The sequence below is a fragment of the Salvia splendens genome, chromosome 14 (assembly GCF_004379255.2).
Source record: "Salvia splendens isolate huo1 chromosome 14, SspV2, whole genome shotgun sequence".
In the NCBI taxonomy this organism is placed as follows: domain Eukaryota; kingdom Viridiplantae; phylum Streptophyta; class Magnoliopsida; order Lamiales; family Lamiaceae; genus Salvia; species Salvia splendens.
The window spans coordinates 7,192,062-7,259,819 of NC_056045.1; the positions used below are offsets into that span (position 1 = coordinate 7,192,062).

General features: G+C 38.2%; 2 protein-coding genes and 3 long non-coding RNA genes across 5 annotated transcripts; 3 read left to right on the forward strand and 2 right to left on the reverse strand.

The window, feature by feature from the left end:
- Positions 1-5,963: 5,963 nt before the first annotated feature.
- Positions 5,964-6,395, reverse strand: LOC121764099. The gene has a single exon (XM_042160176.1). The coding sequence runs from the start codon at positions 6,393-6,395 to the stop codon at positions 5,964-5,966; it is 432 nt and encodes a 143-aa protein (XP_042016110.1).
- A 29,673-nt stretch (positions 6,396-36,068) lies between these two features.
- On the forward strand, positions 36,069-39,371 carry LOC121765018 (protein indeterminate-domain 12-like). The gene is made up of 3 exons (XM_042161058.1): positions 36,069-36,847; positions 37,017-37,413; positions 38,724-39,371. Exons 1-3 carry the CDS (start codon positions 36,685-36,687, stop codon positions 39,217-39,219), a joined length of 1,056 nt encoding a protein of 351 aa, XP_042016992.1. The 5' UTR covers positions 36,069-36,684; the 3' UTR covers positions 39,220-39,371.
- Positions 39,372-50,702: 11,331 nt separating this feature from the next.
- Positions 50,703-52,611, reverse strand: LOC121763949. Its single transcript, XR_006042528.1, has 2 exons — positions 51,640-52,611; positions 50,703-51,555 (listed from the first exon to the last, which is right to left on the reverse strand). It is a non-coding gene; the product is annotated as an uncharacterized LOC121763949 (long non-coding RNA).
- Positions 50,709-53,300, forward strand: LOC121763950. Its single transcript, XR_006042529.1, has 3 exons — positions 50,709-51,244; positions 52,622-52,692; positions 53,257-53,300. It is a non-coding gene; the product is annotated as an uncharacterized LOC121763950 (long non-coding RNA).
- Positions 53,301-56,068: 2,768 nt separating this feature from the next.
- On the forward strand, positions 56,069-57,251 carry LOC121764874. The gene is made up of 2 exons (XR_006042645.1): positions 56,069-56,245; positions 56,326-57,251. It is a non-coding gene; the product is annotated as an uncharacterized LOC121764874 (long non-coding RNA).
- Positions 57,252-67,758: the final 10,507 nt, after the last annotated feature.

Here is a 67,758-nt window from a genome sequence, read left to right on the forward strand (position 1 = left end):
TGTGTTTGCATTTACGATGTGTAGTTTAATTTTCCGATATGTGTTCATCAATGGAGGTTTAGTTTTCTGTTAGTTGAATCATTGTTAGTTGAATCATCGAGAAGAAGATGTCAAAAAATCGTTTAAATTTAATTCTAAGTTGTTTCATTCTTTTTGTACCTGCATGCAACTTTCAGCTTTTCAGCATCATGTCGATCAATGCCTATGTATTTATAAATAAATAGGGCCAAAATGCTACCTAGAGACAGAAGCTTGGGTTGGGATCCCCTGCTGTGGAGGGGTGCACAACAGGGGGTGCGATCCCTCACAACCGATTATTTTATTTGATAAATAAAATAGTTGGATGTGAGGCCCCTGTCATGCACCATCCACAACAAGGGATCTCATTTCCACAAGCTTTGAATTTCGGTCCATTTTGATAGTTTCCGCATTAAATACAAGTATTGTAATAATTGCTTAGTTAGAATTTTCAAATTAATAATGTTTCTATACATATAATCCCTTCATCCTTCGGAGCATCCTCCATGTTAGTAGCTGGTAAGGACTTCTCCCCAGGTTTTGTAGGAGTAGCCCTGTCCTCTTCACTTAAAATCTCCACTGGATCTGCTGCTGTGTTTGCCTTCGTCTTGCTAGATGCCCATTTCCCTAGGCATCGTTGCGATACCCTCTTCGGCTTCGGCCGTTCTACCCTTGGATCGCGCTTCAACACCAATTTCCTTTTAACTGGTTTCGGTTTTGACACTTGAGGTGTCACTGGTCTTGGTACCTCTGTTCTTCCTTCTGTCTCCTCCTTCTCAATGTGCGTATCACTCTCCCCCTGCTTCTGGCTGGGGAGTCATTGACTCTGGCTCATCTTCTCTGGTCTGCCCTTCTTCCGCCTCGTCTACTGGCTGGTTGGATAGGCCTTCTGAGTCGTTCTCTGCACCAACTTCTTCACCATCTCCTACTGCCCTTGATGCGAGGTCCAGTCCCTCTGCCATCATGGCAGTGCCATCTTTCATCCGGTTTACCTTATTCAAAAGAGCCTTAAATTCTTCATCAGTCATGAGGCCTTGCCTCTGGCCGTTTCATTCAGATCTATCTCTTCCCTCGCCATTTCTTGAGGAATGGGCTCCGCTGCCGGTGTTCTCTCTGGTTCATCTCCTCCCTCCTGGCTCTTCTGCTCCTCGCTTCTTTTCCTTTCACCTTCCCCTGGTCAGAGTCGTAATAGGTGGAAAGAGGGTCAACATCCATTGGTTCGGTTTCTTGGCGAGTCGAGGAGGGTATCGAGGGTTCCAATGGTGCGGTCATTGAGGGAGATTCCCTTTCCGGTGGAGTTGTTGAGGAAGTCGGAATGGAAGTGGGTGGTTGTACTGTGGGTTGCACAATCGGTTCTGATGCAGGTCCTGCTGGGGTTTCTCCAGTCATGCTCCATTTGCCACCGATTTGGCTGAAACACGCCAACGCAGCCGCCCAGTCTCTATTCGGGTCTTGCTGTCTGAGGAACTCCACCATTACGTCCAAAGAAACCCTCTCCGGAACCTGAGGAATCGGCTCCTGTGGTTGCGGGTTCGGCGGCCGTTCTTCCGTTGGTGGTTGCAATTCTGGGGTTTCTTCCCAGCGGATTGAAGGGGGTTTCTCACCGGTTTGTTTCTTTGCCCATTTCTTTTTTCCCATGGCTTGAGTTGGTGATTTCTGGTGGTAAGGTGGTTGTTGATTTCTGGGAGGAATGGTGGGAATTTTCGGAAGAGAGAAATTGCAGGTGAGGATTTGTGAGTTGAAGGGTGAGAGACGGTTTGGTTATGAGGGTGGAATGGGCAGTTGAGGGTTTGTAACCGGCTATAGGCGGTTTCCAGGTTTGTGTCGATTCGTGTGGGAGACGGTTGGTAGTGCTGCCCCCTGATTGGACGTCGCATGTCCTTTCTCTGCACACGCGCCCTTCCAGTCACTGTCCTCCTGCAAAGCTGCACTAAACCCCAATTCAAATTTCGTCCCTTAATAATTTTCCCCCCTACATTTCCCAGATCAGTAATAATGTAAAAAGGACACTTAAATAAAATTGGGTGTTTTACCAAAATGGCATTCCGGTGGTCAGTACGTACTCCAAATTAATATTTGAGGTCCGAAAATATTTTTTGGATTTTAAATTTTAACTTGCATGCAAAGACTTAACTAATTAACTGGCACGTATTTACAATATTTACATTTTACTTTAGGTAATTTGGAATTCTACTTAGCCAGCATATGCAAACATCGCTAAAAGAGACTAGCCCAGTGGAACTCCAAATCCCTCTCCTTCCGGTTAGTATGCAACCTTAGTATGTGGTTGTAGTGGAATCTCATCCACTACACCCACCTCACTATTATCCCTAAACACTTTAAGCCTATGTCCATTTACGATAAAAGGTTCAGAGTTAGGAAGACTCCCTGAAATCTTCACTGCTCCATTAGAACGGAGTGCGGTTATGACATACGGTTCTGTCCACATCGACTTGAGCTTCCCAGGCATTAGCTTCAATCTCGACTGGAAGAGTAGTTCTTTCTGGCCAACATGGAGGTCTTTGGTCCTTAGATTTCTGTCATGCCATAATTTAGTTCTCTCTTTATACCACATGGCGGAGTCAAAAGACTCCAATCTAAGTTCCTCTAACTCCTGTAGCTGCAGCTTCCTTTCCTCCTCACAGGCTTTAGCATCCACATTAACTTGTTGTACTGCCCAGTATGCTCGATGTTCGATCCATACTGGTAAGTGGCACATCTTCCCAAACACGGTTCTGTATGGGGACATTCCTATGGGAGTTTTGTAGGCTGTCCTATACGCCCACAGAGCATCCTCTAAGCTCACACTCCAGTCCTTCCTAGAAGGATTGACGGTTTTTTCCAGAATCTTCTTTATCTCTCGGTTTGAGATCTTCGCTTGACCGTTCGCTTGTGGGTGGTAGGGGCTAGATAATCTATGGTGCACACTGAAGTTCCAATTGTTGGGCCTGCCTCTCGACTCTAATGTCGAATGACTAGACTCAGGAGTAAGCAAGTGTGCACATATGAGAATTAATGCAAGGCTCGGTCCAGACACAACGCTCCTTAAATCCACTGGATCATTGGGTCCAGGAACTCAAGAGAACTACAGTGTTTTTGTCGTTGGACACACTCGACTCCCCTTCAAAAATAAATCCCTCAACCCGAATACTATGAATTAGTATAGGGAAGTGGGGTCGATCCCACAGAGATGGATTCGCAGGGTAGTGCTAAGAGACTATGGAAACAAACGGCTGCTGCCACGCAAAGGGGTTGAGATTTTAACTACCACTAGATCTAGGCAAGAAATGTAAACGCTAGACCTAGGACACATAAAACTTACTGGAATCAGACATCAAATCCGAAAGACACAATCACTTCCTTGACCGAGTAAATAACTAACTGATTGAGACTAGGCAGAAAGAATAAAACATCGGGGAACATGATTCCAAATATAGCAAGTACGGTAAAAAGCTGCAGATAACAGATCAGCTCCAGCTAGCTTCGCATGCAAAGTTCCTAACAGATTCAGAAACGCAAATGCAGAAAACAGAGCATACTCCCAGATTCAATCAGAATATAGAAATTGAGATGCCGGAAACTTGCTACGAATCGGAAATAAACCAGATCTACGTAAACTAGGCGGAATGAAATGAAAACACGTAAGCTAGGCATGAAATTTAAACACTCCTGCTCAGAATCACGTCAGACGCTTAATCCACTCCGGATCCAAGCAATCCAAACTCAACAATCAACTAAATCAACTCCATAACTCCGATTCTAACAGATCTGCTCCGATCACCGCAAAATTCAATCAATCTAGAACAATCTGCAAACAAATCACAAACTCCAGCAAAACCCAACCTCCGATTCATCCAAAAACAGAACCATTCTTTTGATCCAAATGAAAAATATCAGCAAATAATCAGAAACCAACTGCAAAAAAAAATAAACAACTCCGACAATCCAACTCGACATCAAGCGAACTCAACCAGCAAACCAGAAATGAACACAATAGACATAAGCGAAAGTAAAAATCCGGAATAAAACAGGAAATATTGGTTAACAAAAGAAAACCGAGCTTCGAACAGCGAAGCTCGGCGGAATCAGTGTAATAGCAACGGAAATGTAAATTGTTTCTTCGCCCTTGAACTAGGACGGTGTTACAACCCTCGAACCACTCTCGGAAAGCTAAAATGTGAACCCCAGCCAAGTGCTAACTGGAATCTCTCGCGAATTTGGAGTCAAGTGTGTGGAAAGGTGAATCGAGCAAGGGGCTGTTAGTGAGGCCTCCACCGAGAAGGTCCCTCCAGCCTGCATGCTTCTCCCTTTTATAGATGCAGACATAGCCTTCTAGAGTTTTCGTAGAAATCCCTATTCTACCCTTCAACTCCGAGGCTTCCTCCGTCTAGCAATTTTCTTCCAATTGTTCACCCTTTCGCCAGTTTCCTAGGACCATGCAAGCGTCCTCTTCTTTTCCTGGATCTGGCGAAAAACTTCACATACCTGACTTAATTCAATGCGTTAGACCCAGTAATTTCATAAATGAACCCCTAGACCGATGCATGAAATTAGCCTTATCAAACTGCTCACACTTAAACCATGCTTGTGCTCAAGTATGAAAGACAAGAAAATAGGAATAAGGCGAATTTCAATGCATGGTTACCAAGTAAAACTTTTTAAAAAAAAAATGAAAACAAAACGAACTCCTAGACCTAAGCAACTACGGACTTAGAAAAGAAAATAACACAAAGAACAGAAACACAACAAAACAAACAAGCATGAACTAGTTTCGAATTTTTAAGCTACTATCCCCACAAGTTTAAGTTCAATCTGATCGATTACAGTCTTCAAATCTTCCCCCTTCCTTCGTCTGCCTAAACGGTCTGTCAGTTAGTCAAGATAGCCTATTGATTTCCCATCTGTTAGGTTCGCTCGATCACTCATTCCTCACCAGGGATGTTAGGATAAAAAACGCTCCAAAGTTAGAGTTATACCACTGATGCGTCGGGTTATGAGAGTTTTCTCCCTATTCTTCCTCCTTTCCTATGAATTTCCCTGGGCCAGGCTACGATTTTTTTTTCTTCCTCATTTTTCTGTATTATGACCCCTTTCCCCTGGACTTCGTCCAGCTTATTCCTCCTATTTCTTTTTTTTCCCCTGGTCTTCGCCCAGCTTATACCTCCGGTTTCTGGACTTCGTCCAGCTTATTCCTCCTTGACCCATTTTTTTTTCCCTTCATACTCTACTCCCTAAGCATCAAGTGATAGCCCATTGTTTCATGTTAGCTCTAAAAGTGTTTAGGCTTATAACTCTCTTTATAGTAGGGTTGTACAACTAGGTTATCTAAGGCGTTTTCCATCGTCCTAACTTCATTCAGATCGCATTCGGCTTATTAAGGAAGAAAGTGTCAAAGTTGATCTGCTTTCTCTCTTCAATCACTCTTACTAAGGGGATCTTGCCTTATTATCTAGCTAGCTCATGCGAAGCACACATCCTAAGACACAAAAACGATACTTACTCCCCCCCCTCCCGCTTCACTCAAGCTTGTCCCCAAGCCATTGTAGTGAAGGGGGGAAAAGGGAAGTACTGACAGCAGACTGATAAAGCAAACAACAACAAACACAAATACAGAGCAAAACTTCTCACACTTAGACCGAGCATCGGGCTAAGTGGGAGAAGGCGCAACAAACAAACTAAGGCATGCAAAAAAAAACAAAACACCCCTTCTCACACTTAGACCAAAAGTTGGGCTAAGTGTAAGAAAGGCAACACATATGTACAATTACAGAGCATGCTGGCATATAAGAACACAAACAAAACGGAAAATAAAATAAAAAAAAAGGTTACTTGGCTCCGTGGGGGGTTCAATTCGGGGTCTGGCCCCCGCGAGGGCCAGACTTTGGTGGCGCTGTCTGGTGGGTCACCTTAGCTTTCTTTCTGGCTGGCAACTCCGGCTTCTCTTGTCATTCTTCTGTCGGGCGGGGTACGGCTGTCTTCAATATCACGGGCCGAGAGGGAGATGGAGTAGTATGGGGCCTCGGGGCATGCGGTGGCTTCTGCGCAATCAGACTTCCTTGACCTGGCGTTGTAGAATCGCCGCTAGGCTTCGGAAGTTCCTTCGGTGTCTCTGGGAACCTTGCTCTAAGCCACTTTGTCATTGCCATCATCAACTCAACACCTTCCGTCATCTTTTCAGTACATCTGGTCGATGTCGCCACAAGATCAGACATGCGCCCCTTGAGGGCCACCATTTCCTCCCTAACCTTCCGAACTTCTACTCTTATTTCTTCCATCTCCGTTCGTACTCTGGCGACTTCCTTCCTCACTTTCTCAGCCTCACTACTATCCTTCCCTTTACCCCGCAGGGACACAATTTCAGTCCGAACCATCTTCATTTCTGACCTCATCCAACCAACCTCCTTTCGCACTTCCTCTACTTCTATCCTGGCTCCTGCTTCCAAACCAGTAGTATTCTTCACTTCCACCACATCGGATTCCTGTTTCACCTGAGTCTCTGACTGCCCAACCTCGTAAAAGCATACTTCCCTTCCGCGTGCGATCAGCAACCCTTTATTGAAAAAATAATCCATGTTAAAAACCTCAGGGGGCGAACACGTCTTTACCTCTCGGCATGCCTTATGGATCTTCATGATCACATTCCTCTGCAGATAAGCTCCGAGCAAGTGGCACGTGTATAGGTGCCGGGAAGGATTTGCAGTCACTTGATGGCAGGCTTGGGCTATCCAGTAGCCCAAGTGAACTCTTACCCCCGTAGCCATGCACCATGTGAAGTACAGATCGGCGGTAGTCAGAGCGTTGTTGGCTGTGCCCATTAAATTGTAACTAATAAAGTTCTGGGCAAACCTCAGGACCCTATTTTCGATGTGGTGTGCCTTCGAAAAGCTTGTTTTAAACTGACCCACCCTCGGGTGAGTCAAGAACTCCCATGCGCTTTGCGCTTTGAATCCCGGCGTCATTTTCGGGGGACCAATCATCCTCTCGCTCCACAGGTCTTCATCGTCCTCCGTTCGCTTCTGCAAACCCATCCGCAAGGTCCATTCCCGGATGCTCATCGTATGTTCCTCACTGAAAAGTCTGAAATGAATGGAGTCGGCATCCAAATCGGTAGTGGACTTAAATCGGAAGGTGGAAAAGAATTCTCGGGCCAGGTCGATCGGAACCTCGGTAGTACTGTGCTTGAGCAACCAATCGAAGCCTATTGCGTCGATATAAGTCCGGAATTCATCGTTGCAAGCAATCTTTTTGAGCTCCGATGAGCTATACATCTTTCCGGACTTAGCGACCTTCCCCTCAGTACTCTTCTCCTTATAAATGGCCGTGAGCTTTGGGTCGTCAAACGTCCTCATTTCATCTAGCAAGCTGTTTGTTATCCACACTTCGGTTGGCTCAAAGTTGAATTCCTCTTCTTGTTCCTCTTCCGAGTTGCTGGACTCAGAAGGGCTCTCGGTTTCTGCGGCATATGGCACCTTAGCTGCCGGCGGAAGTGTGGATTCAGTAGAGTTCCCTCTCGCCTTCTTGGTCGAGGAATGAGCAATTTGTTTCCCCTTCCTTTTCTTCTCAGCCGCTTGGCGACGTTTCTCCTCATCACTCTCCCCCCTGCCAGGTCTGGGAGAGTTCACCTGTTCAGAAGCTGCGGTCTCTGGACCCAGCAATTCTTCCTCCGTCGGCCCCACAGTTTCATCAATCTCATCAATCAGGCTCCGGCGAGCCCGCCTCCTAGCATCTCTGGGGTTGACCGGAGAGTCGGTCTCCTCTGGGATCTCGGTCAGATCCACAATCAACTTCACCCCGGCGTCAGCGGGTTCCTGGCTAATTTCAGAATCGAGGGCTTCTCCCTCCTTGGACAACAATGGGGTTGCCCCCGAGATGTAAACAGGGGTCTCTACCCCCTCAAATCCTTCTCCGACGTGGGCCTCAGCACCCACCGGTTTCTCAGGGGTATCCCCCTCCACATTTTGTTCAGAATTTAGGGCCTCGTCGCCCCCACCTTCACCAACTATAGGGGCTTCCCCCCCCCACAGATTCTTCCAAAACAGGGGTTTCCCCCTCAGTTGCAGAGTCTAATCTTGGTTCGCACATAGCCAACAATTCCAACCCTGTGACCAAATCTGAGTCGTCTTCACGATTCCCTGCGGTGGTTGGTTCCGGGCTAGGGGTCGTGGATTCTTGAATGTCCTCCGGTTGTATGGTGGTCTCCGGAGCAACTGTCTCCTCTGGTACGGCAGTGGGTTCCGGATTGGCGATGGCTTCTTGAACGGTTTCAGGTTCGGCGACGGGTTCTGAGACGGTCTCCGGTTGTGGTACACTAGAAGACGGAGTAGCTTGTACGGATTTACCCATTACGATTGCAAACATGGCGAATGCCTCCATTGCCTTCTCCGCACCCCCAAATTTCTGGAATAGCTCGGCCATAAACGCCGCCGCCCCAGAGTCGGCGGACCCTGAGGTGCTTCCGGTTCCTTGTTTGTTTTCCATGGATGTTGTTTTGGGGAATTTTTGTAAAGAATTTGGGGCGGAATTAGCAAATTAGGGTTAGAGAGAGTAAAAGGGGAGAGGAAATTGGGGATTTTCGTGTTTGTGAATATTGGAGAGAGAATAGGTAACGAGAAATAAAAAAGGCAAAACGATTATAGTGTAGGCATGAGAGAGGACGTTTTGGCAGGAGGTTACAGGTGATGACGCTTGCGACCGTAAGCCTCCCCATAAAGTGCCTTTTGAAATCCGAACCGGTACCAACTCCCTCCAAAATTTTTACTCCACAACTCCTTACCCTTGTGAATTCCTTCTGCAAAATCACACTTAGAAAAAAAAACATTAAACTAAAAATTGAAACGCCAGACTCCCCGGGTCTAGGGTATGACAGTATCAAAAACATTCCTTAAGGAGTCTGGTATTTCGAAAATATTTTTGGAAGATTATTTTTTTTCTGATTTGTTTGGGTTTTTCTTGATTTAAAGAAGGCGATTGAATATTTACAATTTATGTTCAAGTGTTCCCAAGATTCCCTAGGTCAGGTCATGCTAAAACTTCTTGGATGCTGGACCTAGGAAATTTCTAAGAACACTCACTTCCCAGATCTATTAGGCGATATCATGGAGTGCGCGTAGTGGCATTTCATCCACTACACACATCTCCGAGCTATCCCTAAATACCTTTACCCTATGACCGTTAACAAGAAAAGGAGTAGAGTTTGAAGAACTTCCCTGGATTTCTACAGCTCCATTTGCACGCAGACTCACAATAGTGTATGGCCCAATCCATTTGGACTTTAACTTACCAGGCATTAGCTTGAGCCGGGATTGGAATAGAAGAACCTTCTGCCCGACTTGCAATTCCTTGACCCGGAGGTTCTTGTCATGCCAGAGTCTCGTTTTCTCTTTGTACCACATCGCCGATTCATATGACTCCAGCCTTAGCTCCTCCAACTCCTGCAGCTGCAATTTCCTCTCTTCCTCGCAGGATTCGAGTCTCATGTTTATCTCCTTGACCGCCCAATATGCTCGGTGTTCTACTCCCACGGGCAAGTGACACATTTTGCCGAACACAAGCCTATATGGTGACATCCCAATAGGCGTCTTGTATGCCGTCCGGTAAGCCCATAGTGCGTCTCCAAGCCTCTTACTCCAGTCTTTCCTGGACGGATTAACCGTCTTTTCCAGTATCGCCTTTATTTCTCTGTTGGATATTTCCACCTGGCCGTTGGATTGAGGATGATAAGGTGTAGACAGTCTGTGGTGGACACCATATTTTCTCATCAGAGCTTCAATAGTCCGGTTGCGGAAGTGCGTCCCATTGTCAGATATTATAGCTCTGGGCACTCCGTACCTGTTGAGAATGTTAGCTCTAAGAAACTTTGCTACCTCCTTAGCTTCACACGAGGTGGTTGCTTTTGCCTCTATCCACTTTGACACATAATCCACTGCCACAAGTATGTAAGTGTTCCCGTATGAAGATGGAAATGGACCCATGAAGTCCATCCCCCAAACATCGAAGATCTCACACACAATCACTGGAACTTGCGGCATCTCATCCATCCTGGATATTCCCCCGGTCTGTTGACACCTCTCACAATTCTGACAAAACTCGAACGCATCCCTATGCAATGTAGGCCAGTAAAAACCACTGTCTAACACTTTCCTTGCGGTCTTCCTAGGTCCAAAGTGACCTCCACAAGCTAGGGCATGGCAATGATTCAGCACATCCCTCTGTTCCCACTCCGGGATACACCTCCGGATTACTTGGTCGGCTCCCATTCGCCACAAGTACGGGTCATCCCAGAAATAGTACTTGGCTTCGCTCTTCAATTTCATCTTCTGGGCCCGGGAGATTACTTGCGAACTGGGCACTTCTCCAGTGACTAAGTAATTCGCCAGGTCTGCGAACCATGGCTCAGCGTTTTGATGGCATTTCCCTTTTTCGACATCCCCTGGACCTGTTAACTCCATAACCTCCTCCCAGCTGATAGGTCGAGGAATTTTTTTCACGTAGTACAAATGTTCCTCAGGGAATGCGTCCGGTACTGCTTCCTCGGTCTCCCCTTGAAATATCCTGCTCAGATGATCGGCTACTTTATTTTCAGTTCCCTTTTTATCTCTAACTTCCCAATCGAATTCTTGCAAAAGCAACACCCAACGGATTAATCTCGGCTTGGATTCTTTCTTCGCCATCAAGTACTTTATTGCAGCGTGATCAGTGAAGACTATCACCCTCGACCCAAGCAAATATGGTCGGAATTTTTCAAAAGAGTACACGACTGCCAACATTTCCTTCTCCGTGGTGTCATAGTTTTTCTGGGCCTGGTTGAGCGTTTTTGATGCATAGAAAATTACGTAACTTTTTCCGTCAACTCTTTGACCTAGCACCGCCCCTACTGCATAGTCACTCGCGTCGCACATTATTTCAAATGGCAAACTCCAATCGGGTGCTCGGATAATGGGAGCCGATACTAGTCTATCTTTCAGTAGTTGAAAAGCCTTTATGCACTCCTCATTGAAAACAAACTCAACATCATTGTGCAGCAAATGAGTGAGTGGCTGAGCAATCTTCGCAAAATCCTTTATGAATCTTCTATAAAATCCTGCGTGCCCTAGGAATCCTCTTACCTCCTTCTGGTTCGTCGGGTAAGGTAGTTTTGATATCACCTCAATCTTTGCCTGGTCTACATGTATACCTTTTTCCGAGACTACGTGCCCTAGGACAATTCCCTCAGGGACCATAAAGTGGCATTTCTCGAAGTTCAAAACCAAATGTTTTTCCTGGCACCTTCTCAATACTCTATCCAAACTAGCCAAACATGAGTCAAATGAATTCCCGTACACAGTGAAGTCGTCCATAAAAATCTCGATGCAATCCTCCAAAAGATCCGAGAAGATACTCATCATACACCGCTGAAAAGTGTCTGGCGCATTGCACAGGCCAAACGGCATCCTCCTGTAAGCATACGTGCCGAAAGGACACGTGAAAGTTGTCTTCTCCTGGTCCTCGGGATCCACATAGATTTGAAAATACCCACTATACCCGTCTAGGAAACAGAAATATTGCTTGCCCCCCAGCCTTTCCAGCATCTGGTCAATGAAAGGTAGAGGGAAATGGTCTTTCTTGGTCGCTTCATTTAACTTCCTATAATCGATGCACATCCTCCACCCAGTGACTAGTCTGGTGGGCACCAATTCATTCTTGTTGTTCTTGACCATCTGTATTCCTGACTTCTTGGGTACCATATGGACTGGACTCACCCATTCACTGTCTGGTATGGAATAAATGATTCATAGGGAGAGTAGTTTCAATACTTCCTTCAGCACTTCCTCCCTCATGTTAGGATTCAATTTGCATTGAGGATCTCTGCAGGCTTTTGCTCCTTCCTCCAAACGGATGTGATGCATGCACAAATCTGGACTGATTCCTACCAGGTCAGAGAGTGTCCACCCAATAGCCTTCTTGTTTCTTCGGATTACCTTCAGCAGTTCCTCTTCTTGTCCTTCGGTCAAGCTGCTGTTGATAATAACAGGGAAAGTTTCGTTCTCCTCTATATAAGCATACTTTAGGTCTGGTGGAAGTGTTTTCAGCTCTTTCTTGGGAACATCTTTTTCCTGGGGCAAGGGATTTTTCTCTGTTTCTTCCGTAGTCATTCCCTTCCTCGACCCAGCAGAACCTTCCACACTCGCCACATACGGTGTCTTTCTTGACCTAACTAGTTCCGGATTTGCACAGAATTCCAGAATTGCTTCAGCTAACTCCTCATCAGATAACTCACTTGTGTTCATTGCTTGACACCAACTGGCTACCTCTGTATCAATGGCATGACTCATCTCGGAGTTCTCAACCTGTTCCTGCATTAATTCCGTCTCAAGGTATTCCTGGACCAAGGGTAATAACATCTATAACATGCAGGTTTTCAACGTCAAGAGGTTTCTTCATTGCCTCATCTATACTGAATGTATATTTCTCCCCATTATAATCAAGGCAAATGGTTCCATCAAAAACATCAATGATAGTTTTAGCGGTACGTAGGAAAGGTCTCCCTAAAAGTACTCCGCCCGACTCAGCAGACTCATTATCACTCATCTTAATCACATGGAAATCAGCAGGGTACAAGAAGTCATGTACCCTGACTATCACATTCTCAAGCACCCCTTCAGGACAGATGCATGACCTATCCGCCAATTGAATCACAACTCTCGTATCTACCATGCCTACCCCAACTAACTTATTGTATATGGAAAGTGGTAACACGTTTATCGACGCACCTAAATCACACATAGCATGCTCGATTTTCACGTCACCAATAGAGATGGGTAAGGTGAACATACCTGGGTCATTGCATTTTGAAGGCATCTTCCTTTTCTGAATTACTGCGGAGACATTCTCGCCTATCAGAATTTTCCCACTGGGCCTAGCCTTCCCAGCTATAAATTCCTTGATGAACTTGCTAAAGACTGGCATCTTCAGGGCCTGTAAAAATGGCAGATTGATTTCCAACTTCCCAAAAATGTCCATGAAGTCTACCGGTTCTTCCTTCTGTTTCTTGGCTTCCCCCCGACTTGGAAAAGGTTTCAGTCACTTCCCTGCTCCGGTAGAACTTTCAGCTGATAACTCTCCAGTTTCTTTTCCCACTGCCTCATCTTCCAACTCCGACTCTGGGTCGAGGAAGAATGGTTCGGTCAGTCTAGGCAATTGTTTCTCCAAATCTTTTTCCTCAAGATCATCCTTGACCAAAGGACATCCTCCCTCCAAGTGTCTGGGTCTGGGAGTTGTATCCTCTTTCTTCTTGCCTTCCTTAGGATCTGTCCCCTCATTTGTTCTCACCACCGGTCCCTCATATCCTTTCCCGGACCTCAAGGTAATCTGACTTATATTAGCTCTATCAGGTGGCCTTACTGAGGCCGGAATTTTTCCTTCGTTTCCCCGCATGTCACTCAAAGAAGTGGCTATTTGGGACAGTTGCTTAGCCAACATATCCATGGCTGCTTTCTGTTCTTGCTGAGCGTCTTGAAGCTTGTGCACTACGTCATTGTTCGATTGCAGGTTGTTTTGCATATGTTGCTGAGAACTGACGAGGTCGTGCACCATATCATCGATACTTTTTGGTGGTTTCGGGGGCTGACTGGGCCCTGGCCCTATACTCAGAGTTGGTCCACTCACTTGATTCTGACGAGCGTTTCCTTGACCACCTGAAGAGTTATTGTATTGATTTCCTTGGCTGGTAATTGTTCTGAAAATTCCTTTGGTGTGGTGGTACATAAGAGTTCCCCTGATTGCTCTGATTTCTGTTGCCCTGCCCTTCTTGATTCCTTCCTGACCAGTTACCTTGTCTTTCGGGTTGAGGTGCAAACTGCTGACTTTGTTGTGGTGCCAGCTGATTCTGTTCATTGTCAGTCCATCTGAAATTTGGATGGTTTCTCCAAGGCGCATCTCTCTGTCTCCCTGGATTCCAGCTCCCATCGGGGTTCCAACTTCCCATTGCATTGACCTGGGCCTGATAATCTCCTTCCTGGGTCCCGTAATATTGTTGCATTTGATTATCTCCTGGACCAGGAGATTTCTCCTTCCCTTGTGAAGCCAGTGGAATCGTCTTTTCAATCGCGTTCAAAAGAGCCTTCTCGAGCCTATCAATCCTTGCTTCGACTTTGTCATCTTCTTGTTCTCTCACAGCATGCACCGATCCTCTTTTCACTGCATTCCTAGGGTTATCGTACGTCTTCTTAGCGTCAATCAACTTCCCTAGGATCTCTCTTGCCTCACTTCCCCTTTTTCTTGTGAAATTTCCCCCACTCGAGGAGTTCATTAAGTCCTTTGACTCGGGAGTTGCTCCTTCGTAAAACAGAGAGTAGGTCTCTGCCTCTATCATTCGGTGATTCGGGCATGCATCCAACAACCCCTTAAATCTCGACCAATACTGACTCAACGATTCATCGTAATCTTGCTTACACTCTAGTATTTCTTTCTTAAGTGCATTCGTCTTGTTGGATGGGAAGAAATAATCTAAGAATTCTAACTTGAAGTCCCTCCACGTGCGGATAGAATCCGGAGGCAACCTCAATAGCCATATATTAGCTTCCCCCTTCAAGGTAAACGGAATCGCTCGTAGGCGATAATCCTCCTCTGTTGCATCATTCGGCCTCTTCTGAATACCACATAACTTACTGAATTCATTTAAGAACTCATACGGGCACTCATTTCTACGCCCAGAGAACGTCGGCAAGATGCCGAGTACGTTTGTCTTGATCTCGATAGTCCTCTGGCGTGGATTCATCACTATAGCTTGAGCTGGTTCTCCATCTAAATGGGCAGTGAGAGAGCCGATTTCTGGATCTGGGTCTACCACCTGCGCCATGACTACTTCCTCTTCTTCCCCTGTTTCTGACTCTGTTTCTGATTCGGGTGGTGATTCTGGATCTTCGCATCCTGATGACGTCCAAGATTCGTCGCTAGTAAATTCACTCGGAAACGGGCCTCCCGTGGTGAACCCTGATCTGGTGGTCACAGTAGAGACTGTATCTCTAACTTGCCAATCAAACTGACCGTGTTTCCACCCAGATGAGTTGCTCCAGTAGGTAGACCTTGAGCCTCTGCTCATAAACTGCAAACAAAAGAGAAAGAAAACAAATCAAAACTATTTACACCACAGACTCTGAACACTAACACTGAGCACGCCATCCATCCCCGGCAACGGCGCCATTTGAAGTTCCAATTGTTGGGCCTGCCTCTCGACTCTAATGTCGAATGACTAGACTCAGGAGTAAGCAAGTGTGCACATATGAGAATTAATGCAAGGCTCGGTCCAGACACAACGCTCCTTAAATCCACTGGATCACTGGGTCCAGGAACTCAAGAGAACTACAGTGTTTTTGTCGTTGGACACACTCGACTCCCCTTCAAAAATAAATCCCTCAACCCGAATACTATGAATTAGTATAGGGAAGTGGGGTCGATCCCACAGAGATGGATTCGCAGGGTAGTGCTAAGAGACTATGGAAACAAACGGCTGCTGCCACGCAAAGGGGTTGATATTTTAACTACCACTAGATCTAGGCAAGAAATGTAAACGCTAGACCTAGGACACAGAAAACTTACTGGAATCAGACATCAAATCCGAAAGACACAATCACTTCCTTGACCGAGTAAATAACTAACTGATTGAGACTAGGCAGAAAGAATAAAACAGCGGGGAACATGATTCCAAATATAGCAAGTACGGTAAAAAGCTGCAGATAACAGATCAGCTCCAGCTAGCTTCGCATGCAAAGTTCCTAACAGATTCAGAAACGCAAATGCAGAAAACAGAGCATACTCCCAGATTCAATCAGAATATAGAAATTGAGATGCCGGAAACTTGCTACGAATCGGAAATAAACCAGATCTACGTAAACTAGGCGGAATGAAATGAAAACACGTAAGCTAGGCATGAAATTTAAACACTCCTGCTCAGAATCACGTCGGACGCTTAATCCACTCCGGATCCAAGCAATCCAAACTCAACAATCAACTAAATCAACTCCATAACTCCGATTCTAACAGATCTGCTCCGATCACCGCCAAATTCAATCAATCTAGAACAAAATGCAAACAAATCACAAACTCCAGCAAAACCCAACCTCCGATTCATCCAAAAACAGAACCATTCTTCAGATCCAAACGAAAAATATCAGCAAATAATCAGAAACCAACTGCAAAAAAAATAAACAACTCCGACAATCCAACTCGACATCAAGCGAACTCAACCAGCAAACCAGAAATGAACACAATAGACATAAGCGAAAGTAAAAATCTGGAATAAAACAGGAAATATTGGTTAACAAAAGAAAACCGAGCTTCGAACAGCGAAGCTCGGCGGAATCAGTGTAATAGCAACGGAAATGTAAATTGTTTCTTCGCCCTTGAACTAGGACGGTGTTACAACCCTCGAACCACTCTCGGAAAGCTAAAATGTGAACCCCAGCCAAGTGCTAACTGGAATCTCTCGCGAATTTGGAGTCAAGTGTGTGGAAAGGTGAATCGAGCAAGGGGCTGTTAGTGAGGCCTCCACCGAGAAGGTCCCTCCAGCCTGCATGCTTCTCCCTTTTATAGATGCGGACATAGCCTTCTAGAGTTTTCGTAGAAATCCCTATTCTACCCTTCAACTCCGAGGCTTCCTCTGTCTAGCAATTTTCTTCCAATTGTTCACCCTTTCGCCAGTTTCCTAGGACCATGCAAGCGTCCTCTTCTTTTCCTGGATCTGGCGAAAAACTTCACATACCTGACTTAATTCAATGCGTTAGACCCAGTAATTTCATGAAATGAACCCCTAGACCGATGCATGAAATTAGCCTTATCACACACCGTACTTCTTCATCAAGGCTTCGATAGTACGGTTACAGAAGTGGGTTCCTTGATCGGATATGATGGCCCTTGGTACTCCGAACCGACTGAAAATATTACTCTTGAGGAACTTGGCCACCTCTTTCGCTTCACACGTACTTGTGGACTTTGCTTCTACCCATTTAGAGATGTAGTCAACTACGACTAAGATATACAAGTTCCCATAAGACGAAGGAAAAGGACCCATGAAGTCCATCCCCCATATGTCGAACAACTCACACACAATAACCGGCACTTGTGGCATTTCATCTCGTGCAAATATCCCACCGGTCAGTTGACAACGCTCATAACTTCTACAGAATTCATAGGCGTCCTTGTCCAGGGTTGGCCAATAAAATCCGCTGTCCAAAATCTTCCTTGCCGTTTTCTTGGGACCGAAGTGTCCTCTACAAGCCAAGAAGTGGCAATGTATTAGTACGTCCCTTTGCTCCCAGTCAAGAACGCATCTTCTTATCACTTGATTTGCTCCTACTTTCCAAAGGTATGGGTCGTCCCAAAAGTAGTATTTTGCTTCACTTTTGATCTTCATTCTTTGAGCCTTGGTAACGTTTGGCACTTCTGGAAGCTCTCCTGAAACTAGGTAGTTGGCTAGGTCCGCATACCATGGTTCTTGCCCTACCTTTTCTTTCCCTTTCGCTGTCACATCCTGGCCAGTAAGCTTCATCACTTCCTCCCAATCAATTTTTCTAGCGGCAAAAATTACTTCACATAAGTGTTCCTCCGGAAATCGGTCGTGTACCTCCTCGCTGCTCCCATCTTGCACTATCCTGCTCAAATGATCCGCGACTTTATTCTCGACCCCTTTCTTGTCTTCCACCTCCCAATCGAACTCTTGTAACAGGAGTACCCATCGGATTAAGCGGGGTTTTGACTCTTTCTTGGTAATCAGGTACTTAATGGTCGCATGGTCAGTATAGACGATGATCTTGGACCCCAACAAGTACAGTCGAAACTTCTCGAACGAATACACCACGGCCAGCATCTCCTTCTCAGTGGTGTCATAATTCCTTTGGGCCTGATTCAATGTTTTAGACGCATAGAAAATCACATACCTTTTCCCTTCTATTTTCTGACCAAGAACAGCTCCTACTGCGTAATCACTGGCATCACACATCACTTCGAAAGGATGATCCCAGTCAGGAGCCCGGATAATTGGTGCAGATACCAGCTTTTCTTTGAGAAGGTTGAAAGCAGCCTTGCACTGTTTATCAAATTTGAACTCCACCTCGTTTTGAAGAAGTCTGGTAAGAGGTTGGGCAATTTTGGCGAAGTCCTTAATAAATTGTCGATAAAATCCTGCATGCCCCAGAAAACCCCTTATCTCCTTCTGGTCAGTAGGAAAGGGTAGTTTGAAAATGACGTCCACTTTGGCTTGATCCACCTGGATACCTCTCTCTGACACCACATGGCCTAGGACGATCCCTTCCGTGACCATGAAATGGCACTTCTCAAAATTCAAGACCAGGCTCTTTGCTTGACACCTCTTCAGAACTACGTCCAAGTGATGAAGGCACGAGTCGAACGAATCTCCGTAGACTGTGAAGTCATCCATGAATATCTCTATACACTTCTCGATCAAATCAGAAAATATGCTCATCATGCATCGTTGAAATGTACCCGGAGCGTTGCACAGACCGAATGGCATGCGTCTGTACGCGTAAGTTCTAAATGGGCAGGTGAAAGTGGCTTTGTCCTGGTCTTCAGGGTCCACGTAGATTTGAAAATACCCATTGTACCCATCTAAAAACAAAAGTACGTCTTCCCAGCCAGTCGCTCCAACATCTGGTCGATGAACGGTAGGGGGAAGTGGTCTTTCCTGGTTGCGGCGTTCAGTTTGCGGTAGTCTATGCACATCCGCCAACCAATAAATAGCCTTGTTGGTATCAGTTCATTCCTCTCATTTTGAACAACTTGGATCCCTGACTTCTTTGGGACCATGTGGACGGGGCTGACCCATTCGCTATCGGGCACCGAATAAATAATTCCCAACGATAGCAGCTTCAAGATTTCCTTCAGTATCTCCTTACGCATGTTAGGGTTCACCTTCCTTTGCGAGTCTTGATGTGCTTTTGCTCCTTCTTCTAGCCTGATGTGATGCATGCAGACATCGGGGCTTATTCCTACCAAATCTGTAAGGCTCCACCCTATTGCTTCCTTGTTCCTGCTAAGCACAGCCAGTAGTTTCGCCTCTTGCTTTTTCGTAAGGCTGCTGCTAATGATCACCGGGTATGAGTTTTCCTTCCCTAAGAAAGCATACTTCAGGGTTGCTGGCAGTTTCTTCAGTTCAACTTGCGGGGGAAGCGTGTCTGCAGGTAGAAGGTTCCTTGCAGTATCCCCCTCCTTTTCTAACTCTCCATCTAAAAGTTCCTCTGTACTGGCTTGTAGCTGAGCCCCTACGGCTCCAATAAATTCCGATTTCTGGCAGAAATCCTTAATTGCTCCTTCTATCTCTTCATCTGTTAACCCTTGGCTACTGATCAGTTCGCACAATGCAGCAGCCTCTACATCAGCCTGTTCGTACACATCCAACGCTTGGAGCCTTTCCTGCAATAATTCAGTCTCAAGAAAATCTTGGACTATGGGGTCAATTACATCAACGTAGCATAGATTTTCAGAATCGATAGGCTTTTTCATGGCCTCATTGATATCAAATGTGAATTTCTCCCCATGAAAATCAATGCAAATTGTCCCTTCAGCCATGTCCATGATTGTCTTAGTTGTTCTCAAAAACGGTCTCCCTAGCAATATACCACTGGACTCCCTAGCTTCAGACCCACTCATCTTGATCACATAAAAATCAGCAGGATAAGTAAAATCATGCACTCTCACCAGCACATTTTCTAACACACCATCAGGATTTATGCACGACCTATCAGCCAGTTGGATTAATACCCTAGTGCTCGATAACGTTACTCCCTTTAGCCGATTATAAACTGACAATGGCATAACATTTATAGAAGCTCCCAGATCACACATTGCATGCTCGATTTTTACATCTCCTATAGTTATAGGCAAAGTGAACATACCGAGATCGGCGCTCTAGGGTGGTAGCTTTTCCTGCATAATTGCTGACGCTATCCCTTCCACCATGATCTTTCCATCCTTCTGGACCTTCCCGGCTATGAACTCTTTGATAAATTTTCCAAGCGGGGGTAGCTTCACGGCTTGGAGGAATGGTATGGTGACATCCAGCCTCCCAAAAATTGACATGTAATCCACTGGGGTTTCCTTTTTCCTCTTGGTCACAAAACGGTAAGGGAATGGTTTTTTTTCTTTCTCCTCTTCAATCGGTTCCCCGACAGCCTTTCCGGAGTCTTTCTTGGGCACATTCTGGGCTGGAGCTTCTTTCATGGATTCCGCTTCTTTAGGCTAGCCTTCCCTGGGTTGTTTGCTCTTGGTTTCATCATTTTCCACTGGTGTTTCGTCTAAGAAAAATGGATTCAGCATCTGGGGCAGAGGTTTGTTGAGCTCTTTTTCCGAGACGACGTCTTTCAGTATATTCGTCCCACTAGGCTCTCCGTTGGGCTTCTTCGGTTGGGGTCCCTCATAGGTAGTGTTGGACCGCAATGTGACCTTGCTCACATTTGCCTTTTCGGGTACGTGGACTGTAGACAGGAGTTTCCCTGAATTCCCTTTCAATTCACCCATCGAATTTGCCAGCTGAGCCAATTGCCTATTCATCATATCTATGTTCGCCTTATGCTCCTTCTGGGCACTCTGCATTCCCTGCACTACTTCATTATTGGACTGCAACTCACCCTTGATACTCTGCTGCGAAGCGAGCAATTCTCCCATCATGTCCTCCATAGATCTCCTTGACCTGTTAGGATATTGGGACTGATTTGGCCCTTGGTGCTGGTTATACTGGGGGTTTTGGTTGGGCTGGAAATTATGGAAGTTTTGCTGGTTCTGGTTAGGTGGGTATTGGTTATACTGGCCAGGAGGGTTGTACTGGTCGTGGTGATATGGATTCTGGTTCTGGCTTTGGAACTGGTTCTGGTTCTGCTGATGTTGGGGACCTTGATTAGGCTGATTCTGGTAATTTTGGAAGTTCCTCTGGTGGGGTGGTACATAAATAGGGTTCGAGTTCTGGTTCTGTGGGTTTTGGTTGTGGTGTTGTTGATTGTGGGTTTGTTGGTTTCTTCTTGACCAGTTGAATTGGTGGTCGGGATTTGCTAGGCCACGGTTGGGATTTTGGTTCGGGTGGGGGTTGTAAGGGTTCTAACCTTGACCTTGGTTCTGATTTTGGTTCCTATCTCCCCATCGAAAATTTGGATGGTCCCTCCATGGTGCGTCCCGCTGTCTCCCCTGGATCCAATTCCCAACAGAGTTATAGTACCCTGCAGCATTGACTTGCTCCATATTGATGAAGTCATTCGGTTGATCGTAGGTTGTCCTTTGACTTCCCTGCTCTGCATCCTTGTAGCTCCCAGTTGGGGAAGGTGGTGGTGCGTTATCCTCGATCGCGCTCAGGAGTGCCTTTTCAGCTCTTCCATTTTCAAATCCATCTTCTGCTCTATCTTCTACTCCTGGTCAGTAGACGAAGCACTCGCAATTCTTTCTCTGTTGTAGCCATCTCTTGAATTGTCGTACTCCTTCTTCGCGCTCAAAAGCTTCCCTAGAACCCTTTTAGCTTCAGTGACCCTCAATTGCGTGAAACTTCCTCCTGACGAAGAGTTTGCCAGATCCTTTGGTGCCTTATTCATCCCCTCATAAAAGGTGTGATGTATTTCTATATCCGCCATATGATGGTTTGGGCATGCATCCAAAAGACTCATATATTTCGCTCAATAATCACTCAAGGGTTCATCATACCCTTGGTTATCTCTCTCTTCAACGCACTCGTCTTCGATGACGGGAAAAATTCGCCCAAGAATGCTGACTTGAAATCGGCCCAACTCTCAATGGAGTTAGGGGGCAGACGCATGAACCAGGTGTTGGCATCCCCTTTTAGGACGAACTGCAGAGCCTTCAATCTGTAATCATCCTCGATCGCCCATGTCGGCCTTCTCTGTGCCCTACAAATCTTACAGAACTCATGAAGGAATTCGTAGGGGCCTTCATAGCTCTTCACACAGTACGTGGGTAGAATTTCAATAACATGGGGCTTCACATCACAAGCCGTCTGTCCTGGGTGACAACTATAGCTTGCGGCGGTTCTCCTTCGGTATACGCGTACAACGTCCCTATCTCCGGGTCTTCATCTATCTGGGCAGCCATTCTCCTTGGGTTACCCTCCAATTGTAGCACCGGTTCTGGTATTCCTCCTTCTATGGTGTCCTGCTCGTCGTCACTACTCGTGCCTAAGTCAGACAGGGCTGTCGACATGCCAGAACGAGTGGTCACAAGTATAGTTCCTTGTTGGAGTATCTTTGGTCTCCAATGGTCAGAAGCCGAGCTGCTTCTCATAAACAGAAACAAAAAGAAAGTGAAAAATTATACACGATATATACGCCAAAGTATCACACACAATAACAGTTAATAACGCCATTCATCCCCCGGCAACGGCGCCATTTGATGGAGCTAAACTTCAGGTGTCGTGTAAAGCGAGGATGTATCCTACTGATCAGGATAGAAACCCCCGCTAAACCTGAACTTGGCTATCAAAGAAATTCCTCAACCCACTTCTACTGATCAGTATAGTGGAGGTAAGGGTCGAATCCCACAGAGATGATGCGTTTTGGTAATTGTGGTGATATTCTGGAAGGTTTTGGTTAGCTACCACGCTTGGGTTGAGATTCTACCTAGACGGGAATTTAAGGGTGTACTCTACTGACTGGGTGGCGTGAAAGTGAACGATATGTGGCTGTGTACGTGAGAGTGAGGAACAAAGTGTTTCAGAGACATGTGGAAAGTAGGTGGTTACTATAAAAGGCTAAACGGAATATCAGAGAATAAGTGGTTGTTAGGTGACTAAACTGACAGATTTGTAGGGTACCAGCATGAAAAACAAAGGACAAAAGCAAAAAGTAACTAAAAAGTAAAAGTGGTCCCAAACTTGGATGTGGATGTTATCGTCTTCAACAAGTATGCAGAAATCAAACAAACTCCGATTCCATGAATAACATTTGCATATTAACAACTTCACAATTCAGATCCACAAATTTACACCAGAAAATTCGAAGATGAGACAAGCGAAAACAAGATCTACACATACTGGATGACATGCAAGGTGGCAGAATCACGTAAATCAGGTCTCGCACTTAAACACTTCAGAAATTAGATCTAGGCAGCAACTTAACTAACAAACACAGATCGAACAACTCCAAATAAAATCATGCTTCTAACCCTTAGAAATTACCGCAACAACTACATCTAAGCTACCTAGGCAGAATGAAACAGAATCGAACCGAAAGAAATGCATAAAAACAACTTCATTGCATAAAAGGCGTTTGGATCTAAACGAAACACTTCAAAAGCAAACGGAAACTGAAAGTGCAACAGATCCAACGTAAGGAAACAAGTAAAGATTAACTAAGAAAGCAAATAAAGATTGTTTTTGCCACTCCGGGCGATGAAACTGCTACTACTACGGAAACAACTGGCTAGAATGATGGAAGGCGAATCTCCGGCAGACTGATGGAACTTCAGGTGATCATGGTTGTGGCGAGGAATGAGAAGAATATAGGACGATGCTGAAGGAACTGATCTACCGAGAGAGAATACTCTAACTAAGTGTGAATGGCGATCCCTTTTTCTCTCTCCAAGTGGCTTGCTTTTATAGGGAGGCCTGCCCTTGATTTTTAGGGTAGACTCTCTTCGTGAAATGACTATTTTTCCCCTTGTTTGTGGTTGATCCTTCCCAGCAATCCTTCTTCTCCATCTCGAGCATTTTCTGGCATGCATCCTGGTCAGTATTGCACCCTTCTGGCGCCCTTTTCACCTGAGTTATCCGATACCTTTCCTTCTGACTGGAACCCTTTCCCTGCACACTTTAGCAACTGTTTTGCAGATCTAATCCAATTATGCATGTATACTGACCAGTAACCAAGGCCTAGAATGCGACTTATCAATTCACTCTCCATTCTTACCCTAAATTTACACCCCTGAATTCCATTCACTTCACTCTCAAATCGTTGCCGATGACAATGGGCACGGTGGCGGCGAGGGTCTTCTGCGTGGCGGCGGAGGAGTCAATTTCTTGATTCTTAAATGTTGCCACGCCTACTGACTGCGACTCTTTCTGCTCCTCTTCGTACACAAGATAAATAATAGTACCAACAAGAGAAGCAACCCTGGAACAGATCCAATTGCAATTCCCGTTATGGTGCTGCCAGTGAGCTTCTTCCCTCCGCCGCTGCCACTCACGGCTCCACCAGCGGCAATAACCAGAGTTTCGGGGCACATGATGTCAAGAGGCTTCCCACAAAGAGAAGTGCCGAGAAATGATTCCTTTGAATTTCCCACAAGGCATTTTGGAGCCGTTTAAATTGTTGAAAGATACGTTGAATTGGTCAAGATTTGAGAGCTAAAGTGATTATTCTAAAAATACAAATTGAAATCGAAACTACACATTCAAACCAGAAAATTGGCTGAATTCGAACAAACCTAAAAATCACACATTCAATTTGACTAAAAATCGATGCTTTGAAACCGGAAAAATCAAAATTGGATTACGGCAGAAATCACGACACGAGGGAAAATAAATCACGACAAGAGAATGTGAAATGTTTGTGGGAAAAATCGAAAAATGAGAAAATTTTGTGACTTTTAGGGTAATGAATTTCCGGCATTTTCCACGGCAGATTTCAGGCTTGCCACGTGCGCAAGATTTTGACCGGAACACTCCAGGGTCGGGTCAAATGGGAAATTCCAACAACCCAGTAAAGTTTATGACATCATACGCCAATTTTTTAGTTCGTGGAAAAAACCGGAAAATGAAAAAGGTTTGTGAATTTTAGGGCAATTTCTCCCCTTTTTTGATAAAAAAAAATTCTCTTTTTTTATTCTCTCTTACTTTACCAATAATAAATTAAAATCCGTATCAAACTAAATGTTCATAGAGAGACGAAGGAAGTATATCAAAATGTATTAAATTCTCATCTTTATTACTCCCTGTGTCTCTTAATTTTTTTCACACTTTGACCGGACACGGGTTTTAAGAAAATGTAATGGAAAATGAGTTGAAAAGGTTAGTGAAGAATGAGTCCTATTTTTATATGAATGAGCTAGAGGAATATGAGTTCCATTATAAAAATAATAAAAAATGAAATATGAAAAATTTTATGGGAAGGATGAAAATAGAAAAATGTGACAAAATTTAAGGGATGGATGGAGTATTAGTTAAATGCATAAAGATCCTTTCTAATGTTGGCTTACAACACATTATTTTAGAATGTTATGAAAAAAATTGCCGATAATTTTTAGATGCAATAGTAAAAATTATATGAAGTATACTGATTTATAATAATCAGGTTAAGATTTGTAGTGAATGCTGTTTATGGAATAGTAATGCAATATTTCTTTGTTATTATGAGTAGGCGTTGGTTTTGCGGCGAAAATCTATTTAGTTTGATTGAAAGATTTACATCTAAACATGCTTTCATCCGATTGTAAACTAGAAACATGTTCAAACAAGCATATAATCATAGATCGTACTGAATATATGCAATTAAATATAACATACCGTAGGTATTCAAGAGTTGAATTCGGACTCCTTCAATTGAGCTCTACCACGGATCTTCTGATTTGTTCCCTTTTAACTCGAATTCGACCTCTGTGTGGGAAAAGCTTGTCAAATCCTCAAAAGCTGGTGAATAAATTGAAGACAGAAATCTCTAGGTTGAAGAACCGTAGAAATCGTTTCAATCTCTCTGTGATTGCAGAGAATGAGAATAATATCGGTAGAATATTAAATCTGTTCTCACCTTATCCCTTTATATAGAGTTAATAATTTGGGCCATACCATGGATCTATGGAGGATTGGATTGGGCCACAGTTCAGGCTTTCACTAATTAAATTAAAACTAATTTAATTTAAGCTCAAACTTAAATATTATTATCATTCACTATAGATATAATATTGACTGCCCGTCCAAACCAAAATTACGAGTATTCCGGGACTTCCTCTTTAATTAAATTATTTCCCGTGTTTAAGATTTAAATATCCTTTAATTAATATCAAGTCTGCTATTTGACTTTTATCAATTAATTTCTTTTTCCAAGAGTGGTCTAGTTTAGAAACATTATTTATTATTCATGGAATAAATTCCAACTGACCAGTTTTCTAAATAATAAAACTTTTTTTCTAAACACCTCTTGAGGATATTATCATACGGGCATCTCCCACCACACGATTCATTGCAATAACAATACTAGCACCACTTAGACATTAATGATCATTACCCAATCTATCAGGATTCTTGGGCAACGAAATACCCTCACCATTTGATAAGTCAAAGTAGTTTTCAATTAATATTGTATGCTCAATGTTATGTCAACAATGATTAAGACACGATAATCACCGAGACCTTGTCTTTTAGTAAATAGCCAAGAAAGACTTATCTCACTGTTTGATGCTTTCAATGCTATACCACACTGACGTCGTTCATTTCCTTAGGTAAGGAAACTTTCGGACTGACGTCGCAACCTTACACGATAGGTGGTCAAAGCCTATCTAGGTTGTGAAATAGTTTTCCTTTTGCAAGAACCGACAAGTTACCTACTGTGAACGCCGCTCACAACTCGTCCACTATGCATAAGACTTAGACTCATTTTTCTTAAACTGTGTATTTAAATGGAAAATACATTTCAACATTTCATAAATACACAAGCAATACATAAGCAAAACATATTGAAACAAAATATTCTTTCTCATTTGCATGGTCAAAAATGGGTAAAGAGTTATTACATATACATACATACGAAAGATGTTTTTCCAGTATACTAAACTCTAACAGTAGGGCAGGGGAAAAATACCGAAATACCGGTCTTATCGTACTGAAAAAATATCAAAAATATAAATTTTCGGTATACCGTGATTTTTGATAATGAAATATATCGGTACGATAACGGTAATTTTCATACACCGCATTATACCGTGGCATACCGAAATTCTATATATACCGTAAATCAAGGTATATATCGTCAAATATAAATATAATTATAGATAAAATATATTTTTATATATTTTTAAATTATAAAATCTATTGTGAAATTTAAATATAATTATATATAAAATATATTTTTAAATTATAAATATAGATAATATTCTAAAAACTCATATATTCTATTTTCCTGGATGTTGAAAGGAAGGTATACCGCAAAAGTACAGTATACCGAATTTCGGTACGTAATACCAAAAATGAGGTATAGTATCGATATTGAAATTCGTCATACCGAAAGTAAGGTATACCAAAAATTTGATAAGATAAATGTATGATTTTTTATATACTAAATATTTGGTAAAGTGTACAATATGATGGTTTCAAAGTATGTATACCGTATTTATCCAAGTGTGCAATTATTAAGGGGAAAAAATGGTGACATTTACATTAATGAATCTAAGGAAATATTTTTTTATCATACTATTTTATTATTTTATTTTAAAATTTTCATGTATGGTGAGTGTCATTCTTCAATCACCATGAATCATGATAAAGTAATGGAGGGAGTACAATTTATTATAGTAATAGTATTTTGTACATAAATTATTTTTTTTATCGCATGACTATAAATGCCTCAACGTTAAAGTTTGAAGCCATAGTATTTTTTCATTCTGACTGTTAGAATGGTTAAGAATGTGATTAGGGCTAATATTTTAGGTTTAATTTTACTTACCGTGCTCTTGATCTAGAGTATAATTTTTATGGAATGCTACTACTTTCTCCGTTCCATAAAAAATCTTAGAATGACATGAATTCTAATTTAAAATTCGTAATGTAAAAAAATATATTGAGATAAAAGGCGTTAAGACTTAAGAGTCTTGTTAGTGAAGAATGAACTCTCCTCTTTAAAAAGGAAAAAATCTACTCCCTCCGTCTCACGTTACTTGATGTGTTTCTTTTCGGCACGGGATTTAAGAAAGTTGTGTTAAGTGAGTTAAATAAAGTAGAGGGGGAATAAAGTAAGAGAAAGAAGAGAGAGTAAAGTAAAAGAAAGAATAAAGTAGGTGTGATTAGATGTTTTGTTTTTAACCAAAAAGAGAAATGACTCAAGTAACTTGAGACAATCCAAAAAGGAATACGACTCAAGTAACTTGGGACGGATGGAGTACTAAAATGGAATGGACTAATTTTGGGAGACTGATTTAAAATGGTAAAAGTAGATATTTTTGGAGGATAGGGGGAATTTAACATAAGCATATAAATGGTGTATATATAATTTAATTTTGATTTTCATAATTTGATCTATATCCATTCAAAATAGTATTATGATATTTTAGTCGAAACATAAAAAATCATTATAGATATAAATAGACATTATGCTAAATAGAGATTGTGTAAAAAAATCATTTACCGTTATGTAATTGTTCTTAACTATGATAATATATTTTCTCATGTTCGGAAATGCAATTTTGTATTGTAATATAAAGTATAAATTTGGTTGTGCAAATACTCTATTAAAATATCGGTAATTCCTCTTCTAATTAATTGTGAATAAAAAGGAATTATTGTTCCAAGATGGTGAAATTCACAAGTTCTTATTCCTCGTTTATGCGATTTTATCAAATAGAAGAATTTCCATATATATATTAACAACCAAATCTATATTCATCACATTTAAGAGGAATAGATAATTGAAGACTCTTATCTACATTATTCTCTCGCATATTTTTATCATTTTTCCACTTTAAGTATTTATTATCATTTATATAAAATAAGTGCAGAAAAGTTAAAGTAACTCCTAATGTGGGACGGAGGGAGTATGTAATAGATATATTGCATTACAAAAATCTACTACGAATTAGAAATTGTCATGTATAGATTGCAAAATCTGCTTATTGTACTTATAACAAACCTATTTTCAAATGTCATATACAAATTATATTTAAAAAATCGCCACGTATAGATTGCAAATTCTACATATTGTGTTTATAGCAAACCTATCATATAAATTCTAAATGATATTTCTTACGTATTAAGTAAATTATCCAATTCACTTACATACCATTAATTAATAATATCAGTTTAATAAATTTATTGCACAATTCAGGTCTATATATATAACAGAAAACAAAGACATTAGTAGTAGAAACTTCTGGAAAAAAAAGTCATCAATAATGGAAAACCTACAGAAGAAGAAGCACTTCACAATTGTGGTTGTCCTTTTCATGATCATTACAGGTAGGCACTATTATATAAATCTGTAACTTGATAGAAAACTGTTGATGTCTAAGTATAAGTTTTCATAAAATAGTTAGTATAATAAATCGATTATATAAATGAGATATTCATATGTATGAGGTGATCAAGTTTTTTTCCTCGTGCAATTCTTCCTTACCTCTCTGTTGCATATAAACTTTATGAATGTGATAAAACTCATATTTTTAGTTCAAACAAATAATTTATTTAATTTTATTTGTGTTGATTTAGTGAATGGATTGAGTGTTGATAAGATGTGCACTGTTGTACCATTTCCGGAGGTATCGTGCAGTAGGGATTCGCCGGCTAAGTATGAACCTTGTTTAACTTTTTGTCAACAGAAATTCGGATCTGTCGCAGCTGCAGAGTGTATTCATCCGATTGAAAAAGGAAATTTATTCTGTTTGTGTGTTGATTGCAAAGATCCATGAGAAATCTTATGATATCTCAATGGTACAAATTGTAACTTAGACAAATTATATCAGTTTAAATTGTACGTGGCATGAATTATTTATAAAGATGTGATTTTTCATGGAAAAATAAAAATTCCAAAAGTATTTGCTCAAAGACTTGCTCTTAAAAATCTGACCAAACAACTAAGGGAAAAAAGGATGGTTTAACCCACAAAAAAACTAGACCAAGCTAAGGGATTGAAGGGAAAGAGATGGAGAATGTGAGTGAAGCAAGAAGCCAAATTGGGACATTAGTTTCTTCTTCAAATCAATTAAGACAATCGGATACAACTCTCACCGATAAACTTTGCATTAATTTCACAATCCTAAAATAAATCACTATACTAGAATGCATAGATTGAATTAAGCAATGTGGAATTGATTTTTAAAAAATAAAATAGAGAATAAAAACTCCTAGTAAGCTAATAATATCGTTATTTTATTTTTCAACTATTCCGGGGGCAAAAATGATTAATTTTGAGAATATGGGATATTATTACCAATTGGGTGGTATTTTGGGCCTTTTGCAAGCTGCAATGGAGAAAGTAAGCCCATGTTGGCCCAAATACTTATTAATGTATACCCGTACTGGAGAAGGTCAACTTGTAGGCCCACGTGGTTAAGGCATTTTCAAAGAGAAAATAGTTATTTTGGTGGATTAAATTAGTCGATATCAGTAAAATACCATTCCCTCATTCCCATAAAAATATATGAACTTTCCATTTTCTCTTATTAAAACCCTTAAAATCTTGTCTCACATCGACTTGGTGAAGATCACATCTACTCTATATAAGTGTGGATAATTCTCCCTCTTATAAGGACTTTTAAGGGGTGAGTGGCTCATTTCTAATATGGTATCAGAGCGGGTCCAAGTTGATGATGAATTTTATCTCTTTATCTCTTCTCTCTGCCAGTCTGCCTACCCACGTGATGGAAGTCCGATGTGTCATTCCGGCCCACACGTGAGGGGGCGTGTTAAAACTCTTAAAATCTTGTCTCACATCGACTTGGTGAAGATCCCATCTAATCTATATAAGTGTGGATAACCCTCCCTATTATAAGGCCTTTTTAGGGGTGAGTGACTCATTTTCTAATATGGTATGTGCTAAAATTCTTAATATCTTGTCTCACATCGGCTTGGTGATGATCCTGGCTCATCTATAAAAGTATGGATAACCCCCCTCTTATAAGGTCTTTTAAGGGGTGAGTGGCTCATTTCTAATATGGTATCAGAGCGGGCCTAAGTCGATGATGGATTTTATCTCTTTATCTCTTCTCTTGCCTACCCACGTGATTGAAGTCCGATGTGTCATTTCGGCCCACACGTGAGGGGGCGTGTTAAAATTCTTAATATCTTGTCCCACATCAACTTGTTAACGATCCTAGCTCACCTATAAAAGTATGGATAACCCTCCCACTTATAAGGCCTTTTAAGGGGTGAGTAACTCATTTCTAATATGTCTCAATATGGATATTTTCATTTATATAAAGTTATCCTAATTTATTACTCATGTATATTAAGTTATTTACAATTTATACCATCATTAAAATACTAATAATAATGGGATCTCACTATCCACTAACATTACATTAACTACCTTTCTCATCTTTTCTCTTATTTTACCAATTTTATCTTAATTCTCATGCCATATCATATGTCCATATATTTATGGGACGGAGGGAGTATTATTCTGTACATGAATAACACAAACATGCAAAAAAAAGTGTCCATATGACATCTCAAAATAGTCAATATTAGTAAAAATGTTGCAATAATTTTTCAGGATTATACAATACTCCCTCTGTATTCAAAAAATAGAAACATTTAAAACGGCACAGGATTTAATGCACAATTGGTAAAGTAAGTAAGAATAATTGGTAAAGTAAGGGAGAGGAAAAGAAAAATGAGTAAAGTAAGAGAGAGGAAGAGAAAAAGTAGTGAAAGTATAGTTAATGGATTGTGGGGTCCATGTTCTAAAATATAAAGATTCTAAAGTTTCTATTTTTAAGGAACGACCCAAAATGGAAATAGTTGTTATTTTTAAAAAATGGAGGGAGTATAAGTTTTTTGGATACATGTGATTTTAATTGCTATTTATTAATCAACTGTTTAACTGTTATTCAATTTACATATTTATTCTATACAGACGTATTTTAAAATCCCTAATAATATTAGAATATATCAATTGAATTAATATCATCATCGTATGTTTAGTACACATCATGAAAAGCAATCTTATAACTAAGAACATGTAATTAGTAGTGTAATTAATTTGTTTTAATGATTTGAAGATAATTTTGTTCATGTATATACTTTTAGATTCGCAAAGTGTATTCTTTTACCCAAAAAGGAAATAAATAAAAATAAAAATGGGAGAGTGAGTTGCATGAGCCATGAAAGAATCTGAGAATAGAAAACCCGTGATCAAAAGCATCATTCAATTCATGACTATCCTTTTGCTTATTCGGTATTCCTTCACACTTATCATATATTCTCTTTTCTCTACTCATCATCATTCACTTCCGGACATTATTGCCATATTTTCTTTACGTCCCTAAATAAATAAATATTCGTTACACCCAATGTTTACATATAAGTAATACTATAATGCTAACAACATATCCTTAATCTGCTAGATATATGGGAAAACCAAGCCACCTACAGATGATATTTTATTTATATATTGTCAAAATATATGCTTTGACTAGTTTTCTCATATTGTCATATTGTAGATAGAAGAACTCTCTGAGCATGTAGAAACACCTCAAATTTGATAGACACTGACGAACTTATCAGAGTTTTGAGATTCGAGCATGCAATGCACCAATCCTATGGGCTAGGGGAAACTTAGAAGATTTCGGCATCAAGTCACATCAATACCTGATGATGGTCACGAAAACATAATCCGAACTCCATTCTCATTAGATTTTGAGTTCTGATCGACCATACATTACATAATCTATAAAAAAAGCACTTTCGATTCTTGAAAAAATTGAATTAAAAATGGAACAATTAATTATTGACTAAAGTTCGTGATAGATTAGTGATGTACTCCTTCCGTCCCAACTAAGTTGAGTCGTATTCCTTTTTTAGATTACCCAACTAAGTTGAATCATTTCCCCTTTTAACAAAAAAATAAAGCATTCAATCGATTTTACTTTATTCAGTCAACTACTTTACTCTCTCTTTATCTTTCTTACTTTATTCATCGCTCATACTTTTCAACACAATTTATTAATCTTCGTGTTCAATAGTTTTTTATTCAATTTAATTGTGACGGTGGTTAAGATGTCGATGACGTAGAACAATAATGCATTCTTTAGGGTTTCAAAAGATGGATATATGTGTGTGCAATACACAAACCTAATCTTATCTCAAGAAAAGGAAGAAGCAAAAAGAAGGGAAACTGAATCTCAAATGAAAGATAAACACATGATCCTATATTACATTGGATACTCAGCAGTTTTTAATTAGTTTCAAGAATCTCGAGATAAGCATGCATCATGGGTCCTATTTTTCCATTGCTCACATGTTGTTTGTTGTCATATACTTGAATAAATTTGAGTTCTAGCTTGTTAACACATTTAGGATTTAATTATGTGCTTATACTTTATATAGATGGTTTAATAAAGTAGTAGTAGTAGTAGTATACTATTAAGGAAAAGTATTCATGAATTATTATGGAATGGTTTTTCAAGACCAGTTGTCTAATTAATTTACATGCTTTCTGTCCCTATAATGATTATATTTTTGAAATGTGTATATATGAAATTATTATTATCAAGAATGTAATGATTTTCAATGGATAAAAGGGTGGCGGGTTCTGCAATACATATGTGTTTTGGATACAGGTTTGGAATGTGAAAAAGTTACAAAAGAATATTTGAGAAAAAAGAGACCTTCAAAATTCCCTCTAGTGGGGCTTCGGATTTGATAAATTAAATAGTGCAATCCAGTGATGAGATAAGTAGAAAACATCACGAGAAATTACATTTCATGGAAAAGGAAATAAGTAAGCATATAATTAAAGTAGAATATTTTGTCTCTGCGCAGAAAGTTTGTTTGAAACTCCTTAACGTTTCACATTTTGGAATTTTAATATTACCACCAACATAATTTCGAGCATGTTATTCAATTTTTCTCATCAAATATTTTATTTTTACATTTATATATACAAAATTTGAACTTTATTGTAAATTGGGTGTGAAAATATAATCACTATAGTAATAGAATAGTAATGTGACTAATGTCTGTGATTAGACATGCAAATTTAATCCGCGGGTTTCGGGTATACTCGACCCCGGCCCAATACCCGAAGGGTTTTGGGTATCCGAAACCCGAAATTATGGGTTCGGGTACGAGTTTCGGTAGTTAATGTTTGAAATTTTCGGGTTTAGGGTACCCGAAACCCGTATTAGGGTACCCGACTAATACCCGATTAAACTCGATTAATTATGTATTTGAGATAAATATTTTTATTTAGTATAGGGCAATAGGCCCGTAGGGTAAATCTAGGGTAAATTTATTTAATCTCTTTTATGTTTCAATTTGTGCCAAAAATTTCTTTATTTTAAAATTAAGTAGTGTCTATTTAACTATTTGTCTAATGTCTATTTTATATATATTAGAAATTTAGAGAAAGCTAAAACATTAGAAATTTAGAATTGAAGTTTAGACTTTTAATAATAGTCAATAAATAGCTATGGTGTTATTTTTAATAATTTCTATTCTCATCACAATATAATTTATATAAAATAATAAATTTGAAATATAATAATTTCGGGTTTATGGGTTCCCGATTAGTTGGGTTTGGGTACCCGCATCGGGTATTAGGGTATCCGAATTCACATACGGGTCGGATATTGTGTATGGTATTTTTTAGATTTTTGGTTCGAGTACCCGAATTTTTCGGGTTTGGGTATCCACGGATACCCGAATTTACATGCCTATATGTGATAAAGGAGTAACGAATAGACGGTGATGCCGTCATTTATTAATTTATAATGTTTGCAGTTATAAAAAAAATATTATTGCAAATTAGATCCAACTTTTAAAGTGTTTCAATAATACTTTGTTGTAGTAGATTCATTGCTTCTAGATTTCTGAATTATTTTGGATTTGGACCAAAGATTCAGAGATTCATTCGGTGTCCAGATTCAAATGGATTGATGATTTATGAAGCTCATTATCCGAATGTTTCTTTGTGATCAATTTTAACATTGGATGTAGAATTTGATGTGAATAAAATATTTCATGTTTCTCATAGATTTCATGAAATTTTACTATGTTTTTAATTCATAAATGTCTATATTAAAAATCGAGACAGATGTACAACAATTAACAATTCATTAAAGAAAAAAAGAAAATAATGAGATAACTAAACTCGTATTTGAGAGCGTAAAAGAAATGCCAATTCTCGATTGCATAGTATCACCAAGAACTTAAGTTTGGGATATTTGATGTACATAAAACATTTCATATTTTCGTCATAGGTGTCATGCATTTTATTATATTTTTCGAGTAAAAAATGTTAATATTCCCTTTTGATGTTGAAAATTTAGACGAAAATGAAGAGTGGTCGAAGAATGGGGCAAGAAATAGAATAATAGTTGATCACACGGTCCGGTCCGGTCCGGTCCGTGTGCTTTGTTCTAGTCGACCGAAACAGTTCACGATCCGTGTGAATTATGTCATTTTACAAATAATGAATCAAATCTCCGGCGTAGACTATTAAAATTATTATACAATTTCACTACCTTTTTCCATCTCACAGGAAAAGCATATAGTAATACAAATAATTGAGTCCAATTAAGTCATATTTATTTCCGACAAGATTAAAGAATGGAAAACTGAATAATTACAACTTTCAGAATAAGAATAATTACACATCAATGTTATATACATTTAGAAATAAGTAGAGCTTTTTGTCTCCAATTGCCATATACTTATACAATGGTTCTGAGTGTGTGTAAAATATCATCAAAATTGTGAGCTGATGATAGTCAATATGATAATTTAATAATGACAACCATAGCCGTGGGGTTACATAAAATTGTGGGAATATATGAGAAAGAGAGAGAGAGCCTCGTCAACATCAACTCTTCCACTTTGCCTTTAGCCTTTAAGCTTTAGCCTTTTGGTTTTGCCACCATTTCCATTATATTTTGTATCTTTTTAAGCTTCTCAATTTTCTATGTTAACAAATATTCCTCCTTTTAATCCATTTCAATAAAACTTTCAGGGGTTTGGGTGTTTTATAACAGGAGCAAAAGAAGAGACAAAAAAGTACCCATGTCAGTCCTCTAATTATAGGAAAAACAAAAACAATTGCATATAATCCATAAGCGACAATTAATTATATTAAAAAAAGAAAAGAATATTTGATGGTTCAATATATTCATCACCAATTCTTCATTTTTCTTTCCTCATTTTAACTTATTGCCTCCTCCCCCCTTGTTCTCACACACACATACTTTACTTTGCAGAATTCTTGCCTTTTCTGGTTTTTCGAGCCGTTTATTTCTGGGATTTTTTTAAAAAAAAATTATATACTTAGGTTGGCGGCCATTTCTCACCACTCCAAAGTCTTCAACTGTTATGAACACACACATTCTTGTACACCCAATTACTGCCAATTATAAATTGGATACTATTCTATTGTAGTTGCAGCTTCCAAAAAGATGAGAGAGAAAGGCAAACACATTGCATTGCTAAGCTGCCCTAATAAGATAGTTTAAGAGCACAGAGTTAGATTCCTTGTGTTTTTATTTCTTTTCATATATAAGAAAAATCAAGAAAATACATCGATTACAAGTATTTACTAGTCAGATGTATTAATTTTCCAGGTGGGATTTAGCTATTGCAGGTCTGTTTTCCGCCACCTGTTGGATTCTAGGGCTTTAATGAGGGTTTGTTACAAGACTTGTTTTTTCCATTCATAAAGATCCAAATTTTATTTCTATCTTTGCCTCAACTCTCAAAATTCAAACACAGTTGCTCCATTTTGTCTCAATTCATCAACTAAATTCAAAAACAAAACCACCAAAAAAACCATGTTCCCAATGGTGATTCCAAATTCAAGCGAAGAAGGCACCGATTCTTCAAGAGCTCATCAAGCTGATTTGGGCACCCTAAATTCAATGATCCAGAATTCCAACGCCAGCACCACTCCTCAGTTGAAAATCAAGAAGAAGAGAAACCTCCCTGGCAATCCAGGTAATAGTAGTAGTAATAGAGCATAACACACACACACACCCACCCACATGTGTATCTATGTTTTTCACTTTTAATTTTATAACGACCGACTTTGAATATTAATTTTTTACTTTGATTAGTTGAATTTTTTATTACTATCAGTTAAGTCATTCTCTGTACGTTTATGCAGACCCTGATGCTGAGGTGATTGCGTTGTCTCCGAAAACCCTGATGACGGCGAACAGATTCGTGTGCGAGATCTGCAACAAGGGCTTTCAGAGGGATCAGAACCTCCAGCTCCACCGGAGAGGGCACAATCTGCCGTGGAAGCTGAAGCAGAGGAGCAGCAAGGAGAATCGGAAGAGGGCTTACGTCTGCCCGGAGCCGTCGTGCCTCCACCACCACCCGTCCCGGGCGCTGGGAGACCTCACCGGAATCAAGAAGCACTACTGCCGGAAACACGGCGAGAAGAAGTGGAAGTGCGAAAAATGCTCCAAGATCTACGCCGTTCAGTCCGATTGGAAAGCCCACTCCAAAACTTGCGGAACTCGAGAGTATCGATGCGATTGTGGAACCCTCTTCTCCAGGTAAATTCAATTTGATTAATCTCGTGTTTTATTTAATTTATAAAAAGATTCAATTTTTTTAAGTGGGCTTGTGTTGTTTTAGTTAAAAGTATTATTATACAGGTGATGAATGCAATTAATGCGTGTGTCTGTCAAATAAAATAGGAAAGGGGAAATAAAATCTTGTTATTTTTCAGATAAAATTGTGAAATGTGGAACAGTGAGAAGCCTGCACTTGCATGCAATTTGTCTGTGTTTCTTTCACAACTTTTGCTAATTGTGAGTACTATAAAAGGAGTCTAGGAAACAATGATGAATGGTTGTAAAAGAAAGTTATGGAAGCTTGAATACTTTTGTTGATGATGGCGGAGAATCCCTGCAAGATTTCTCACTATTTACTGACAGATGGGGTAATAATTTGGGAGGCTATAATCATCAAAAACTGCAAAAAGAATATGGCATTGTTGTGTTGTGTTGTGTTGTTTTCGAGCTGCACATGCACTCACGCCCTACTGTGTGTATGTGTGTGTGCATGATCAAGCTCTATTTTCAAAATCACCTTTCGTCATCGTATATGCAAATTGATGTTCTTTTTTATTGCTCATTTTTGTGCATGCAAATCCATATCTCTCTCTCTCACACACACACTTTGGGGCTCACAAGCTCAGAAAAAATCATCTACATTTTCTTCTTGGCTTTTGTTTTGAAAGTTTATAGTGACCCACAAGACTATTCACCCCTATACTAATTATTGAAGAGCTTTAGGTCTTTTTACTCTCACCCCCATAATTCACATGTTTAATTTCCTATGAATTTGGTTTTGGGTTGAAGAAACTATGACTACTCAATTTGATAATTTCCTTATTTTTATTGTGTACATTATCTTCATCCCATAATAAGAGTCTATTTCACATTTATCATAAATGATAAGTAGTTCTCACGTTCCACTACCTCACTTCACTCACATTTATTATAAAACCAATTGAGTATAAAAAAATGAATCTCATATTATACTAACTTTTTCAACTCACTATTCTTTACGTTTTTTGAAGCCTGAATAAAATAACCGAAACTAGCTAGAGGCTTATAGGTTTCCATTAATACCAAAAAAAAAGAGAGACAACAATACTGTTGCATTCTCTAGTACATGTACCATATTGTGGACTCATGATGGTGGTGAAGAAGTTGGCATGCATGCTAAGATATGAAGATCATGATGACTTGAAACACAATATTCCACCTTGTCATTTAGCCATTCCCCCAAACAAATTAAATGATCATGTCATAGTAGTAATTTATCAGTATTTTCTACTTTCACTTTTTTGTAACAGGAAGGATAGCTTCATTACCCACAGGGCATTCTGTGATGCATTGGCTGAAGAAAGTGCAAGGCTCTCAGCTGCCACCAACTCAATCTTGCCTCCACAAAACCCTAATTTCACTACCACCACCCAACCATATCTCTTCACCCCCCAAAACCTCCTCCCATTCCGCAACCCGTGGGGCCCCCTCCCCCAAAACCCTAACCCCATCAATCTCTCAGAGAGGGCCTTTCCCTTCGGAAACTTCCAGGCCGGGGCGCCTCCTCTCTCCGCCACCGTGCTCCTCCAGAAGGCGGCCACGATGGGGGCAACGGGCAACGTGGGGTCCACCATGGCCCACCTCGACATGCACAAGACTAGCGATGGATTGACCAGGGATTTTCTTGGGCTGACCGGAGACCAGTGCAGCGGCGGCGTGAGGGAGCTGCAACTGCCGCTGGTGAAAGTATCGGCGTTTCACAACTCTCTGTTGAATCACCATGGATTCGGGTGGGGCAATTGCTAGAGAGGAAGTGTCTACTTTGTTAAGTACAAATTCACTTCAAATCATGCATGTTTTTTTTTTGTGTTAAATTTGGGTTTATCTGTTACCGAGAATAATAAATTATCTGCGGATCTTTTAATTACAAGTTGTGAGACTGATTAATTTCTTGCTTAGTTTTTCAAGTTGAGCTGCTTATCAAAAATTAAATGTGAAACAAAATCTATGTTATACTAGTATATAGTTTAACATTTTATTCCATTTATCTAGGTGGTGTTCGGTTGCTTAGATAAAATAATACCAACATATATAATCTAAGATTGAGCTGTGAGATTATTTAATATTCATCTAGGATTGAGTTGTGGGATTGAATCTCATAAACCAAACACACTACATATTTAACCCCGGGATACAATCTTGCAAACCGAATACCATATTATGCATACAACATAATGTTGATACTACTAGCATGAAAGTGTAAATTGCAACGTAAAAATACAAATTAATGCAAGTAGATTGAAGCTCACTTAGCTAATGGAGTACGTATTTGGATTTTAATTAGTAGAAAATCACAAAGAAAGTGAAATAAAACAATAATATTAATAGCATAAGTACAAAACTGAATCTAAAAACTAGTCCATTTAATGTGTGAATTTGAAAGAAGAGGGAAACCTATTTGATGAGTGGATATATAGTTGAAAAAAGAAAAGTATGGAATAGTAAATTAAGTTGGTGTAAGCGTGAAGGTAAAAAAGTTGATGTTATTGGTATGTGTTTCCGTGCTGGGCTCTTATTATCTTAGTGTTAGTGGTGGTCCGCCAATTTGGTAGTGAACATATAAATCATCAACACTCTCTTCATTAATGTCAACGCTTACCAAAAAGATTCATCAATTTTAAAGTTTGGATGGATTATCTCTTTTCCCTCTGTTTTTGTGCTTCTGCATCCTCTTTTCCCATTTTCTTTTTTCATTTTTCACTGCCTATTGTTTCGCCCTTTTTTATCGATGAATACAACCTATAAGAGAACAATTTTGTTACTTGTAAACACAACCAATTCGAGAAAACTAGCATCAACATTCTCGATAAAGTAAATCAATGAATTATTAGTGTAACTTGAGTCCATACTAGAAGAATAAACTTTTCTCCCAAAGATAAGGACAAAGAATATATTCAAAACCCAAGATGGAGTTAAGGAAAAAGATGAGGAATTGAAGTAAAAGTTGGCAGAATCAATCAATAATTCCTTTAGCTTTAAGAGGTATATACAAAGTGTGTGCGATTAAGAAAAGATAAGCAGTAAGCATATGGAATGGACCCAAAGACTAGAGATATGCTAAATGGTAAGCTACTTTGGTTTGGTATATCCAAAGCTTTTAGAAAGTAGGGTGTAATAAGTTGCAGGTTAAGGTAGCAATACACACCATTTGCCTCACTAGAGAAAGGACACATTCTCTTTCTATCTTGCTATGCAGCATAAGAAGACAAAACTAATGCTTCTATTCTACACAACTTGCATATGTCATGTTTCATAAGGGAATCTCATCTCCACAGGCCTACCTTTTGTTCCTTTTTTTTCTTCCAAAGCATGCAAATAATTACCAAACCTTGTTTCATATACTTTTACTACTTATCTACTGCAAATCCCCATCCACAATACTCCCTCCGTCCGCCAAAAACCTGACACGTTTTGCTATTTTAGGGTGTCCGACATTTTCCCTTTTTTCCACTTTTAGTAAGTGGGCTTCATACTCTACTAATTCATTCCACTCACATTCTGCTATAAAATTAATACTGCATAAAATGGAACTCATAGTCCACTAACTTTTTTATTCCTTTTCTTTATAAAAATCAAACATTGATTTCTCAAAACTCGTGCTGAGTCAAAATGTGTCTTTAATTGGCGGACGGAGGGAGAATATACTATTCTCTCCCTCTTCACCACATAACATTTAAGTGCACAACGGCAATGAATAAAGAGACTCGACCCAACTTCAAAATTAGAGCATCCGCAACGCGTCTTGCAGGCGTCTCGGTCTCGTCTCGAAGAGACGAGACGGCCGCGAGACAGCGTTGCAGCCTTCTGTCCCGGTCCCGTCTCGCCGAGCGTCTCGTCCCAAAGGGACGACTCGCGCGACAGCTCGCCACGCGCCAGCGCCACGTGGCGCGCTGGCGCTAGGCGTGACGCCCACTCGCCGGCCCGCGAGTGGGCGTCGTCACGCTGACGCAATAAATCATTTTTTAAATTCGATTTTAATAAAAAAATTAAAAAATTTAAAAAATGGTAATATTACCGTTGAACGGTAAAAAAAATATTTTTTTTCTTTTTTTACTCTATAAATACTCCTCTTTCATCCACATTATACACACAAACACACATCTATTATTCTCAAATCATCTTCATTTCCTCTCCAATTTTCATCTCACCTCTCCAATTTTCATCACAAAATGTCTGGAGACGGAAACTCTTGCGGCTCAGCGGCTTTGACATAAACGCGTTTGGCGACAGGGGGGCATGTACAATGTCTTGGGTGGTTCCGGTTCTGGTTCCGGTTCGTCTACGCCGGGCACCCGAGGCTCGTCAACGCCGACGGCGTACCAACCACCCCATTTTGATGTGGATGCATACGCTCGTCCCTCCGCCCCGAGGTATTCGCAGGGATTATCCCAAATTAAGGAGGATTATCCGGATGAACCCAATCCGAAAGGAGGACGAGGCGGTGGAAGCTCCAGGGGTCGCGTATTCGACGCCGTGGAGGAAGAGGAGGAGGCGGCCGAGGAGGAAGAGGATATAGGTCGTCATCCATACAGCCGGGCGGACATGATGACTCTGTTCAACGTTTGAGTCAGAGTCTCGTACGATCCCATCGTCGGGAATCAACAAACCCGCAAGTGTTTTTGGGAAAAGGTCACCGCCGCCTACAACGAGAACAAGTCGGGTCGGTCCCGCCGCAGCACCCTGAAGATGCTCCACAGTCATTTTGACCGCGTCGACAGAGATGTCAAAAATTTTTGCGGCATCTACAAGAATGAAGCAGCTCAATACCAAAGCGGAGCCAGTGGAGCCGACATTATAAGAGCGGCTTTGCGAGTCTTCTTTGACGACAACGGTAAAGAATTCAAACATGTCGATGTTTGGGAGGCCGTCAAAGACGTTGAATGGTGGGCAGACGGTGTCCAGTCCAGCCAGGGCTCAAGCTCGAAGCGCACGAAGTACATGGCGGGTGGCCAATACTCGTCTAGTGAGGGCGGGTCAGGCAGCGCCTCACAAGAGGTTGAGGGCACGACCACCGATGCAGGGGGCTCCTCCCGTGGGCGCCGTCGGCCGCAAGGGACCAAGGCGGCGAAGGCGGCTAGAGGGAGGAGGGGCCGAGGCGAATCAAGCCAGGCGGGCTCGGTCTCGGGCTCGAACACCCTATTGTCCATGTACTTGACCGCCACGATGGCGGACACTTCCCGCATGACGCCTCCACAATATCAAGCCCATCTTGACGGAATTGAGTATATGGCAAGACAAATTGGTATTCCACCTCCAGGTAGCTTGAGTGCACCGCCACCGCCTTCGGGGGATGATTCGCCGGCGGAGTAGTTTTTATAATTTCTATAAAATTGTATTTTAAATTATGTCTTTTTTTATTTATTTTGCCATGAATTTAATTATATATTTTTTTAGGATTTTAAGTTGTAATTTTATTTTATTTAATGAAGTGTGTTTTTATTAATTGAATTTGTTGGAAATAAAAATAAAAAATGAAATTGAATGAATAGTTAAGAGATGAGATGGTTAAGAGACAGATAAGAGATGGAGGGTTGCAAGTGTTGTCTCTTAGTTAAGAGATGGAGTGAAAAGTACAGTGTGGCCCATGAATAGTTAAGAGATGAGATGGTTAAGAGACGGATAAGAGACAGCGTTGCAGATGGCCTAAGTTCCTATCAGTATATGGCTCAACCCACAATGAAGAAACAACTGTTTCAAGATTCCATATTCTCATTCTCATAACTCTTAGGATTTCACATAACTCGATAAAGTGTAAAGCAAACAATTCTTCACCTAATATATAGGCTGAAATTAATATGTGGATAATGAATGGAACTAAAAGTATCTATAGCAGCAATCGAACCCAATCCACGTAATATTGCAACTGCATCATTGAATATATATATATATATATATAGTCGTATAAATAACAATAATACATGTATACTAAAAGGACATGAAGATTGGTATGGAGTTATTAATATGCTTAGTTAAAGGAGGTGACTAATGACATTCAAATGCAAACATCACAACTTTCAACTGTTTATTTTTCATTATTATTAGTAAAACTTTGAAGCCTCTTTAGCTTTTTACATCCACTTCATTATATGTAGTCTTTAGCTTTTAATTATGGAGTCCACTTGACTTTTAATTATGGACCGTGATATAAGACAAATTAAAATATGAAAACTTTGTCCTCAATGGTTACATTTAAGATTCCATCATCACAAAAACTATTGTAGGGGCCACTCCAGAATCGATTTCATTGCTTTTAGCATAATGTAAATCTACAATTTCTTCATTAAATCAATTATCACCATTTTGGGATAAAACTCAAGATCCAACATAAGTTGATCTTCATGAACATGTAGTAGCAGCAAGACCCCTCATGTCGTGACAGACAAGTATAATAGCTTCCTTCAACTGTCTATGTACAACTCGATTATCTCTTGCTTACAGAATTACTCAAAACAGAATCATGAATCAAACTTCTTCACCATTCCTTTCATTGTCACGTCTCTCCATGTACCTTTGTGCTCTTGTGTAAGGATTCGCACGGCAATTCAACGCTCACAACAAGCAAGATATAAAGCACGCTCGAGGGTTACGTGGTTCGGCAAAGATCTGCCTACATCCACGGAGAAGGATTATGGAGTTTATTGAACAAGTATAACGAAGATGAATCTCTCTACAAGATGATGCGCTCTCAATTTTGTAAAAAATCATGGATTAAATATGCCCGGTCAATGAATTTTGACCAAATAATAAATGTAACGAGACATTTAATTTTGTGAAATTAAATGACATAGCGTCGATCTACATTTTACGTAGATAAATGTAGTATATTCACTTTCTCAAATCCGATTTCCGGTGAGTGGGAAATAGTGGATTAGTTGGGCATAATTAGCTTTTAATTAAAGCTTGGAGTTAGGAGCTTAGGGAATAATTAACTAGTGTTAATTATCCCACATTGGAGGATTAACACATATTTTAATGTGTTTAAATTAAGTGGCTTTATGTTACTTAATAATTATAGTGGACCAAGATGGGTGAAAGAGCCCACACGCGCGCACACGCGCGCGCCGTCGCCTCCGGCCCGCCCGAGCTCGTGCCCGTGCTCGCGCTCGCGGGCCCCGGGCCCGATCCCGATCCCGATCTCCTGCCAAACAAGCATTCTCTGCATTCATAAGCTCTCTCCCTCTCTCTGCATTGTCTTTCTGTCGAAGCTCTGCCCTCTCCTCCATCCAGTTCGCCGGAGCTCTGCTGATAGCGGTGCTGCTTCACCAGAGACGTAGCCGTTTTACCTTTGGGGACGACACGCCAAACCGAGAGCACTACCGGGGCGTATCTCGTCTTGCGGGAAGAGGCCTCCTCGACTCGGCTAAACTTTGTTCACGGTTTATGGTTTCTTTTCGTTGTAATTTCAGCTTCAGTTTCTCCATCTGTATTCCTTCCTTTTGGGTTGTATTACGCCCTGTTTATATCTTGTAATCCCCAGAAACCAACAAACTTCCTAATCTAGCAAGAGCTATCTATCAATCTTGGGTGTGTGTAATTTGTGTTACAATGTTGCAAACTGAGATCTAAACTAGCTATATATGTGAGGTTGTGATCGAGCTCAACCAAGATCTCTTCTCGGCCGTTAGAAGTCAGTTATAACTAACTTCTCCCAACGGCTAGTTCCTTGGCTTTTATCCCAGCCCCATTCCCCGAGCCTAACTTGACTCCTAGCTCGTTGATCAACTCCACGTTTGCATGGGCACAACTCCACATCTTGTGCCTTAGTTGTTGATTCGGTAACAAACTTCTCATTTAAAGTGAGCTTGTGTACATCCGGTCTTGGGTATATCTCGTCACTCGTGCTCCAAATGACTCCACGTGATTACCAACCACATCCACTTCATGCAACTAAACATTCCATGCAACCTTAGCTTGATCTTTGTTTTGATCTTCACAAGGTTCTCTAACACCCCCCAGGCTAAGAAATAATCACTACACCAAGTCTGCTTCTCAGCTTCACAAAGGATTGTTTGTTGAGAGGCTTTGTAAATATATCAGTGATAAATTCGTATTTTTGTAGGTTTGATTGGTTGTTGAATGTGCATACAGGCCCGTCCCTTGGCCCGTGCGGCCTGTGCGACCGCACAGAGCCCCCAATTTTCAGGGGCCTCTGAAATATTTCAGCCCATATACATGTATTCCTATTTTTTCAGCCCAACAAAGCTATTTCTCTTGTATAGCAACGCCCAGGCCTTTTTCTAGCACCGTGACTCCAATTCTGATCGGTTTCTTTTCCCGATCGTAGACCTGGGAGCCGCCTGTTCGTGTTCGGTGTTCCTCATCGACAAACGCCGCAACAGGGACCAGCTCACCAGAGCCATCGTTGATCGCTTCTGCAGCGCCTGCCAGCTCACCAGATTTTTGCACAGGGCCTCTGATTTTGTCGGGACGGCCCTGTGTGCATAATGTCGAGTTTTATCAACTCGAATCTTTTGTTTCCGATCAATTTAATGACATTTGGGAGTTTGACAAGTTTGTTATGTTTTGGAGGAAAAAGAGGGCTAATATAAGACCACCAAGTACACATTCCATTTTGAAAACGCTTTCTACTCCTTGGCTGATGCATTGAAGACCTTCCAATTGAAAACATTATTAATGACATTTGGTAGTTTGACAAGTTTGTTATGTTTTGGAGGAAAAAGAGGGTTAATATAAGACTACCAAGTACACATTCCATTTTGAAAACGCTTTCTACTCCTTGGCTGATGCATTGAAAACCTTCCAATTGAAAACATTATTAATGACATTTGGTAGTTTGACAAGTTTGTTATGTTTTGGAGGAAAAAGAGGGTTAATATAAGACTACCAAGTACACATTCCATTTTGAAAACGCTTTCTACTCCTTGGCTGATGCATTGAAAACCTTCCAATTGAAAACATTATTAATGACATTTGGTAGTTTGACAAGTTTGTTATGTTTTGGAGGAAAAAGAGGGCTAATATAAGACCACCAAGTACACATTCCATTTTGAAAACGCTTTCTACTCCTTGGCTGATGCATTAAAGACCTTCCAATTGACATTATTAATGACATTTGGTAGTTTGACAAGTTTGTTATGTTTTGGAGGAAAAAGAGGGCTAATATAAGACCACCAAGTACACATTCCATTTTGAAAACGCTTTCTACTCCTTGGCTGATGCATTGAAGACCTTCCAATTGAAAACATTATTAATGACATTTGATAGTTTGACAAGTTTGTTATGTTTTGGAGGAAAAAGAGGGCTAATATAAGACCACCAAGTACACATTCCATTTTGAAAACGCTTTCTACTCCTTGGCTGATGCATTGAAGACCTTCCAATTGAAAACATTATTAATGACATTTGGTAGTTTGACAAGTTTGTTATGTTTTGGAGGAAAAAGAGGGGCAAATATAAGACCACCAAGTACACATTCCATTTCGAAAACGCTTTCTACTCCTTGGCTGATGCATTGAAGACCTTCCAATTGAAAACATTATTATCACACATTGCCATTTTTTATATTAATCATTAAAATCTGTTTTCATTTTTACTATATATATTAAAAACTAAATGAATTATATATTCTTATAATTCAAGACTATCAATCAAGTGTTATTTTAAAATTTTAAACTAACATATATCCTCTTAAGTGTTATTATTAAATGAAACATTAATTTACTCGTAAATGAGAGAGTACATCACTGCGTTTCTTTGAGTTGCATCTTGTATTTTACCTGTTTAACAACTATACTTTACATGTTAAAATGTAATAAGACGGTAATTTAATTATTTCATATTAATCTTCCTGCTTTAAAAGGGATAGTTTATTACTATATTTCATTTCTGTAATTAAAATTATATATATACCTTATTTATTCCATCAAGTCGTATCTTAATTAAAAAATTACCATTTTTACTCAACTTATTTTTCAATCCAATCTTATTCTGGTAACTTTTTAATTTTATATCTTATAGTACTCGAGTTTGTTGTATTAATATACTACTCTCTAAGTAACGTTTTATAAAACTGTAAATTTGATTATGTAATGTCCAAGAGCGGCAGTAAACAGTCGGCCCATTTTGTTTAGGCCGTGATCCAAGTAGCACAAAAGGTTTTTCAAATCCAACAACATTATTCTCCTAAAGAAATTCTCAATTTTTAAGAAGACGCAATTTTTCAAACCTCTATTCATTTTTCAGAAAGACAATCTAACTATGTATATAATGACAAACTAAGCTTAGAATCAACCGAAATCTACGTATGAAATATTATATATATATATATATATATATAGAGGTGTGATCAAATACAAACTCTGTAAAATACATTATCTACACTTATCTGCATTCACCCATTAATAATAGTTTTGGTTGTAATGGGAAGTTGTTGTGCAAATCAACACCATTGGATTAAAAGATCTAACGACCTCCGTTTGGCATTTGTTCTACGTTTAAGAATGGTTCTATCTTGATCACAATCATATATATATATATATATATATATATATATATATATATATATATATATATATATATAGTCCTATTATTCACAAATCCACTCTTAAAAACCGAACCACCGAACCATACCAAATTAGGGTTTTTAGATCTAGTTTTTTATGGATTTTTTTTTTAAATTAACTCCTATATGAAGGAAGAAATTATAAATAAACTCCTATACTATAGAAAGGAGGAAATTACAACTGATGTCAAGAGGGCCCGAACTCAGCACCTCATACAATAATGTCTAAGCTCCTTGCCACTAGGACAATGGCTCTGGACACAAATTTATCAATTATTTTCGCCTTCATCACGAGCCTATTTTAATTCATCCGAAGGTAAATAAGTCATACTAACATGTTACGAAGATTTAACTTCATTCCAGTAGGTTTTTACTTCATTCCAGTAGGATTATTACTTCATTCCAGTACGTAAATGCGGTTTCGCCGTCGCGTGCCGTTCTTTCTCTCTACAATATCTATCACCATCGCCACAACGCTAATATGGTATAATAAACACATGGAATGATGTAATAAATTATTGGAATGAAGTATGTGTAGAAGCATTTGAAGTCCTACTGGAATGAAGTAAAAACCTTATCCAATGAAGTAATAACGTTTCTGAATGAAGTAATAAACTTACTTGAATAAATTGTATTTTTTAATGTAAATAAAGTAAAAACTCAGGTCAATGAATTCAAATGAAACATATGTTGAATCATTTCAAAACCTACTGGAAGAAAGTAAAAACATGTTGTAGTTTCAAGGTATTGCGTACGGAATGAAGTAATAAACCTATACAATGAAGTAAAATGGGCCTGTAATGAAGACCGAAAAATTTACACAACAGCACATCTCATCAAATAAACTAAATCTAATGGCCCAGATTTGGTCTCTAGTTCGGTCTTTAAAATTGGTTCGACATTGATCACAACTCTCTCTCTATATATATATATATATATATATATCTATATAGGGGTGTAATAAAATACAAACTCTCTAAAATACAAACTATACAAACTTTAATCATACTCACTTAATACAATTAATAAATGGTTAATATAAGAGATTTTTCTAATGTCAACATTTTGACATCGAAAAATCAGAATTTGGACACCCCCCGTCGACAGAATTTGTACACTCCGTACATCCCCCCGGTGACATAATTTGTACATTCCGTTGACATCGACACCCGGTGACAGAATTTGTACAGTCCGTTGACATAATTTGTACACTCCGGTGACATAGTTTGTATTTTAGAGAGTTTGTATTTGATCACACCTATATATATATATATATAGGTATGTAGAACTGAGATTATTAGGGTATCCACTACGGGAGCGGCGCGCCGGCCGCCCCGCCGGATTATAGTAGGGAAGATGTCGCCCCGAGGCGGACAAAATTTCCGGGGCGGAAGAGGCTTCGGCGTGTTTTGTGCGAGGACGCGTCGGTCCCCGATCGCCGCGCCTATAGGCGCGCCGGCAGCCCCCTGCGTTTTTTTTCAAATTTCCGACATTTTTAGGGTTTAGAGGGAGATTGGAGAAGGAAGAAGGAAGAAGAGAGAAAGAAGCAGTTTCGAATTTTGTGTAATTAAAATGAAAATTGGTTATAAAATTTCGGGGCTATTGGAAGTGTCCGCTTTATAGTGTCGGAAACCTTTTTTTTGGGCGCCGATAAAAAAACGGGGACGGGGCTATTGGGGACGTCTGCATTACAGTGGATACTCTTAATATTCAATTTTATTTTGGACATAGAAGAACAGAATGTAAAATGGTAAATCAATTTTGAAATGTTATGATGTTTATTAAAAAAATACCATGAACGAAATTTAGGGACCCAGAGCTCAATGTAGATCAATCATTCTCTGCGTGATATTCGCGCCGTCCCGTGTTTGAACCTAATAAGAGCATCCACTACGCGTCCCGCGATCGGCTCGCGTTCCGTCCCGGAGGGTCGGTTCCGCCGCGGGACGCGTTGCAACGTTCGTCCCGTCCCATTGCCCGTCCCCAGCCCGTCTCGTAGCCCGTAGCAGCGAGACAAGGGACGCGCCGTCCCGTCACGCGCCCGAGCGACGTGTCGCGCCCTCGATGCATGCGTGACGCCCACTCGCTGGCCTGCGAGTGGGCGTCGTCACGGATGACGCAATAATTCTTTTTTTTTAAAAAAAATCGAATTTTAATAAAAAAAAATTGTTTTTAAACGGTAATGTTACCGTTAATTTTTTATTTTCTTTTTTATTTTTTTTATTTATTTACTCTATAAATAATCCTATTTCATACTCATTTCACACACAAACACACATCTATTCCTCTCAAATCCTCTCTTTAACCACTCCAATTTCATCTTAAATCAACTCAAACAAATGGATCCTTTTGATCAAATGCCTCAACTAATGGAACAATCACTTGAAGAAGATCGACGCCGAGAGGCGGAGGAAGCCGTGCCGCCTCCACGATGCTCCCGGACATACATCCATCGCAACCAGGAGGAAGCCGCCGCAAGGTTAGTACGCGACTACTTCTGCGATAATGTAACGACCCGCTAAGCCGATATTATTATAAACTATATTATTAGCTTGATTATCTATATAAGTGACTTTTTATGCGATTAAATTCGAACTACGATAGATTGTCGTTATAGTTGTTTCCGACATTAGCCAAGTATATATATATATATATATATATATATATATATATATATATATATATATATATATATATATATATAAAATAAAAGAATCAGGTTCCATAATTAAAATTTTAATGTCCGATACATCCAGCAAAAGTCAAACAAAATTTAATCTATACATCCTGCGTTCTAAGAAAAATCGAAAACTTCAACGCGGACAGCTACAAACTTGAACCAATCATACCCACACCAAATTAAATGAACAAGTGAACAAATACTAAAACAATTACTTTAATATAAAAATAAAATAAAAAAAATAAAAGATTGATAGGATCGATTTTTTTTCAGACACAGCATTAAATGCTGCATTTAATTAGTGCATGCAAATCATATCCCTTCCTGACGAAGGAGAATAATTTGAGATAAGAATAGGTAGGCAACTTGCTGAGTATGCATATCACTTTCACTGCCTTGGTGAGTACGCATCTAGAGATACAATCAATTTCTTTTATTCACCCCCACATCATCACCACACAGTCTATTTTCTCTGCACACACCAACTCACAAAAGATAGAGGAGTCCGATGGAGATTGCACAACTAAAAAAAAACGACAACCCAACACTTTACTTTCTGCATCAACAAGGTAAACAACAAACATTTCCTTTCATTTATATATGTAAGCCTGCATATATTTGGAAATAAAATCTGCCCACCCCCAAGTTAACAATATAGTGTATTTTACCATTAAATCATCCATATAACAAGGCATATACTCCAAATTCATCAAATTCAGTAAATGGAAATAAAATAAAATCCTAGTGCCTTAATAACTAGAAAGAAGAAGAAAAACTTATCTCTATGAGTCTGCCGGATTCCGGCAGCGAGCTCAGCCGCCCGGAGACGACGAGGGCAGCCCACACCCCTATTATGTCTTTCAATAAAATCTTGACAATTCTACAAAGTTAAAACACAAAACACATAAATGAAAGATTAAACCTTTATAGAAAAAAAAGGAAGAGAAAGAAATTAAATATTTACCTTCCGGGAGTTCGGCGAGGAGGCGGCGGCCGGGGCTGGAGTGGCGCCGGGAAACTGCTCCGGCAGCTCGAGGCGTGGAGGAGGCCGAAGTCGCCACCTGTGCATGCACAGTGGCGGCGGCGGCGGTGGCAAATCCGAGAGAGAAAGAGGGAGCCGAGGGAAAGAAAGGAGGAGGAGGAGGAGAGGAAGGAGGCGACGGAGACAGATCAGCGGCGGCGGCGGCGGCGGATCGGGAGAGAGAGGGCGGCGGCGTGAGGCTGGAGAGGAATAGAGAGAGTGAGAGAAGGGAGAAAGAGAGAAGGAGGAGGAGGAAGGACCACCGCCGGAGGCGACGGGCGCGACGGCGGCACCGGAGGGAGGCTGGCGGCGGCGGCAATGTGTGAGGGGGGAGAGTGTTCATTTTGGTGAATTGGGGAGGAAGAAGAAGACTTGGGTATTATAACATAGGTTTTCTTTAAATGGGCTTAATGGTTGGGCTAGTGTTTTTATTTACTTGGGCTAATTTTCATACTTGGGCGAGGGAGTGAGGAAATAAGATAAGCCCAAATTCGTTAATTCATGAAGGCTGTTTAATAGAGGGAAGCCCAATTCCGAAATTATTTATGTTTTGGGCTGAAAATGAAAGAGGGCCTTCATCTAGTAGAAAATAATATCTTTTGGGAGCAAATCTGGTATTAATTTTTAGCCTAAGTTTGAAAATAAGATTTCATTATTGTTTACTTTAATTATTGGTTTATGATTTCTTCAAATGATGTAATCAAACTAAAATGAATCTTGGAATTAATTTTCAAAGTAAAAAGATACGTAGGTCCAATTTAGTCGAAGCCCGAAAATAGTGGATGAACACGCATCAAATAATATATGAGTTTAAGAAATTTCTTAAAGATAAGTGAAGTAAGAAAAGGAGATTTATTATGAGGCATGTATTCTAATTTAAGTAGATTTGTCCTTAGTCTAATTAGTGCATTATTATATTATGAAGTTTTCAAAAAGGTTACGTTCGCAAGTAAAGTCGGAACGAAAGATTCAAGTTAAGGGAACTAAACGATCAAGGTGAACTTTCTTATCCTACATACTAATGTGGATAAAAATGTAAATTATTTTGAGGTGATATTTTATGAAAACTCGAACCTATGTTCGTTGTTGTTTCAAGTGATGTTGTCTTGCCATAAATGTTTTTGTATGATGTCTATCTGTTTGGCTAAGGCCAAGTGAATTATGAATGATGATATAAGTCGAATTCGGGTCCCAGTGAGGGTGGTGTCCCCGCTCGGACTAGTGTACACAAGCTACCTCTGACATGTTGGGCAGAGCAGGTGACCGTGGAAGGTGGCCACCTTCCCGGCACAAGGATACCTCTGACATGATGGGCAGAGAAGGTGACCGTGCGAGAACACCATCTCGACGGCACAATGTGATCAGATATGGCTAAGTACCGGAAAAAGGGATTGCAACCCAATATGATATTTTTAGTAAGCTCGGGTCATTTCAACAACACCCCGAGTGTTACTTTGATGATGGCTTGACAATATTTTCAAATGTATATGTGTAATTTTCGGCAATGTGTTCACTGAGTACTCTTTGTACTCAGCCCTGCATATATTTCTAAATGTGCAGGTTGAGCAGCGAAGTGGTGGAGGAAGTGCTATTGAGACAAGACATTTAATTCAGTCAGATTTTGACTCTCAGATGTTCATGTCTTCATACATGGAACCGCGTTCATTTGCTTCCGTTGTGCATCTTAAAAGACTCAAATCTATTTTGTTTAAAACTCTGATTTTATTTCGAGCTTTTCCCATTTGTTTGGAGCTATGGTCGAGTTGTGTTGTTTTTCCCTTTTCTTCCCCGCTTCTTTAGTCCTCCCCTAGTCGCGATCAACCGTGTTTTCTATCCTTAGAAAATGCGGTCGTGATTTATTATCCTTGCGTCAATAATTGATTTATTTTTTATTTATTATCCTTGCGTCAATAATTGACTAATAAATTTTGGAACAACATTTCTATGTCCCACACGCCAAAAAATCAAATACAGTATCTACTTCGTTGACTTCTGATTCTGATTATTTAATACACTGGCATTAAATATATATACTCATACTTAATTTGGGATTTTTAATCATCAAATAAATAGCTGTAGTAGAGAGTAATTTATAATAGGCCATCAATTGCGCTCGAGGTGCATACATTTTCCACTCTTTAAAATCATGTCAATATTTCGAATTACAAAATAAATAAATAATTCGAACTCGCTAATTTTGTGGAATTTAATTTCTTGATAAGTTGAGTGGAGACACAATTTAAGTTAGACTTAAAAAGTTTTCTTTAGATTCTTTATATATAAACGCAATTGATTGCAAATATACAAATCAAGATAGAGTTAGTCAAATCATGAAAATATACTTTATTAAGTTAGATGGAATTTCAAATTTCAAAGATTGACAAATTCAACGTGACTAAATAAATAGAGGCATGTAGATGAGTTTAAAATTGAATAAAAAAATTAAGAATATAAGTCCTTAAATAATACTAACATATAATATCGACTTCACTCGACTCGTTTATAACCCTGAATTTATAAAGTTAATAATTCGTTATATGTGATGCAAAATTGGTCGCTTTTTATTAGTGGTAGATTAATTGACTTTATTCTAAAGAAACCCCATTAATATAGAAATTAATTATCGAGTTAAAAAGCAATGGTTTCCATTTTTGTGACAAATTTTAGTATAGTGTTATTGATACACTTTTCGTATATAATAAAATAAAATCATGCTTTTAGAATAGAATACAAACACAAAATCTCAATGATTTCAAATTAAATTTTTGGACCACCACCACCATCATGATCGGTGATTAATCAATCATTTATATATATACTAGAAGTATAATAACAATCCGAAATTATGAAATATTTATAATATAAATATTGATAAGTAAACATAATCTTAAAATACCTTGCAAATTAAAATTAAAATTTCCATACTTCCAAAGTAAAAGATTGAATTTTAATTTTTGAAATTCTTATAAAATTGAATTGCATCTTCTAGATATTAGGACAAAATAAGACTTTATTCAAAGCCATTACGTATTCTTGGACTTAACTAAAACAATGTATTCTTTATATATAAAAAATAGTTGCATTGAAATATTAATGATCTGTCACCTGTTCATAAATCATTTTATCCATATATCTTATCATAATATTATACTCCGGAGTATATTGTTTTCCATGATAATGATAGTAGCAAAATTTGCACTAAACCAACATCGAAAGTTAGCGATTTGTTAGTTTTTAAATAAAAAGAGTGATCATTGTAAGATGCAAATTTCTGCCTTTAATTCTGTATACTAATCATATTTGAAATATCTATGTTTTATGACAAAGAAAAGAGAAGATTCCAAAGTATATGTTCTTGCTAATTGCTATCATTGTTTGGGAATCACTATCAACGGACTATAATTTTGCAATTTGTATGGTTTTGTACAATCCACCATTGTGAAACGTTGCATCAAAAATTTAGTGTTTGTTCCCCTATAAATTATTTTAAAAATTACAAACTCTAATTAGTCTTGAATAGTACCAGTATCGAATTAAAAAAAGATTATATATACTATAAAAATAAAGTAATATGTGTGGTGATTCGGTCAAAGTATCATATTCAACCTTTCTCAGTAAGGTGCTAACTTTATTGGGATTGAGCCATTTATTTTGCCCTCCCAAATCAATACTTTCTGTTTTCCATTAATTGATTCGTTTCTTTTTTACATTTATTTTGATAAAATAATATCAATAAATAGTTAAAATAAAAAAATAAAATAAATGTGAAAATAATATAAATAAGACTTTTCTCTGTATTATTCTCTCTTATTTTATTTTATCATTTTCTAAAATGGGTGAAAAAAAAGAAATAACTCAATTAACAAAGGAGATGGAGTATTACTTAGAAAGTTATTAGTACGTAACTAATTGCTACATTTTCCTACTGAATTCGAACACTTTAAACATCTCTATTAATAATTGTTCATGATAATTGAAAAGACATAATTATGCAATGTGGGTATTCCATGGGTTTAATAAACTGTCTGAAGGATATTGGTCGCTTAAATTACAAATTATTAATACATATAAGTATTTCTGGCGAATTTAAAATGTGGTAAAAAAAATAGACACATTTCGTTAATGAAAATGAAATTATTATATCATAAATATTAAACGCAAGTTAGGACCGCCCAACTAGAGGCCCAACAATCGGGTTAGCCCAGCCCAAACTGTTCTTGTGCTTAGCGACAGTAGTGTGATAGATCACGGCCTGAGTTATCGGCCCGTTTAGTGGTCCCATTTTATGAATTCATGATTTTATTAATTTTTGGCGAATTATATTTTGCTCTAAATAAAAATAAATCGAATACCGTTATAACCGTCAATCGTTGTTCGCGTTCTCTCTCTCTAAAACACACAAACACACACAGCTGAGTTATTGTTGAAATTCATGGACATATGCTTCAATGGCGGTGATGAACTGGCAGAATTTCGAATCTGTTCCGTTGAGTTCGATTGTAGTTTGACAGGGCGCTGCGTTTCTATCCGAGCGAGTCGAGATTGAAATGTGAGTTGAATTCTCTGAATTCAGCCATTTGTCCGTACATTTTCGCGGAATTTGATTAATTCGAGGGATTGATTTCGCAGAGAGAAGGATAACAATATGATGGCGGAGGATTTAGGGGTGGAGGCGAAGGAGGCGTCGGTGAGGGAGGTGGCGAAGCTTCTGCCTCTGCCGGAGCTCTTGCAGTCCATTGCTTCGATTAAAGCTGATTACATTGCCCGTCAACAGGTTATTTTCAGTATTTGTTGTGAATTCGGTATTTGAAATTATACTTAATTGAGTTCATAAGTCCTCACAGCATGTAGTTATTCCGAGATATCTAGAACTGAAAATTCAACCTTTAACTAGATAGAATATTTTTTCATCATACCATTTTAAATTTTTAATTGATTAATTAAAATAAGAAATAATATAACTATATCTAAGATTTAAAATAGATAAATATACTATATAATAAAATATTAATAAATGTATACTCCTCAATTTATTTTACACCTAAAGACATTAAATTAAACATATTTAAAATGGAATCAAGACAAACAAAATTATTTGGGCAATGATGAAGAGACTATATCAAGTGTTGACATTTTTTAAAAATATGTTTAAAACAATCCTTCATATTTCTCTACTAAAAATAATGTAAATAACACTTTTAACAGAATAATGAATCGTAACTCATAATATTCAAAACGTCAAAATTATGACCATAAAAAAATTCAAATGATAAACTACACAAAAAATTACATTAATAGGTTGAATTAACATTATTACATTAATGAATATTGATAGCCTTTTGAATGTTGGAGCGTTTATCTTTATTTATTGCACTTTTAAACGTGGCTTGTTGGATCATGAAACATCTATACTATTTTTTAAGCTAGTACTTTACAATTATCAATACTACAAATTTTCTTTTTGTAAAAATATGGAGTCTCTCCATATAAAATCAATTGTATCCCATAAAAATTAAGTGTTAGATCCTAATTTCAATAATAGTATTATTAGTAAACCAAAATTTAGTAACAGACTATTTTATTTTGTTTGAACAACTAAATATACAAAAATAATAAATTATGTAAAGGTGAAGAAAAATATTATGCATGTTTCGAGCTAAGGATGTTAGAATTCTTCCCTCTCTAAGAATTGTAAGAAATTGTTAAAGTTTGTATACTAAAAATCACCTTTCGAGTTATTGAATACTGTAAAACTCTATATTTTATTTTCCAATGGATGCAATATATTAATTTTGTCATAATGTTGTTATGTTTTACATTTAATGAATGTTTATTACATATTTAAATGTATAAGCAAAGTAACAAAGTCTAAGTCTTTGTTTTAGTAGACCGGTTGTGGGCGTCGTCCACTTTAAGGTAACATGGTCAGTTCTGAACAAAGAAAAATAAGAATTTCACAACCTAGATAGGCCTAGACTATCTATCGTGAAAGGTTGCAATGTCAGTCCGAATATTTCTAAGCCTTACTGAAATAAGGTGACTTGGTGTGGTATAGAACTGAATTGGATCTAACAGCAAGACGAGTCTTTATGCTATCTACTGAAAGACGAGATCTTGATAATTAATTTCTTAATCAATGTACGTTAGCATTGAGCATACAGAATTGATTATGCACTACTTTGACTTACCAAATGGTGCGGGTTTTTTCGCAACCCAAGAATCCTGGTATATTGGGTAGTGGTAATTAATATCTAGCGGTGCTAGGATTACTATTATATTGAATCGTGCGCGAGGTGAGTCTCGTTTGATAACGTCCACAAGAGGAGCTCGAAACAAGGTTTTATTATTCGGAACCTAGCTGGTTGGAGTTTGATTACTCTATGAATAATAAATAAGCGTTTCTTGCTAAGTCCACTCTTGGAGTTAATAATATGTTAATTAATTAAGTTCATAGCAGACATTAATTAATTAATGGACGTTTCTATCTTAAGCACGGAAAATGAACGACAAACAAATGAAAACCCAGAATACTTGTAATTTCGGATTTGGATGGGCAGTGCAATATTACTTCTGTAGAGTTGCTCGTAATATTCCAATATAAGCTTATATTAAATTGTGAATTCAATTTAATTAGTAAGAAGCTAATTGGGGGAGGCCATATCCAAATTCTTCCATAGATCCGTGACTGGGCCCAATATGTGACTTAATATAAATAGGAGAATAAAGGAGACAGAAAATAGACTTAATTATTGTCATAATTTCCGTCCCCCTCTCTTTGTGGAAGAGGGATGATTTTCAGCTCCCTCCGTGAGCAGTTTCCGTCTTCTTTATTCAAGTCCTAGTATTCTGGTGAGATCAGCCCACACTGATATTAGTTTACAGTCCGGGAACCAGTCAGAAGATCCGTGTTTTAGTACTCAAGATCATCACGTGGAGAAGGCGCTAGCCAACTTCGATTCTTTGGAGAATCAACGAGGTTAATTGGCTAATTCCGTAGTAAGCATGTTTTAGGTTTCAATTACGCTAAAGCATGATTAAATTCAAGTTATGAGCATGATACATGTGAGAATTACGCGAATAGATTTTGTCTAAATAATCTACTAAATAGATCAAGATATTATGTGATCAATTGAATGCACGCTTCCGCTGCCAACCCCTACAATATTGGGATATAATTCTCAAACAATATACACGCGGTACTCTAACTATTATAATCAAAGAAAAATAACAACATTAAATGAAAGGAAATTACAATGAAAATTAGTCAAGAAAAACCCTCTTTCCGCAAGACAAATTGCATCACGGTTAGTGCTCTCGGATTGACATATTATCCTCAAATATGAAACGACTTCCTCCTAACATATATAACATCTCAAATCCGTTAGGCACCTACGAACCTGATGGGCTCCAAAAATCAAGCAAAGCAATATTCCTAAAATGTGTATAAAATGTTGAGAGCTTGAGAGAGGATGGAGAATGTTTTTGTTAGTGTAATTCATCCACAACTCTATGCCTTTTATAGGCACAAAATTAGGACATGGAGATCATGGAATTAAAACATCATAAATTATAAAATGAAGACAATAGAGGTTACAAAATTTGTAACCGTCGGTTACTCATTGTAGTGCATTAAGAATTGGTCAAAGCGCTCATTAAAATATCTAAATAAATATTCATGAGAGTTACTTATAAATATTCAAATTTATTTCATAAATATTCAAAATCGGTCCATAACTTATAAATATTTCAGAATGAGGACAAAGCATATAAATATTTCAAAAGAAGGCCAAAACTCGCCTTTTATATATGTACAGATTGTCAAATGAGTTATTTTGAATTAATTACTTCATCTGTCTCCCTCAATATATCTATCTTTCCTTTTTAATCTATACCAGTCAAGATGTCCACTTTTTTATATTTGAAAATAAATCCCCATCTCCTCTTTGCACATTAAAATATTCAATTATATTTTTTCTCTCTACTTAATCTACCTCACAACTTCTCCAAAAATCTCGTATCACTAAAAAATGTGGACATCTTGAATGAGACAAAGAGAGTATTATCTAATTACACTTATCTAGAAGTAGTCACTTCAGAATATATCAATATGACATTATAGTCTTTGATACTCAAATTAATTGAACCATACATATATTATTTTGGATCAACCCAAATTATTTACATAGTTCAATTTTCTGACAAAATTTTATTTTGTTTTACTTAATTCTCTTATAAATTTTATTCTCTATTAACTTAATCTTTTAATATCAATTCATTAATTCTTTTGCTAAAGAAATTGATGCTATCTTGAGACGGAGGGAGTAAGATATCTTACTTTGTTAAATGGAAATCAAAGAACATATCACATTGTGTCACATATTATTTTGCAAACTCCCATCAAAAGTTGAAAGCAAAGTGAAAAGCTGAATAATTTGACAAGATGACCCTTCCAACATCCACATTAAAGTGAATTGGCTACTCCAACATGAGACTGTTTGGTGATTGAAAATAATGAAATGGGACACACTAAACTTGTGGTCAGAACTTTGCAAGATGAATATTGATGATTTGAGAATGATGACAAGACTATTAAGTAGTGAGGTGGTGTTGTTGTCTACCATTAAATTTGGCAAGCCCACACCACGTAATATTTTCAAGACAATAGTGAATTCCAATTCACTCCACACCCATGGCCATCAACTCATCAATTATTTATTTTAATCTTCACTAAAGAGGCATATTCATTTTGCAAACACCAATACAAATTTCGCTTACAGTAGCATTTTTAGTTGACCATATATGAATATGAGATTTGTAGCCCCAAATGCACAAAATTGCTATAATCTATAACCAAGCCGACTAGAAATTTAAGGATTCAAGGTATTTTACAATTTTCTATATAGATAGTTATCTATGCTATCTATGGATCTACTTCAATAGCTTCATAATTGGATTTCATTAGAAAAAAAGGTTGGTTAACAGTTAACACATATGCCATAGCTAAACCATCCTTGCCTAACTAACCACCACTTTATAAGGCATCAAGAGGAAAGTTACGCAACCGAACACAAGAATTTAGGTAGTTGACATGTCAAGGTCACATGTGTAACGAATTTCAATTGCATTACCCCTCAAAACCAGATTACTCTCATTTTTAAACTACTGTACAAAAAAATTGTTATGCCACAATCTAAGTACTAATCAGTAGCGGATCCAGGATTTTCAAGTTCGGGGGTGCGATAAATTTGTATAGTGACTCGGAACTTCAAACTCCGACTTTAGCATAAATTAAAATTAACATAATACTATCTTAATGCTTGATATATAACACTAAAGTAATGTTTATTGGATAGAAGAAAAATATAATATGTTAATTTACTTCAATTTTTATATATTTTAAAAAATAAAGTATTTATTCGAAATACTATAACACTAAGGTAGTGTTTATTGTAGAAGAAAATATATACGAACCACTCGTTTAAAATATTTAACAAGGAATATAAAATACTCCTACTAGACTAGTGTAATGTTTATTTATTGCGTAGAAGAATATATATGTTGTCAATTAAATATTGTATAAAAATTAATTAAAACAATATAAGGCTGCCGGGGAGGGATCAAACTAGGCATCCTGAAAGAGAAATAGGGTGACATACCGCTGCACCACCAGCACTGTTTAGTAATTAACACATATAAATATATAATTAGCATGAAATTTGGGGTACAGTGGTACCCTTGTTCCAATGTGGCTCCGCCACCGGTATTAATTGCAAAACAAGACCGAGCTAGGGAGATTTGAGAGAGATCGTACTCGAAAACTGAATGGAACTTTATTGAACCGAAACTCTAAATCGAGCTGAGTGAGCAACACAATCGAAATCAAAAGAAGAGTGGAGAATCATCTCTCAACAAACTAACCAACTATTTAAACAAATTAAATAGCCAACAGCTATATTCTATCGAACTGATGATTAGACGCGCCAATCTTAAGAATGACCCCTCGGTGTTTGAGCTATCAGAATCCTAACAAACACCACCTTGATTGCTAAATCACCACGTAACTACAACTTGCAAAGACTCACCGATCTCATGCACAGCTGAAACTTCTCTTTAGGTAATGGCTTAGTGAGCATATCGGCTGGATTCTCGGACGTGTGGACCTTAGTCACCTTTACCTTTCCCTTCTCTATTTCTTCGCGACTAGAGGATGATTAAAGAAGCGGAGAAGAATGAGGACGATAAATGTTTGACCAAAACTCAAACTAGATTGAATAAGTTGGAAGGAAAACATAATATTATCTCAACAGATATAACTCGAATGAAACAACAATTCAACAACAAATAATTTAGAAGAACTAGTATCCCATAGTCATCGATTTAAGAAAACTGGCTCTCAGCGGATGCGTACAAGACAAGAAATGATGCCAAATATGAAGACATGACAACAACTAATTTAGAAGAACTAATATTGCACAATATGAAGAATATATCAATAAACACAATCCTTCAAATGCTCGACTCAACACCACCACGTCTATCACCGCTCAACCTGCACATTTTTAAAACACACGCAAGGTTGAGTAGTTAAAATACTAAGTGGACTCATGCAGAAAATATATTTCATAAAATATTTATCATGACACCATTGAGTGACATCGACCATTTCTGAACATATGGCAGGGAATGTGGCCACACTCCAAGTCACTAGACCGATCAACTCGAAAGATAGCACACGATCTATAGGTGTACACTAGTCCGAGTGGGGTTTGCGGTCCTACTGGAGGCAATTTAATTTACACATACATGGCAAAACCAATATAGTTATAAGTTCAATGAAACAAAACACGACATGATAAACATAGTTCACATCACATCAAAAATATAATTAGTATACAATCCTTATTTAAAAGAAAGTCCACATCAGAAACTTAGAATCCTTATTTCAAAAATATTCCAACTCCGACCTCAATTTGCTTGCGGAGAAAATCCTTTTGGAAATGAATAAAAATACATTCATGAACTTATGGAAACAATTAAATAAATTAGAAGGCATGCATCCTAAATGTCTGTTTATATCAGCGTTCTTTCTTAGAATTTTTCCGAAACTCACATCTTAATGAAATCAGTCACAATATTTAATTGGTTGTATTTTTCTTTACCTCCTACTCAAATTCAATGTGATTTTTCGTGGCCGCCCGAGGTGTCGCGGGCGATGCCGGTCGGCCACTTGCGTATCCAAAATTCAGCAAATAAGAAAACCGGCTCACGAGAAATAATTTATTTCAGCTCTAGCCCAACGCAAGTTAACGAATTTAGCCCGAATTAATTAAGGATTTCAGCCCAACACAAATATATATACATATCTTTATAAGGCCCAACATAAATAACCAACCAAATTCATTCTATGGTTGTAGGCCTCATGCTCTAAACGTGATTGATGAGAAGAAAGGAATGGCGTGGTTACCTTTGGTACTTGAAAAGTGCGATTCACTTGGAGTACAACGATCTCGGCAGCATTCCCTCCCTCTACATATTGCGTTAGAGTAATAGGTGGATTCCCTCCCTTTGGTTCTGTCACATGACACATTATCCTATAATATTAGGGACGTATCCAACAATATTTATTAGTAGACGTTTTAGATGGATTTCTACATATTGCGTTAGAGTAATAGGTGGATTGCAGTGTGGATTGTTGAGTATTGCGTTATAGACATAGAATGTTTAATTTGCATTATATATATAAACTGATGGCTTTTGTATATAGTTATTTTGCATTATAGATAATAATGCAATACTCAACAAACTACAATGCAATCAACCTATTACTATCTTACAATCTGTAGAAAACTATCTAAAATGCGTACTAATGAATATTGCAGGATACACCCTAATATTGCAGGATAACGTGCCATGTGACAGCACGAGGTTGATGGTATGTTGTCACTTTAAAATTGGTGTCACCATAACACACCCCTGCATACATATGTATATTTATATTTATATAATTACAAGAACTGTCCTTTAAAGTTGAAGTAAAGCTCAGCGAGGAGAAAGAAGAACTGCAGAGTTTGGCTAATCCCAACTATCATTGTCGATCATGGTTTTAAAATGGGGTGCTGTTGATTTTTCCTTTTTTCTGGCTGTACGCTCACATCTTGTGTTCATTGCCATTGTTTATTAAGATACATGATGTTACATTATTACACTGAAAATCTACATTATTGGCAAAAACTTACATTATTTGACTAAAAAGCTACTCTCTCTGTCCCATTACATGTAAGACATTTTTTTAGGCGCGGGTTTTTAGGAGTGAAATAAAGTAGAGAGAAAAAGTAGGAGAGATGATAAAGTAAGAAGGAGATATAGTGTTGCTATTTTTCATAAAAATGTCTCACTTATAGTGGGACGGCCTAAAAATGAATACGCCTCATAGAGGGAGTACATTATTAGCCGAACTACAATATTAGACAAAAAATTTACATTATCATATAACACGTTGTATTAATCTAACTGTTAGATCACAAGATTCAATTAATTGACAAGTGCTTTGACCATTGGTTGGTGGGTAAGTAAAGTTGGCAAGATGATTCATAGGAAAATGAATCTCGGGAATATGATTCCTAATAACTTTACTTTCCTATGTTTGGAAAATATCAAGATTTTATATTTTATATTTGATTTAAACACCAAACTAAAAATATACTTATTATTATTTTATTTATAAAAAAGGATAATAATAATATAAAAATTTTAATAAATTATTTATTACGAATGATAATAATTATATTATTATATTTATTATTACAATGGATAGTTTAAATATGGATCATCCATCATAATATATAATAATATAATTATAATTTTAGTTACCTGAAGTATTATAATCATAAATGATTATCATAATAGATATTATTATTATTATTATAATATTTACAAATACTATAATTAAATAAATTTTATAATTTAAAATTTCACTATGATTTTATTGATTAATTATTAATTTATAAAATAATGATTAGTGTTTATTATATGATTTATATTATAATTATTTAATAAATTATTATTTATTATTATGATAATAAAAATTTTATATAAATGTTATACTAATGTAGCTATAATATGATAATTTTAATTATAGTTATTTATTATAAAGAAATTAAGTTATGATTTATAATTTTAAATTATTTTAAAACTATTGTAATAATAATAATAATAATAATAATAATAATAATAATAATAATAATAATAATAATAATAATAATGATGATGATGATGATGATGATGATGATGATGCAGCATTAAATATGTAAGAATCCTAAAACTGGGAAAAAGAACTATTGTAATAATAATAATAATAATAATAATAATAATAATAATAATAATAATAATAATAATAATAATAATAATAATAATAATAATAATAATAATAATAATAATGATGATGATGATGATGATGATGATGATGATGATGATGATGATGATGATGATGCATTAAATATGTAAGAATCCTAAAACTGGGAAAAAGAATACCAAAGTAAAGTTAGGATTCAGAATCCTGGAAAGTTGTACTAACTTTCCTTGTTCTCGGGATTATGATTACTTTACCAGTTTGATTAAAAACTGAAACAAACACAGGAATTTAAAATTTGAGGAATCAGATTACTTTTTTCAGACAAAATCCTAACAACCAAATATAGCCTTTATGTTTTGTATATATTTAGAGTTAGAATATGAATATATCCTGTGTGTTTATTTTCATATAATTAAATGCTCTTTAAATATCTAAAGAGGTGTAGCAGCAGTTTATTGAAGCATGTATCTTATAAAACTCATTTAATTTTGTTTAACAAATAAATAAACAAACAATAATGGCTACATTATTAAACGACTACCATTGGTCATAATATCATCAAATTTGGCTAAATTTTGATTTTTTTCATGAACTTCAAATTTGATTGTAAATATCATACACTTTGTTGTAGTTGTTAATTTCCCACAATCTCAAAAGTCGAAACTGATGTGGCTAAACTAAAGCTAAAATGTCTATTTCATCTGTCCCACAAAATGTGAACACTTTCTATTTCCGCTTGTCCCATAAATATATGTACATTTCCATTTATGAAAAGTTGTCCCCCACTCATTATCCATATTCATCAATTTATTTACAACTTATACCACTATAACCTACTATTACAACTCGTTAATCACTAAGAATAATGTGGATCTCAGTATCCACTAACATTACTTAAACTACCCTTCTCCTCATCTCTCTTACTTTACTAATTGTGCATTCATTCTCGTGTCATTTCAAATACACAATTATCGGCAGAAGGGAATATTAAACATTGAGAAATTAGTCACTAATATCATGAACTTTGACCGAATTTTGAATTTCTTTCGTAAATTTAAGACTTAGTCAATCACGAACTTTTATGTTGTCGATTTCCAACGAGCCACAAAATCGAAATTGACGTGGCAAAATTAAAAACACTTCCTCCGTCCCAAAAAATATATGCATTTAAAATGACACGAGAACTACTGCACAACTGGTAATGTAAGATAGATAAGTTTAGAACTCATATTATTATTAATGTTTAATTTATTAATGTTTAATGAGTTGTAATAGTGGGTCATAGTAGTGTATAAGTTGTAAATATATTGATGTAGGATTGTATTAAAATGACAACCATATTTAAAATGACAACATACCATCAATGAGGACCCTTAGATTTAGGAGCAGATTCAATCTTAGTCTGCCACGTGGCAAGTTTGCTTGCTTATGTATCGCAAATTGCTTGATTATCTTTAATTTCATATCGCAGATTGTTTGGAATCATATGCCGAGTTGCTTGCCTATGTATCACAGATTGATTGAATATGTGTAGCACTTACTTGCCTAGATTGTCATTTTAATTAAGGTGTCACTATAGTGCTCTCATTTTGTATCGCAGATCGCTTGGAACCATATGTCGAATTGCTTGCCTATGTATTGAAGATTACATGCTGCGTTGTTGTCAAGTTGTCACTTTAAGACTGGTGTCACCCTAACGCACCTCGAATAATGTATATGGATAATTTATGAGTTTGTGACAACTTTCTTGGAATATAAATGCTCATATTTTTATGAACGGATGAAAATGTTATGGACGGATGAAAATGTTAACTGAATATATTTTTATAGGACAGATGAAATAAAATATATATTTAAAAAAACAAAAAAATCTTCACATCCACCTCATGCCCTTCTTTCTCCCTCCCAAATCCTCCACCTCGCACACAATTTATTTTTATTTTTAAAAATATATGCGTAATTCGATTAAGCGTATCTTTTTCAACTTTAGAACATTAGTCTCTCATTTGCTTCTTAATGTATTTTTTGACAGAATGTTCTCGAAATTAGTTAATGATGTCATTTTTGGACAGGATTTGGTAGGGAGGGAGAAGGGCATAAGGGAGAGATGAGTCAACAGCGAGACCGCGTTGTGGGTGGATCGTCTCTTGGAGCTACTCGACAAGAGGAGATGGCTTGAGGTTCTATTTAGGTGATTATGTGGATCGATGAACACATAAGATCATGTAGATTACACATTTAATTCAATTCACATAATATTAGTAGATACTCCCTTCGCCCCACAAAAATATGGACATTTGGGACGACACTGGAATTAATGCACAATTGGTAAAGTGAGAATCAAAAGAAAAGTAATTATAGTGTTGTTAGTAAAGAATGAAGCCCACCTTATTAGAAAGAAAGTAGTTACCAAAAAGAGAAATGGATAGTTTTGTAGGACATCCAAAAAATGGAAAATATCCTTATCTATATGAAATAGAGGAGTAGTAAATATTAATATGTCGTGTATTCATGTTCATTTCGGAAATCTCATCAATAACAAATTGCCGACTTGACTTCTTGGATTTCCCTTTGCCCTTATCCACACGGCCTTCAGAAGATGAAGACATCTTGGCTTGCTTCTTAGACCATCTCCATCGGTGACCATGGAGAGAGGGTCACCCATATAAGACAAAAAAGATGCAATTAAAAATAATTCTAAACTAAAAATA

Excerpts from the sequence above, each read along its gene's own strand:
- LOC121764099 (XM_042160176.1), bottom strand. The coding sequence starts at position 6,395 with ATGAAGATGGTTCGGACTGAAATTGTGTCCCTGCGGGGTAAAGGGAAG.
- LOC121765018 (XM_042161058.1), top strand. The coding sequence starts at position 36,685 with ATGTTCCCAATGGTGATTCCAAATTCAAGCGAAGAAGGCACCGATTCT. Across the intron at positions 36,848-37,016 it reads AAACCTCCCTGGCAATCCAG|ACCCTGATGCTGAGGTGATT; the intron begins GTAATAGTAGTA and ends ACGTTTATGCAG. Across the intron at positions 37,414-38,723 it reads TGTGGAACCCTCTTCTCCAG|GAAGGATAGCTTCATTACCC; the intron begins GTAAATTCAATT and ends TTTTTGTAACAG.